General features: G+C 40.9%; 1 protein-coding gene across 1 annotated transcript; it reads right to left on the bottom strand.

The window, feature by feature from the left end:
* Positions 1-11,017: 11,017 nt before the first annotated feature.
* TRHR (thyrotropin releasing hormone receptor) lies at positions 11,018-23,606 on the bottom strand. The gene is made up of 2 exons (XM_009667679.2): positions 22,812-23,606; positions 11,018-11,425 (listed from the first exon to the last, which is right to left on the bottom strand). Exons 1-2 carry the CDS (start codon positions 23,604-23,606, stop codon positions 11,018-11,020), a joined length of 1,203 nt encoding a protein of 400 aa, XP_009665974.2.
* Positions 23,607-60,948: the final 37,342 nt, after the last annotated feature.

Here is a 60,948-nt window from a genome sequence, read left to right as displayed (position 1 = left end):
ATCAAACAGTTAGTTAGAGAGATAACAGGGTAGCTCGAAATAAGAACTGAGGCACACACAGGAGTTCCCACTGCCGGGCAGGGTGCGTTGAAGATGCGGGACACAGCTGCCCAAGGGGCTGTGGTGTGGCCAGCTGATCGGTCAGGGCCCCGTATGGCTGTGGCTCTGCACGTGCTACTGCATGTTTTCCCAGGGGGACTGTGCTCACTTGATCAGCTGCTCTCAACACCACCAACACAAAATGTAGCTTCTATCTGCGAGTTACTGCTTGGGAAATATACCCCCTAGGTACTGTTCCTATCCAAAGAATCAATGTCAGAAATCTCAGTTACTGGTTTTACTAGAAGAAGCAAATTTCTCTGGAGATATGTCTCTATATAGACCCTGTTCATCTATGACAGACTCACTATCTAGGAGCTTGGCAGTGCAACCACCTCTTGAATGATGACACCATCTCATCTGGTGCTAAATCTATTTTTGTACTATAATACTAAACCTTTACATGTTTTCTTGTCAAAAGAGACAATATGTTAGGCATTAGTAAGCAAAAGTAACTGTTTTAAAATGTTCCATATGCAATTCAGGGCAAAGGTAATACATTAAGGATTTGATTCATCTTTATGTTCAATACAGAAAAGTCGGTAATGCTGATTTGAAACTTATCTGGTCTAGTTTAGACATCTATCTTTGGTTAAAATGAGTCACTTCTTTTTAGAGTAGCTGCTCTTCTCCACACATAATGGAAGTCTAGGCCTGTGCTGTAAATCTCTAAATTTTCTCAGAAGAATGCCACCCAAGATTAGTATTTCAGACTACATGGTGAGTGTCCTCTACTGGCTCCTCATTTATGCCTTCACTGAAGCAATCTTGCTCCCTGTAATCTTATTCACCATCTGTTTTTGACTAGAGCAGATTTGCAATTTGCACATCCATGTGTCCTTTACGAGTACATCCATGTTCATTGACCTCTTTTTGAAACACATTTGTCTGCCTTTTCTTGACATTATTTGAGAAAATCATATCAATGATCTTGTGGTGTCTCAAGAACTTGCTTATAGTATATAGAGATGCATTAAAAATTATTTCTGTATCTCTTTGGGCAGGGGTTACTGTGGTGTGTGGGTTTTTCTTTCAAAAAAGTATTTGGTGAGATGTGGCTTGGTGACAGGGCTGTTCAAATTTTTTCTGTAGTGTTGGATCTTGTGACCTGAAGCTACGTTTTTACATTTGCACCACTTTCTTGAAATAAATGACTTTGCTGGATTTGTTTATTGAAATTTCTCCAGCTTCCTGCACTTTCATCCAGTGTGCAATCCAGAAGCTCCATAAGATGTTAGCAATATTTATTCTTTGGATCAGACTCATTAGATGAATCATACAGGCATATGAGCAGCAGGCCAGATTCTATAGGCACATCCCTTTACTTAAAACTGCCTTGTTTGCTTTGTTTTGGGTTTTTTTGTTCCTTTTGTAGTGGTCCAGTCCTCTACTTCATAGGCTTTTATTAAGTCACAGCAACCTTTCACTCCTCAGGAGATTTATGCAACTGTTATAAAACATTTCAAGCAGGGATTCAGTTTATTGTTCTTTCTTGAACACTAGCTTTAAATTGAGTGTTTTATACCCTGCTGAAAAATAAATCTCACTCATGCAAATAAGTGCAATAATTGCAGATTTAAAAAGAGAAAATTGCTTATGAATGCAAATAATTCTTAGTAGCAGCATTTTCCATTTCAGAACATTCAAAAACTACCCTACCAGCCTTAGTCTTTGGTGCTGTTATTTTTATTTTCTTCACATCTGTATAAACAGCCGTAGCTTCAGAATAATGAACTTCTACAGCCCAGTTTGACAAGGGTGAATAAGCTGTCATTCCCGTTTTCCGGACAGCACTTCATACTGGCACACTGGTACAAAATACACTACAGTCAGACAGTGCTTCACAAGTTCCTTATCTTTTCAAGCACTTGTTTTTAGTACGAGAGAAGATTCCCTCTCAGGAGCTACTCTTCCGTCCGAGGTCTGACTCAATGACTTCCTAGATTTCTCAGAAACATGTAGGCTTGTTCTTCTGACACAGTAGCATACAAACAACAAGCTATATGTATTGAATATTGTGATATTTCCCTCCTAATCAAAGTTATGACAACATCTAATACTGGAATAAAAATGAAGATCTGGGCAGCTCTCAGAAAAATATTCCATAAATTTATGCCCCAAAGTGACAATAAATTGGGACTTGAATCTTCTGAAATCGTACAGAGCATCCTGCCTTCCATACCAATCTGAAAGGGTATCAAATACCTTTTTCTTCCCTGCTTAGCTCTATACATACTTCACATCAGCAATAAAAGTGTAGGTACAGTAAATGCCACAAAAAATCCCCATATCATATAAATTAGAGCAACATTGCCATTTTATGAGGGCATTCATTTCTCAGTTCCATGATAATCCAGAAAATGTGTTTGTATGGAAAGGTTATCACACATAAGATGAGCCACACAAATCATTCAACTAAAACTCTCTAAACAGATTTTGCCACCTTGCCTGGTGCTAGGTGGTACCAGTATCCAGGCTGGTGCAATCCATTAGATGGAAACAAAGCACAGAAGAGCAGGAGTTTCCTTTTTTTGTTGTTCATTTCTAATCATTGCTCTGTTGTTATTGTTTCAGTGGAACGGTTGTGCTTCCAGAGGGTGCAATCTTCTGAAAGTTTACTTTTAGAAAGAGATTCTGTCTGATTGGGTAGAAGCAGCTGTTAAATTTGTATCTGGTGCCTATTTGTCAAAAGTGAACTGGCAAGGTTTGCTTCATTTGTTTTCAGGGCTTGAAATAAAGCTTTGTAATTAGAGCAGATATTCCCAATGCATGCATGGATTCATCTACATATTATATCTAGGAGATACTTAAATATAATGTTCATCTTTAAAGCTTCCTTTAAAGTTTCCTTTTCAGTGTTGCTTTACATTTTCTAGTAGCCACTCTGTGGAGTTATATATAGATTAATTATAGGAGAGTGGACTACTGAAGGACTAAAAATATGGAAAAAATAACTATCGCCTTTCTCCCTATTCCTTTCCCCTTCAGAATGTGAAAAGCCTAGTCAATATGGTTGTGCTAGTTATTAAGACCTCTTCTTTCTATACCTGGATGTTGCAGCTAGTTTTATTTTACCATTTTTTTTAACATAAACTTTTTGCCGAGCTATTGTTATAAGTATTGAACAATATTTGCAGAGGCAGAAATTTCTTGACATAATCAGTGCATCTGCACCCTCAAAAGCTCACTAGTGTCTCAGCACTGTGAAACTTGATGCTTAGCTGAATCCTCAACTGTGAGTTGGGCTTCTAAGCTCTATATACAACTCATGGGGAAAACTAAGTACACAATCCTAACCCTCACCCTAAATCCTAACATGACCCCCAACTGTGACCCAAACCTCACCACCGGCTAGAAGCAGACCCCTAGCCCTTCACTGCATGAATTTAAGTGTCTCTCTTGGCAGAACACAGAAGAGAAGGGGTCCCAGGGCTGTCACCTGCTATGTTCAGTCTGAAGGGCTTTTACATTTTATACTTACAGCACTGTGAAGGTTTTTTTTTTTGTTTTTTCCCTCACTGGGCTGTCTAGTCAGTGAATGAATGGCTTCTGGTCACATTACAGTAACTAATTTGAGACAGCAGTGCCAGTCTAGAGGGAAACATACTGTGTGTGGCAAATCTTTTGCTTTAAATGAATGAGATGCTATGACAGACATATGCATTACAATTTTAAAACAACTAGAAAATTTACCTCTTGCACTTGCAAGAAAGGAGGGAGAAATGTGAGATATTGCCTAGGTCTATATATATAGGACAATTATGCATCTTCACCAAATAATGAAGTTCATCGGAATGGAAGCACTTAAATAGCTTAGCTGATATGATCTAGACCGGTTATGGAAAGCTCAAAGAGAGGGGTTTGTAGGCAGGAACTTAAAAAGCACTTTTAAGCTCTATGCTTGTATTCTAGGCTCAGTCTTTCCTCCTCCATCCTAGTAACAATTCAAATTGTTCTTCATGATCCTCCAGGTGGTCCTTCTAGAAATCAGAAATACACTTTGCTCTAGGTTTATTCCTAATTAGAGAGGGTAGAGAAAGGAACTGGGATGCCATATGGCAGTAAATTAGGCTAAGGAAATTGTGGGCTTGTACTTGATTGCATGAAGGTGAGTTATATATATGTTACCTTGTTTTTTTTAACCTCAGATCTGGACATCCAACACAGCTTTCAGGGGTCTGGCTGAATAGCAGCTGGGAGTTAGAGCTGAGGACATGGCTCACAAAGGTGTGCACACAGCCTCCAGATGTGTCTCACCAGAGCTGTGCAGAGGGGAATGATCACCTCCCTTGACCTGCTGGCAACACTCCGCCCAGTGCCGCCCAGGATGCTGTTGGCTTCTGTGCCACAAGGGTGCATCGCGGCTCGTGGTCAGCTTGTCCATCAGGACCCCCAGGTCCTTCTCTGCAAAATGGCTCTCCAGCCGGTCGGTCCCCAGCCTGTACTAGTGCGTGGGGTTATTCCTCCCCATGTATATAAATAGAGTTGGGCACCAGGTTTCTTGTGCAATGTAAGAAAAGGTTAAGGTTCCCAACACCTTGGATTCACAAACGTCAGCAGACTCCGCTGGGAGCCGTCCACCCTTGGTACTAGTGACTGAGCGTTTATCCTAGAAGTGGAAGAACTGTGTTTGGCCTTAGTTGGGCTTGTGGGGAATTCAGCTCACGCGTATCTCATCCCGCCCAGGAGAGTGAGTTTCCTATGCACTAAGTGGAGGAAAATCAGAGCAGACTGAAAATTTCCACTCATCGTCCTGAGGCTGGGTCCAAGTGCGAGTGACTGTAAAAAGAAAAGCAAGCAAGGCAGTACCCAGGGAGCAGGGTAAACAGTCAAGTTGGTGGTGAGAAGCTCTGGCTTCTGGTCTCTGCCTCTGCTGATAAGTTTATTTCTTATCCTTTTTTTGTTTAATGCTGTCTAATGTAAAGTGCACGCACAATCCTTAGAGCAGGGACAAGGTTTCACATGAACCCCTTCCCATTTAAGTGTCCTAGCCACTAGACTATAGGCACACCACTTTTCCTTCAGGGAACAAAGCTCTTGTTTTTTAGAGTGCTCATTCTCCTACAGATGGAAAAGGATGTTGTTACATTCTCTTTCCATTACAAAGGACAGTAAAGCAAACAAAACATATGTATTCAAGTGCCCTATTAAAAAAATGAAAGTTGCAATATAATTTTCTTACTTGACATTTTATTAGAGTAGCAACAAAAATCCATTAACCTCTACAGCGGCATGCATCAAAGAATTACAAAAAAGTTTCTTCTGGACAAAAATTGTTTTTCCTTGTTAGAAGGAGTACATTAATCAGACACACATTTTTCTGAATCAGCACTGAATGATTTCACAATCATATTAACAAACAACTTTGTAAGCCATATGTAGTAACAGAATCAGATCAGAATTGCTCTCGATAGGAAAAAAATAGAATCTTTCTAAATTATCTGTTCTTGAACAGTTTATGTGAATTCAAATTTCCAGAATTCAGCCCTTTCTGAGGTCCCAGTCACTTAGGCTGAGCTAATTCACTTGCGTTTACTGTATCACTGTGTCCCACTAGTAATGAAAGAATCAGGAGAAAATAATCCCTTATGGAAAACACGAAAACATCAAATAAACAGTTCTGTCTCAAGAAGAGATAGGTAAATACTGAAAGATCAATCTGAAATTTCACTGCAATTTGAAACAGATAATACACAAAATACAATATATACACAATAGAAGAATCGTTGAGAAATAAATAGGCATATACAGCATTGTTAAAATAACAATTTCACTTCATGCACTCATGAAGTAGCATTTTTTTTCTACACTGATGAAGCTCAGATCTGTTTTTTGTGTAACAGCTTTTTAAAAGACTATCTAGAAATGTTTGTCGGCTCACAAAGGCCAAGTGGCTGATCCATAGTGCACTGTGCAGTATGGGAGCTTTACCAGCAGCTTCTGAAGTAGGATCAGCCTTTCAGTCTGATAATTAGATAAATTAGATAATGTTTTTTCAGAAGCGAAGCTAGTAGGAGCTATATTTGACTTGTGCCATTTGGTTCCGCAGGAGCTTCATACAATTTTTCACAATACGTTGGAGCTGTTTTGCTATATCCTTAACTCTGACCCTAGAGAGGTCCTGTACTAATTTCATCCGAAATGTGTTTTAAATATACCTAACTGATCTCAACTGCACAATTTACTAACACTGAAGTCTGCAACATCTAAGAATTTCACACTGGAAACAGTGTAGCTCCAAAAGTGAGATGCTATAGTACTATCCCCTATGTCATGTATTGTGTATAGCTCCAAATAAAAATGCAATAAGAACCCAGTCTGTTACATTAAAGTCATTCAATGGGAACGTAGATGTGGATTTCAATATTGTTACCATTTGGACAATACTTTTAAACTAAATATTGCAGATGAAATTGTTATCCACAAAATAAATACATAAAGATAAATAGTTGTATTACTGCAGTCAATGTTAACATCCAGTCACTTCCACTTCAAGCAAAAGGTTTTACTATAGAATTATTAATAAACTTACAATTACAAAAGTTTTTAAATGAAGGTATCTCCACGTATCTAATCTACAACCCTTAGATGCAAGAAAAAAGGTTGGTTACTGTTATAAACAGAGGGGTAAACAGAACTAGATCTACCATCACATTAGCGTAATTACTTAGCAAGGTTTCTTAGTGGCATCTGTAGGAATTAGCATAATATTAGAATGTATTTTATGAATAACGTCTCTAAGGACATACTCACAGCAAATTACGAGTCAAAATCAGCACCTGAACTTATGCTTGCAATTTTATATATGCAGGCTTTGTGTGCACAATTTTGTATGCGCAATCACTTCTGTTTGCAAAAATAAATATCAGCATGAAAATCATTCCTTTCTGTTTATTATTATCCCAAGTAATGGTGCATACAAAATTGTCTGTATAAACTTTAGTCTTTGTTGAAAGCTCACTAAGAATATGGACTTAAATATCTCACTTGCACATCTTAAAAAAGAACTACGGAAGGCAGAAGCTGAGAAAGCAGGATGCTCCTTTTCGAGTAAAAATGCAAATAGAGTTTATTTCTGCTGCTGTCTATCCGTAAGAATTCTCATTCACTCTGCGTTCTGCAACATCAAGACAGAAGTGTAAGTTTTTCTCATTGTTACTATATGAATACTTAGCTGAATTCTTAGCCCAGCCAGTACGGTGTCAGCGGAGCATATACCTAAACAGGGTAACCAGACTTCTGCAGCATACAGTTTCTTTGCCTACCGTTTGCTTTGCAGGCTTGCTTGTTTTTTTAAGTATGAAAAGGACCTAGTTCTGGGACCTCTTTAGAAAAAGTCTGGAAAGTAGCGGTGGGATCTGAAAGATCTTGATATATGTCTAGCTAATAACGGTATTTGAAGTGTGCATATTACCAAGAGGGAAATAAAATCTTATTTAAGTAGACAGAAGATAGTCATTTCTCTTCTTTCCCATCAAACACTAAAAATAATTCAAGGCACAGCTTCGGTTCCACTCTACCTCATCCCTCCTCTAACTCCTAACACGAGACGAGGCCAGCAGCCTGGGCTGGCATGAGAAACCCGGACGATTAGCATTTTACCAGGTATTTCAGTGACAAAAGAGCAGTGAAGAGATGGCGTTCAGAGGGAATGAAGGGATTCCCGCTTGCCTTCACACCTCTCCAGTCCCTCTTTGGCCTGCCTCCATGCCTCGTTCACTGCTCCATGTGTTTAATGTAGCGCTAACAGCCTGGAAGCCTGTCAAAGCTTTTGGATTGAAAGCGAACTTCTGATTCAACAAATCGCACAGCTTGTCCCTTGCACCCCATGTTTTATCCACGGCTCCTGCCCAAGAGCGAGGACGCGCCCAGGACGCGCTCCCCTTGCCTGCCTACCCGCGGCCTCCCCGAACGCGGGGCGCTCAGGAACGGTCCGCGCAGCAGCCGCAGCCAGCAGCACGCAGCTTTGATCTTACTGCACCCTAAGGCTTTATTTATTCAGACGCAAGAACTTGCCTGCATCTTGAACGTGTCTCCCAGCTAAGTCAATACAAGTGCCTATGTAAGATTTCCCAGATGATTGCATTTTACTCTGACAGTTGTTTTGGAGTAAAGTTTATTCTCTTTGACGTCTCCTTGTGATAGGATACTGTGGTAGGATAGTTTTTGGCAAGCGTGAGCAATAAAATGCCACAGAGCTGAAATTTCACGTTAAGCCTGCCAGGGGAAAAGGTTTGTTCAAAGTGTATGTCATTACTATTTTTACATTTATGAGACCTGATTGCTAGGTACTCGCTCTCAAATAACAGCGGTATTCTTCCCTTCTGACCACCGCACCTCAGTCGGCTTTGCCTGCTCGGCTGCTATGTGACTCACTCTGTCATTTATTTTTCCCTTGTTTCCACCTGCCAGCCGTGTGGGTGCTCAGGTAATGCAGCGAGGGGCAGCTGTGTAGAAAGAGCTCATTGCACGTGTCTAGGGCCCTGTAGGGTTCAGGTCAGAGCTGCCAAGCCTCAGCTCACCCTGTAAGCAGGGAATTGCCTCCGAGGGAGAGGATTTAGGGAAAAAACTGCAATACAGGCAGCGTGGGACCAGCTCCCAGTGCAGCACACCCAAGTCTGCTCTAGCTAATGCTCTGACAGCTCCCATGCTTCTCAGGCGAGTCTCCAACGTAAAGATGTAAAGAGATGGATGATAAAAAGGGTTTCTGGAACAAGTCTGTCATTTCTACACTGCTGGTTAAAAATCTCCTTCCGCTGTTGATCTCTTCCATGCTTCGTTAGTGGCCTTGCCAAGCTGCAAAGTGCCTGTGAAGCACTACAAGGTTAGTAGCAGTCAGAAGCAAGATTACAGATTTGACAGGAGTCAGATTTTTTCAACTCCTCTTTGCCATCCAGTGAACGTACAGCAAAGGTTTTTGGATGCAGCAGACATGAGTTCTCAGAAAAATTTAAATCTGAGGGCTATAGGGTATCGATCTTTTAAATAATTTTTTGTCTCTGGCTTCCGATTATCAAAAACAGTGCTAAAGATGGTCATATAAATGAAACATTGCAATTACAAAACTTGGAAAATTAAGAAAGGAAAGTAATGCTTTCTCAGTATTTCCTTTCTTTCCAGCCGAATATACAACCGACTGACTTTTTAAAATGATTTTTATGCCCTGAAGTAGCATATGGATACCCTTGGAGAAGAAAAATGAAGAAATATTGACATTTGGCACTGAATTTTCCCCTTTTCCCTAGACGCTATCTATATTGAAGCTATTACCCCCTTGCAGCAGCCTGAAAGACAATTGCTATTGAACCAAGGTAAAATTCAATAGTAAAATATAAAAGTCTGTTCCAATACAGTACACCAGTATGTCAAGTTCAGGAAGAATTCAGTATTAGTGAAGACTTACATTTCAAGTGGCACATCTATAAACTAGCTTACTGAGCAAATAATATGTTTAAAAGCTTCCTAGTGATTTTTTAATTTGTTTATTCCCTGCTGTGAATTGATGACCTTCCTACCTATCTCATGCTGTTACAGTTACACTGCAAAAAAAAAAAAATAGATTTCATGTTCTTTACCATCAGATATCTGCTTACAGAAGCATGTTATGATGCCTACAAATAGATTTGCATGACTGTGGAGCAGGGAGTCAATGACAGATAATTGCTGCAATAAGCAGCAGTGCTGGCTGCTCTCTGCTGTGCCCCACAGTGCTGCCCAGAGCTGTGCGTGCACCCCCGGGGCCGGGGCAAGGCAGGGCAACAGAGCAGCCCTTCTGCTCGTCTCCCCTTTCCCGGGAGCATCGCTCATTGCTCTGCATCTGGGGAGAAGGCCCCGGCTGCCTGGCTCTTTCAGAGAGCACAGACCGCAGTTTGGCTTGTACATGAGAGGAAGTAATCGCATATCCCACTGAAGTCAGCCCCTTGCTTAAAGTTAGGTGTGTGCTAAAGTGCTTCATTCAGTTAGACTCAGTAGTATATTATTTTCACTCCCCAAGTGTGAGAAGCAGACAGGTGTGTAGAGACACATGGTAACTCCTGCAATTTGATGAGCAGAAAAGCCTTTGCGTTTCACACAGGTTTTTGGGAACAGAGCATCCAAGAGATTTACATGACTGTACGCTCGCAGAACGATGTGGGCCTCAGGCCTGAAAATTGGGAGAGAAGAAGCACATTGAGAAAGAAATGTCTTCCTTCATTCTCATATCACCTGCAAAAGGCAAGGAAAACATAAGTGTCTCTGTGGATCATCCATATTGCAAGATCTAAGGTGTACAGGCTTATGAACACTATTTAAGTAGCTTTGCATAAGAAGCAGCATGAAAAAGTAGCATGCATTATTACCTAGAAGAAAGATGGGCTAGAGAGATGTGCTACAAACTTGCATGATCTCTGCAGAACTGAAATGGATCTGAAGTATGGTTGGCATGTGGGAGCTCGGTGTCTTCTGTTGGTGCCATCTGCTTGGTGGCAACAGGCTAGTGAATGCTGAGCCAGGGGTGCAGGGATGACACTCAAGAAAACGCCCCATTTCCTTCCTGCAGACAGTGAGAACAGGCCCAGGAGGAGTCACCGAGCTCAGACACCAGTGGCCACCCTCCTGCCAAACACGTGTGTGAGGCACACGCCTGAGCACCAGGCACAGGCACCCCACCATTGCTCTTCAGGGAATAAGGCTTAATCTAGGTCTTTCTCCTCAGCTTTCCCCATATCCCAGCTCCCGCAGGTCATGTCCTGCTCAGCACAAGACACTTTGAAAGCATCACTTTCTGTGGTGGGGTAGTTCTCCCGCTGCACTGTGCAGTGACCTGGCACCACTAGCCTTACTCGGTCATTCACTGTGCTGCCGCAGCTGGAAGGTATCCCACTACAACCGGGCACACATGAACATGCTCTAGATGTTGAGAAACACACAACAAATATTAAAATGTGTAAATTGTTACCTCAGAGGACAAACATGTATCACTGAGGGACATTTTTGCAGAGGGGACATAGGTATTGGTGACGGTAATATCTTCTAGTTCAGTGCTGAAGTGATCAGACTCTTTGATAACATTGTAATTTAAGGCCACACTGTAATTCGCAGGTTTCTTGTCCCGTTTCTGCTGGCAATTGCAGAGTTTTCTGAAGGCTGCTCTGAATTTCTGGGACATCAGATTGTAAATTACAGGGTTGATGGCACTATTTAAATAAATACATATTCTGCAAAATAACAGGAACCAATTTTCTTGGAAGGGACTGGAGAGAAAGGAATTTACAACAACCAGTGTTCGGTACGGCATCCACAGAAATGCAAATAGGATTACCACCACAGCCAACATCTTGGTAACCTAGGGGAACAAAAAGATAGGCAGAAGGGTAGCACTCAGAGCTGGGAAGAAACATATACACTTTCAAGCAGCTGCTTTATTTTACTTTACCTTCAGAGTTAAGCAAAACTACTGACAGACTTTTCTCTTTGTGAATTTCTGATCAATGACTGATTCAGAAAGGTTTTCTACAGTAAGAAGAATGAAAAACCCTGGTTCCAAATTCATCCTAACTTTTGTTAAGTGATTCTTTACAGATAACATCCACAGAATCACAGAATCACGGAATAGTTGAGGTTGGAAGCCATCCCTGGAGACTATGTGGTCCAAATGCCCTGCTCAAAGCGTGGTCACCTACAGCAGGTTGCCCAGGACCATGTTTAGTTGGGTTTTGAGTATTTCCAAGGATGAAGACTCCACAGCCTCTCTGGGAAATCTGTTCCAATGTTTGGCCACCCTCTAAGTAAAAGAGTTTTTTCTTATGTTTAAATGGAATTTCTTGTATTTCAATTTGTGCCCATCGCCCCTTGTCCTGTTGCTGGGCACCACCGAGAAGAATCTGGCTCTGGATTTTTTACACCTTCCCATCAGGTGTTTATACACATTGATCAGATCCCCCTTCAGTCTTCTCTTCTTCAGGCTGAACAGGCCCAGCTCTCTCAGCCTTTCCTCACAGGAGAGATGCTCCAGTCCCTTCATCATCTTAGTAGCCCTCCGCTGGACTTGCTCCATGTGTGTGAAAATCTGTTCAATTGAGAACAATCATTTGCCATGGGAAATAACCCACATTTAATGGAAGAAAGTATTTATGACTCTTCATAGAGCTTGGACTGACAGTGGGAGTCAGTCCAGCTAACAGATGTTGTTGCCTCACCTCAAGCATTCAAAGAGAGAATGAGTAACAGTCTGCACAGAAATCAAAGTCCTTTACTACCAGAAGCTGAGCAGGGGACTTTGCTGTCATACCTGCTAATTGCTGACAATTTAATTTTTTTCTGAAAATATCTTTAAAGAACAACTGCTCCGAGAACCAGTTACAATTATGCAGCTCTAAGTGCGAATCCTAGGCTCTGCCTGCAGTAAATTGATTATACTTATTGTCAGGAAGTGGAGAGAGATTCACTCATTAAATTTGAAGTCAAATAATTAATATGGTGTAGCAATGAAAAAAAAAGCTGTTACCTTTCACGTAACTGGGTTCTACAGCCCTCAAAACCAATGTAAGTAATGTGCAAATGATTAACTGAACTTATGCATACTTGTGGCTTGATACGTGTTTTCCTTCTATTTAGCACTGCTTGCTTATTTGTGCTGTTGCCGTGTTCCCCTTACTGAGGTTGTGATTTGATAATACATTAAAACCAGACATTATCTTGTCTGCAGCTCTCTTGTTGACCCTTGTGATTTCATGGTCTTGACATAAACCGCAGCCAAGACAACCTGTGACTGCAGCTGAAAGGAGCAATCCCATTCTCACTGCTGGTGGTGTATTCCCATCTCCTTCTGTAAGGTGGCCCCCGTGATAACGGTGCAGATCAGATCAGCTTGCTGGTCCAACTGAACACTAATCACTGCTTTGTAGAGCTGATTTTCGGCTTGCTCAGAGGAATGATCAACTCATACCTACTCATAGTCTGCTGCAGAGTCTAAAGTCACTGCAAGAGAAGAGGCAAGAGCACGTGGCTGTGGAGGGCACCTTCTTGGTGGCACTTTTTGCTGGTTCAGTCAGCATCAGGAGAAGCCAATGATGAGATTGCACCGTAATTTTAAACTGGATGCAGTATATGTTCTTTCAAAACCAGCAAAAATCGCAAAGCTGACCAGAGCTCTGTATCACCTGGCAGAAATTCATCTGCATGATCGATCTGACTTGCAGTGGCCATGGAGCGGGCTGCATGTGGATGTGGTGTGGTAAGCAAGGAGCTGCTGCTCTGCGGCTGAGTGAGGCTGAGCGGGGTCCAAGTCGAGAGTTACTACAACATCAGTGGAAAGCTGCCACAACACCAGCACACTCAAGAAGCATTCAGAAATAGCAGCTCTGGTTTACGCACATGCTGCGTGAAGGGAGGGTCCAGAGCTTAATTACAGTTACGTCTCTGAGACCAGCTGGAAGGCCCTGAGTTCAGATAGCTATTTGCTCATTCGTAAATCCTCCCTAGGCTGGCTGCAGGGGCAGTGAGCTTTCATAACCACCCAAGAGCAGCAAGAGCAGCTCCTGGTGGGTGCTCTGGCAGCTACCTCTGCACCCCAGTTTGCAGGGTGGCTTGTAACCGCTGAGACAGTCTTTAGACACTGAGCCAAAGGTGCCACGAATGTGCCATGTTTCTTTCTTTTCCCTCCTGAATTTATCGTTACAGACGAACACAGTTTCTAAATGCAGTTTAGGCAAAAGTCGTTTTCTTATCGACAACGAAAATCTTCACTGGGATTGATGGTGCTGCACAGAAAGAGCTAAGAGAAAAGTTTGGTCCAGGGTGCTTAAATAAACTGCCATATCTATTTTCAAATCACTTAATATTAAATGTAACTAAACATGTTGGGGGTGGAGCTAGTTATTTTATGTCAGTGAAGTGCTGGGGGGACAAATTTTTTGAAGAATCTGCTTTTTATTACCTATTCTTTCTAGCCATACACCAAACTCCCTGAAAGCAGAGGCAATGGCCTTTCCATCGACCCAGAGAGCTTATTAATTTCTCAAGTGAAAGTGAGCATACCCTGATTGCTCTTTTCTTGTGGATGTGCACTGCATATTCTCTACTCAGAGTACAAATTATTCTCAGTTAAGGAAATTGAAAACATGATTAAAAGGCTTTGTGCAAATCCATTTCAGTCCAAATTACAAGTGTGCTTTGAATGATATTGAAATGCTTCGGTTTGAATGCGCTGCATGTAACCATTCTTCAAGTCCAGTCTTTCGGGTTCTGAAAATATTCTGAAAACATTTAAAATGTTTTTACTAACTCCACCGTAGTGCTGTAAAGAAGCATTTCTAGATTTTTTTGGTTGGTGTCACGTGCTAGTGAACTTTTTGTTTTCTTGTGAAATCTGCTCTGATGTTCTTTGAATAATGCATTTTCTACTCATGAACTGTAGCTTTTCTTTCCCTCTTGTCTTTTTAATTAAAGACATGAGAATAATATGCCTGAAATGGTCAGTGTCAATGAATTTTAGATAAGAAGAAGAGATAACATTAGCACTGACCTTGAACTTGTACCACCACAGGTATACATCTGCTCCAAATTAATTGTCCTAAATACCAGCCATAAACAAATTACAAAACAAACAGCCATACCTTCCACAGTTCAAATAAGAATCCTCATCTTTTATTTGTGCAAGCAAAGACTGTGAGTAAGTGGAATTGTGGTGGTGGTGCTGTACAAGAAAAATAAAAGAAAAAGATGTGCTGAGATTTATTTTGTTACTTATGTACTTATTTTGTTACAATCACATGTATGACTGTTTTCAATCAATCAAATGAATTGAAAGAGGGGTTATGATGTTTTTGTCTTCTGCTCTTCGACACTTGTTAATAATGCAGCGCTGTATCGTTAAACATATTTGCAAGTATAAATAAATCTCAGTAGCTGATCTGTCTCTTCTAGCTTGCACCCAGCATTTACAGGGAAACTTTCACTCTTCGTGATATTTTGATGTATTTCCAGAATTCATACTCCAGCATACTCTCCAACACTTGCCATGAGAGAGGTACTTGGAGCCAGTGGGTTTGCTGCAAATATTCTGTTCATACAATGCCGAGACCTATTTATTTCACCTGGCTTTTCAAGTGAGTCAAGTAGAATAAAAGTATATGCTGATGTAAAGATTACAAAGGGAAACACTATGAATAGTAACTAAAGAATTATTAGCCTCTGTTTCAGGCATGTATAATGTTGAAGCTGTAATACATGTGAAAATAAATATAGGTTGAATATGAACTGCTGCTTGACAGAGGCAATGAGCTGATTGTATTGCATTTGGTTTGTCTGCAGTTTTCAGTAATGGACAATCTGGTCAAAGCTTAGGTACAGACACTTGTATTTTTCCCAGATTGAATTTATGCACGCACATTACTATTTATGCACTATAAATGCCTATAACTGCAGTCAACGAGTTTGCTCAACTGCTACTCATTTTGATTAGGATACAATCAAGGAATGAGTTTTCTGAAAGATTTAACAGTATGGATCGTTTGCAAGCACCAGTAACAAGCCCCTTTAGAGCTGCAAAGGTAGAAACCGGTAGGCTAAAGCAATCTTTTGCTGCCCTGAAAAATAAGAGGTCTAACTGTTGCAGCTGCCTTTGCAACCACAATCAGAAATAATGAATTAAAGTGGCAGAAGAACAGCTACATAATGACTAAAAAGCCAAATGTCTTCAGCCTATCGATGACTATATCAATATATTCCTGTTTGTCTGCCTGAGTAAAGGTTTCTGCATGACATATCTAACCATGAACTGAATCTGTATCCAAAGGTGACCAGGTGAACTGGGTCACGCTATGACTTGAAGAGAGGTTTGAGGGAGCTAGGCCACACCAAAATGCACACTCCAGGGTTTTAGCACAGCAGTACTGCAACCTGCACGTAAGAACTCCTACTATGGAGTAAGACATGTTGCAAGCACATATCTTGAAGCATGACCCACGTGCTCACGCTTCAAATGTGTTCATTGTTTCATCAATGGTATTCATTTTTAAGGGCTGATTTTGTAAGGTAATGCTTTATTCCAGCTCAGATACCATCTGTCTATGCCACTCTAATGTTATGTCACATCAGGTTTCACTTGCTCTTCCACAGCTGCCATGAAGCTGGCATGAAAAGACAGACTCTGTAACATACACTATCTAATTTAGCAAAATGCAGTCCCATGTCAATGTCTTATCCGGACTAAATTTATACTCTTTAGAATCCAGTAGTAGCAGAGCTGATGTCAATAACCGGGGCCTTAGCCACTAAGACAGGAACAGGGAGTATTTTATCCCAATGAGTCAAAGAGTTCTTTCTAGATCTGTAAAGATTTTTGTATAAAAGTCTATAGGTTACAAATAAAAGTCTGGGAAGTGGACAGTGGAGGAATCTGTATGTAGCATCCGGATGACTTCATGAAAAAGAAGAGTCATGAACACTCAAAAGCTGCTCAAGGAAGGATGCTCTCTGAGAAAAGTAATTTTAGATATAGACAGCAAAGGGAGAATTGCCTGAGATAGATAGAGAAAGTGTTTGCACCAGCTCAGCTGAGAAGATTTTAACCTGGTGTAAGTACATGACATGTAGCTTTCTTTCATTTCAAAATACATTAGCAATGCTCTACTTTGAACGTTTTGCCTTTACCTTAGCATATTTTCTGTTGAGGTACGCGAGGCTACCGGCTAAGGATCAAATAACGTGTTACAGCTTCAACTAATCTAACAGCTCACAATTCCTGGAAGAGCTCCACTCCTCTGCCTCCTTTGTTCCCAGACATCCACTTTCCTTTCCATTTTATGCTGGATTTAGCATTTGTCAGACCCTGTGAAGAGCCAATTTAATTCACTGAAACAGCACATAACTCATTTGGAGAAAAAAAGTGGAAATTTTCTACCAAGTTAGTGAGAGCTGAGATCCGACACATTCCAAAGCTAGCATACAACAGAGACAGATGTGCATGGCCAAGAATGGAGGAGTAGGAGGAAGGAAAGGAAGAACGGGGATGGCGGCAGAAGGAACAAGATCTCTCCCTTTTATCATCAGCAGGCTGTTAGGTTGGCTCAGCTATTACTGAAATTACAACAAAATAGTGGAGGGAGAGTCTTCAGATCCAAGGTCCCAAGGAATTTGAGACAAACACCCTTGATTGTTTGTGAGACAGTCTTTGGATCAGTGGAACGGCCAATAGTCACCCATAAAAACATACAAACATCCACACTGGGTCAGATCAAAGGTTAGTCAGGTCCAGTATCCTGCCTCAATGTCCATACCCAGGTGCCTAGGCAAGAGTGAAAACAGGGCAAGCGTATGCGATACTTTCCTTAATATTCTTGCAAACTTTTTGCATTTCCAGCTGCTCAAGAGGGACAAAGTAACCAAGAAAGAGATGCTGGACATAAGTTGACTATTCAAATCATTGTAAACTGTAACTCAGAAGTATCTAGGCCAGTTTTCTTCAAACTTGGAAAAAAATTCTTCAGGGCTTCAGGGAAGTGAAGGGATCTATTGCTAAAACATTCCTGTAAACATGCACGCTTCCAAAGCGACAAAGTAAAAACCAATGTCTCTTTGGAACCGATTCTTGTCTTCCCTTCTACCACTGTGCAATTCTGACTGACCCTTGCATCACACTCTATTCACTGTATTTCAAAGCCTTTTAAATGGAAAAATACACCAATCTTTGGTGTCTTTGATTATTAAGAAATGAGATTTCATGAAGGTTAAAGAAAACGTTTGTAGAAGCCCCGCTATAAAATACAGTCCGAACAGGAAGCCAAGGGAGAAAATTTTCTCTGGTGTTATGTGGGTCGTGATGCTGAAATATCAATCACTTTTTTTTTTTTTTTCTGGAATCTTGGTAAGTTTTGTCTAAATCTACAGGCTGCGACATCTCATTAGACTCTGACTTAGAAGAAGAGTGACACTAAAACACTGGCCTTCACTGAAAACACTGAAATCAGTGGCTAATCTCTTACTGATTTAAGGGATTGGGATGTTATACTTGCACTTGCCTGTAAATTGTCTTAAAATATCCGCCTTCAATCTTTTTTGCTACTATATGCAGCACTTACCTTAGTCCCATGGCAAATATTGCAATTTCCCAGATGCTTCAGGAGAACTAGGATTTCCTTGCAGTTTCAAAAGATGTGTTTAACGGGACTGTTTCAAATTCATAGTCTGTATTTTATGGCAAGTGAGAAGAAATCAATTTCAATTAACTTTCTTAGGAGTAGTGATAATCTGTACAAATGATCACAGCAGTGAAATAAATCTGAATATTGATTTTGCATTGAAGTCCCTTCTTTCACTCTGAATAAAGTAAATGGGACTTTGAACTGCCTGCCCTTAAGAGATACTCTTTGCCAAGATACCTTCTTCTAATCTGATTGATTTTTCCTCTGGTAAGATCTGAAGTGTCAGCTACCATGAACTGGGTTCGGCTGCTGTGCATCGGAGACTTTTGCTTTCTCACCCACCCTGCAGCTGAACTTGATTACAAGGAAATACGTACACCAGGGCTATTTCATTCTGTTTTCTCAGGTTCAAATTGTGCAAAGCATGTAACTCAGCAAAAAAATTCCATAGTTTCTCTGTGGCCCAAGAGGTTTCACCTTTCTCTTAGTGATCCTTTTATTTTCTCCTAATCTTCTCTTGCAGAAAACTACATAGACTGTAGTCTATTATGTAACTGTTTCTTTATCACTGAAACCCCTTATGGGCACTTAAATGCTTTCCCACATCATTGTTAAATTATATATGAAGTTCAGTCTACTAAGATTATTTATTTTGCAAAGCACAGTTGAAACCCCATTCAGTGCAGTCAGCAGCAGCCCCATCAGACATAATAGGTGTTCTTTAAGATTTGTCTTTAAGTGACAAATGAGGCACATGCTTGAAGGCTAACCAGCACATTTTGGTACTAAAAACAAGCTTAATACTAGTTTATGGGTCATGGCAATAGAGCCTAACACTTTCTTCTGGCAGAGATCTTCACCGAGGAGACAATCAAGTGTTACCTGCTAACTGTAGTGGCTGATCAAAAGCCCTGAAAAGGGCTTTTATTAATGGCTCTGCTTTTCATAATAAGTGGAACAGCTGAATTTTTCTTCTGACAATGCTAACACACCTCAGAGACAGAACGAACTGGTTTCTGTTCCTTCTGGGACAAAAGAAGCCTGACGGAAAATGAAGTGAATTGGAAATGGACTCTGATATATTCGCATGACTATCAAATAATGCTAGTTTTCTTTTCAAAAATTTAAAGCATACGTTTATCAAACCCTGCTATTTAGTACAGAATTAAAAACAGAATAAATTTAAAACAGAATAAATAATCCTCATGAGCGGGATATGGGGGTATTGAACCTTTAGTAAATAGATTTTGTTCCTGTTAGCTTTCCAGACATTAGAGTGAAATAAATATTTCCTTGAACTAACATAGTTTAGTGACTTTTTAATCATGTAGGTGGGACGATGAAGGCAGTGAATAGAATGAGTAAGCAGAGGACACTTTCTGCCTGGAATAATTCATTATCATTCATTGGTGTTGTAACATCATTTCATTCTGTGCTCATCCCTAGAGAACTGGCAGGAAAAATATATTAAAATAGGCTTGATTCACTATTCTAAAAGAATATTTCAGACCTTATTTCTGAATCACAAAATAATCTAAATCACTGTTCTGTTCTGAAAACAAAACAAAAATCCTCAACCTCTTTTTCCCCAGCTTTACAACTGGCATTAAATCTGTTTATATCAGAGACTGAAAATATCTGATCTAAGGAAAGTGAGCTTGGTCCATCTATGCTGCTTCTGCAGCAGTGCTCTCCCTCCCTCCTCTTCGTCTCACTGTCAGGCTGCCATACGCCTGCATTGCCTCAGTTCAAGCAACTGCCTTTCACAGTTGGGGGAAAATGGTTGTATTTGCTGTATTTGCCTCTTTCTTGAGAACAGAGACATTCTAGATGCCATGCTGGAGTTGCTCCTCCCTTGCTTGCTCTCTCCATTGGCACCAGGCTTTCCATCCAAGATGGTTTCCAAGCTGGTCTTCATATTTTCAGTCAATCACTTCTAATTCTGGGCTCACTCCTCGTACCAGGGATCTAAGTGTTGTACTGCCATTTTTTCAAGAAAATAATTGAAATTGCATTATTGTAATATATGACTCACACTAGAAAGTAGTGACTACACATAGCGGCCTGAGTCTAATTCTTGGAAGATGATGTAGAAAGACAGAGCTGACAATACACGCTATATGCTAGTACTATAATGCAAGTAAGAACTTTCTAAAACAGGAGGAGGATGGAATCTATCTCTGTTATGAGCTAGAAACAGCTTCAGAAGATGCTCCTGAACTAAAACACAGTGACTGTACGACAAGTTAGAGAACAAAACTGGTTCTAAAAAATCAGCAAGTTCAAATTAGCAAGTTTTAACTAGTTTTAATAAAGTGAGATTTTCAAAATGTTGATAAGGTAATGGGAAGTCCCAAGGAAATTAAAGGAAATGGCGTGATCTGCCAGTTTGGGTCAAGCTAACTACATATTAGTGAAGCAATCCAGATCAGATTAAGTGGGTAAACCAATTCACATACTCTGCCATGCTGGGTTCATCACAGTCAGAAATGATTATGAAATACCTTGGGTTAAACCTGCATGAATATTCAGGAACCTTATCTAACTTACAGCTTTATTCTGATACATTACATAAATGTGAGCTCATAACAAGTCTATTATAGTAATAATTAACTCATAATAACTCAATGGAACATGTATTAATTTCATTCTCTATTGTTCATTTGTATGTATCCAACATTCTTGGATAAATACAAGAACTGTCACAGAAGTAGGAACTTTATATGACTTTTTGTTACTTTTTCTGTAAATCGCATGCTGGAGATCATACGCAACTGGTACTTTAGTGCAAGCACAACGCTGAAAAGGTGTACATATATCTTTAAATGAGAGCAGAATTCACTATGAGGCCAAAATATGCTGTCCGTTATACATGTATTAAGTCTTTCCAAAAATAGTGGGAAATTTGTGTCTTTTGAGATTTTAGACTTTTTGAATATGGACTTATGTTTTCCCATTTTACACCACTGGGTATATTCTGAATGCTGTTATTTTATAAATAATATTACTAATAACGTCATGCTATCCTTGCTTTGCTTCCTACATTGTACTATATGCATATACCAGCTTTACTGGTAATGAAGCATTCTTAATCCATCAAGTTACTTAGGCTTTTAGGAAAACCTCTTGCCGTCTTTATAAGACATAAAAGACATCATATAATAATCCTCAAGTTTAGGTTTTCAAAATATAATAGCATTTGCTGTCTGCAATGCTCAATTTAAAAGATTTTTCTGTTTTTTAAATGAGCGCATATAATGCTTTAAGCACATATAATCAAGCATATATAGTAAAGCAACAATGACAACTTGAAAATAAGTTTATCTTATTTTTCTACTAATTGATGGAAAAAAAATTAAACACTTCTAGTCTAAATATTTAACTACAAGTGGAGATACATAATTAAATAAAAACTAGCTCAGATGTTTCTGTTTGTAGGTTTCCAGGCCAACTTACAAATCTCCTAGTGCTCTGAATGTTTAGTGTTATAGCAGACAGCTCAGTCGACTTTTGAGGTCAATGGCTCATGCCAAGGGAAAAAGTCCCTTTAATTAAATAGTAGCAACCTACATAAAGAAACAGCAAAATAAAGCTCAACTTATCACCTAGGGTACACTCAGCTTGTCTGAAGAGGTGGGACCCTCAGCATTGTGACCTAAAGCATGCCTTGTGCCAAGGCAGCCCTCCCGAGCTGGTCAGCCCGGCGGCCGAGTGGGTGTCAGCCCCATGGGGCAACGTGGAGCAGCGGGGCCCCAGCTCGCATCAACGTGGGTAACACAGCCCCAGCCTCTTCCCAAGGGGCAATCGCAAAGTGATGCACCCTGCATTTCTCAGAAATGGACCCAGCTGTGCTAACTGCTCCATGCTGTCTGAGTACAAGGCAGTGTGCTTTACTGTGAATAGCTACAAATCATTCATTCTGTTAACTATATTCTAGTGATATAATTACAGATTAAAACACATATATGGAAAAATATAAAGAAGCCTCTCAAATCCATGCCTCAGTTTTGAGCCATCAGTACATAAAAATATTTCCTGAACAACAGAGTAACAAAGATACTTAACGTTTATGAAGTATTTTTATATACAGACTTGCTTAAATAGACTTTTCACTGTTTCATAGCAAGGAAATCAGAGACAGGAAAAGTAGAAACTTCACTTTGCTCACCCGGTGACACAGTGCCTTAGCACTCAGAACATGTTAAACCTCAAGTCTGCTCAACTCCTGGGCAAGTTCCTTCTCCTCAGATCTCACAACTTAACTCAAGAGTCACTTTGTGTATATTTGTCAGCATTACTGACAGGCTGTAATATGAGGAAAGTGCAGTTGAAAATATGTTTCATTCCTCATTGACACCTCTTAATTCCTTTTAAACATAGGAACTTAAATATCTTTTGACTTCCGGTTCTAGCAGGAGGCAATAAATACATACTTATAAATATGCATGTGTATCTATCATATTATTTCAGCTTGATGACGTAATAAAAAAGGATAACATGTTTTACCCCTTTCCAAATGTCTAAGCTAGTGATCTCAAAAACAAGGGGGGTTAGGTTTCAAAAGCCATTTCGAATTCAGTTTCCTACCTGCCTTCTAGAAGCAATAGTGCTATTGAAACTTCGGCTAGTCATCTTGGAATTCACAGGCTTGTTTTGGTGAGCCAAGTCGTTCCTCCAGGTCTTCGAGTTTTCTTTTGGATCCGAAAGGATGGGGTTCAGGAACAGTATTCTAGCAATCAGTGCATAGAGGACAGTTGCCAGTATCATTGGCACTACATAAAATATACCAAAATCCATCATATAGATAGGAGAATAGTAGCTCCTGGACACCTTGTAGCCACAGGACACAACAGTTGTGTCTTTGTAGACTACTGTATTGAGGTCTAGCAGGAAAAACCAGAGCATACAGTATATGGAGGTGAAAGTCCAGACAAAAATGATGATCTTTTTGGCTCTTGAAAAAGTGCACAGGAATTGAGCTTTGATTGGGTGACAGATGGCTATGTATCTCTCGATGGTGAAGGCAGTGATGGAAAAAGAAGAAGCATTGATCCCTAGGTACTGGAGATAAGTAATACAGAGACATCCCACGTAGCCATACACCCAGGATCCATACAGGCTTTCTGTGATATTGGGCAGTCCTGCAGCCACCAGCACCATGAGATCTGCCACAGCCAGACTCACCAGGTAGCAATTAGTGGGAGTGCGCATGTGTTTGGTTCTGAGGACCACCAAAACCACCATGATGTTGCCCACGATGCCCAGTCCGCAGATGATGAGGATCAAGAGAATGGTAACCACTTGGTATTCAGCTGTGACAATCTCTTGGCTCGTTACCAGCAGCCCAGTTTGGTTCTGCTTGTCCGCCGTGCCATTCTCCATCTTTGCCAGCTGGGTGATGCTTCTGCCAGGCACTTGGTCTCAGTGCATCTTCCCCATGGCCCCCCGCCAACCGCTGAACTAAGCAGAGTGTGGAGGGCACATTCTCCAAAAACTCACAGTCCCATTGCTGTCATGTCTTCATTCATCCTACAGCACCCGGACTTTACGTCTCTGTTAAGTCAATTACCAGACAGGTAGATCCCCCTCAGACTCCATCTCATTTGCACAGGTTAAAATGCTGGTTTCCCATAGCTGGCTTGTGGCATTCATGAAAACACATGCAGAGATGGGTGCTTTCCCCCTGCAGAGGAGGAGGAGGGAGGGAGGGAAGGTAGAGCCCCTCCTGCGCTGCCAGCTAGCTGCTCAAGCTCTGCACGGGACTGTGCTGCTCCGGTCCTCGCAGACTTCAGCATTGCTGCTTTCCAGGAGGAGTCACAACGCGCCGAGGGTGGAGACAGCAGGGGGAGGTGAAAGGAGAGTGGATTGCAAAGCCCCTCAGGTTTTCCACTTCGCACTGCTTTCCTTCTCTGCTCTCAGATGGCCATCTCACTTATCGAGCTTATTGATCCATGCTGACAAAGGGGAGATCAACTGGCAATAAAAATACAAGGATTTCTACACTTCTGATTTCCCCTGTGTCCCGGTTCTTGTGGAAGTGATGATGATTTACACTGGCCTCATGCTCTGCAGGGAGCTGGATGTGACCATTCAGAGCTTACAGAAAGGAAAGCACTATAACTTTTGAAATAAGAAAAAACATTAGTTTACACGTTACTTTACGGATAAAATTCACTTTATAACTCCTGTATTACTAATGCTGTCATCACTCCTCAGCCCTTCCAGCTCTTTTCTGGATCGTAACACAGCAACAATAAAACTACCGGAGCACAAAGATGAGATCTGTTATACACACACACGCGCTCGCACGCACGCACACACCCGCCCCCGCACACACACAGTTTGCTGCAGCTCTCTCAATGAAAACTCTCCTCTGGCTGAACAAACTCCTCCTTGCTCAGTCAGGTTGTGTAAAGCCACAGAAGAATAAATAATGGGTAAAAATAATTGCTTTCAGATGCACTGACGAAAACATTACACATGCAGGAGCTACCCAAAAGCTGCTAACACATTTGCTAATGAAATACCACCTGGAAGTGTGCACAGAGCTTTTCTTTTGAACCTGCTGTGAGTCTTAATGCCTCACAGAGAGAAACAATAGGAAAATCCTCTCCAGCACTCTGCTCAACTCCTCATTACAGTGTTTCAACTCATTGTTTCTGCTTATAGTGTTGTATTAAAAGGCAGAAGATTAAATTGGTCTTAAAATCTCCCTTTTCTTTTCCATTGCGGGTAATTGTTTTTGCTGTTTCCTTGGGACTGCAAGGGTCATTCCGAAAACAACACATTGCACAATTGACTGGGGAAAGGCAACTTGAATTTCAAACAGATTTTAGTGTTAAGAGGCGAGGATTAGGACAGGCACATGTTGTAATGTTTGTAAAAACAGGATGTTGACTACAGCAATAGGTGGTGACAAAAAGAAGAAAGTGACTGAATTAGAGTTGGAAATTAGACTCAAGCCATTTCAGAAGTTTGAAGCCATTTACTTAAGCTTTCCAGTCATTTTTTGCCAGTTTGTGCTTCCTTTTTGACTTGAAGCTAGTACTTAAGTTTTTCATCTGTTGACTCCAAAGCACTTTGCCAAGTAGAGCAAGTATCATTTTTCCTATTTAACAGATAAAGAAACAGGGATGCAGAGAATCAGATTCATCACCAGGGGCCTAACAGATGATCAGTCACAGGCTGTGGAAAAATTCAGGTTACTGGTTACCAGTAATCACAGCCTTACCAACAGGATCGTACCATGGATCTCATCAGAGACTCTGCTCCATGCAATCTGCAGATCCTGTTATTCTGATTCAGGTGAAAGAGGAAGAAGTCCAAAGCTATTCGAATGCCTTCTGTCAGAAAATAGGATTCCTTCTTTCCCTTTTCACACTCTACAACATTTTGTCCTTCCAAATAAATAGATTCCCCATTAGCAATCTAAGCTTTTATAACTATGTGACTGTAGCCCAGGAAGTTCAGCCACATAGCATTAAAACATGCCAGAAGGGAGCTCAGGTGTGAACTAGCACATCTTGAGTAGTAACCAGAGATCTGGCACCAGGGATCAAACTGGAAATAAAGTTACTTGATGGCCTGATGCCTTTCTGCCACACCTTGACTTTCCTGCAGTTAAGCTTTTTTACTTCATATTGCCGTGTATTCTGGTAGCTTATGTAGGTGACGTGCATGACCTGAGCAGGGTCTGAAGACCCAGCATGTCTGAGAGTACAAAAATGATCATAGCGCTAGCAATAATGGTCAGGGACATAGGACTCAGAATAGCTGGAGTATGTTTAAAAGCCCACATGAGTTTGAAGTGACTATGGGAAGTCTGGAAGATGTGCAAGCAAAGTATTATTTCATGCTTGTCTGTTTTTGTGCCCTTTCCCTCTGCATCCGCTGCTGGACTATATCAGAGACAGGATAGCACATCTTTTCTTACCTAGTAGTTCACTTTTTATGGCTTTTTGCCAAATGTTGCATTCTAGGAAAGACAAAAATAAGGAGTTGTCACTGGATGGCCACAGGTTATGGAAAATAGATTGCTTGGCTCATGGTGAGATGGGAAATACATATACAGCAAGTGTTCACAGGGTTTTCATAACACCGATCAACATCTTCTATTCACCACTTTCCTTTCCTTTCATGATTCCATACAATACTTCCCCTTCCTGTAATGTTCCTGTAAAATCTGCAGTAATTTCTGTTGTAGAAGGAATTTCAAGAAAGTGTAAGGACATGTTTTACGTAACTAAAGCTTCTGGTACTGTCGACCTGGCTCTTTCTCCCACTTTATGTTGTGTGAAGTTCATCCGTAAGTGTGGTTCAGGGGTGCAAGATTACAGCCTTTTTGACACTGGCTAGTGTCAAAAACAATTCATCATTAATACATGTAATCCCAGCAGCTGTGTTAGAGAAATTTTGAAAGCAGACGGACCACAGATCACTCTCAAACTTTTAATGCGTGTCTGTTACTCCCTTTTAAACACATACTTGTTGGCTCCGGCATCAACTGACATTGTACATACATATGAGTACTGACACAATTAGCAAGTTCACAGTGACAGGCAGATAGAAAAACAGACCTCACGAAATGTACTGTCTCTCGCCAATACATGTGATTTCTGTTGGTGCAGACTTCTGGGTAGGAGAAGAGAGAGGGTGGCATTATCTCCCCTAACTGTCGATATACCCTCTGCTGTATACTACTTAGCTAACCACCTTCTTGTGCAATTTTTTTCCATTCGTCTCAACTAAAATGCATCTACATTCACCTGAGGCACAGGAACTCCATCAACAAATGTTAAACACACACTGAGATGAAACAGCAAATTACTATAAACACTTTCCCCTCCTAGCTATAAATTATTTTTAATTCTGTTTCTCTAACTCGGATCGCTTCCCCAGGTGGCTTTTTCTATTTGGAAAAATAGCTAGGTGAAAATGGCAGCTTGATACTCTATTTAATCTCTCTGTATTCAGAATTCATAAGAAAAGTAAGTGACCTGGATTGTCAACTCTATGTGCACCTCTGAGGGAGTGTCAAGTACTTACTGCCATATAATGGTCTCCAAGTGTGCAGTTTTATCCAGCACAACAGTTGTGGAGAGCAAAAGTCACCATCAATTATATAACTTCAGTATTGACTAATGGCTATTTTTTAAAGTTAGTAACTAGTCACTGGCATGATCAACCCTAAATATGTTTTGGATTTACACTTGACAGGGACTGGAGAAGAAATAGCGATCTGAAGCTGCAACAAGGGAGATTCAGGTTGGAAAAATCTTTTAACAGTGAAGATTTTGAGGATGTGTAACGGACGGTCTGGGGAAACTAGATTTCCAGCATTAGAGGTAAGTAAAAAAACATCTGTCCTAGAGGTGGCTGATTCTGCCGGGGAGCAGAAGGAAGGGCTGGATGTCCTCTTGAGGTCTGTTCTGCCCTTCACTGCCCTCTGATTCCAGACTATAATCCTTTAACATGTCTGTTTTCATTTCCTATCTTGTACATCTCTGAAGAAGAAAAGTGTGACTCCAAGGCTCAGGTTTTTGGTGGGTTGTGGAAGAACATCAGGTGAGCATTAGGAAACACAGAACTACCTTCAATACTCCAATAGCTAGAAAAAACGTCCCGGTCCCTGGTGCAAAGTCGAGTCATTACATTTGTGCTTCACCGTTCAAAGCAAGAAGTCCCTAAACTCTGCCAGTCTTGGCAAATTACCCCAGCATGTACTCTAAAAACTGAGGTTCTCTGTGCTGGGCATTTCAGTCTTGTGGAATTCAGCCTCCTCATAGCAAGCTGGAAAGCATCCAAAAGGTTGCGAAGTTTGGCTAGCTCTCTGACAAAGAGCAAGAGGCCTCTATTGAACTCTACTTCGCTGTATCCCAGTGGGATGTGTCTCCAGCTGTCAATGACCCGGATAGAAACCAGAGCAGCTGAAGAGCAGCAGAAGAAACAGCCATGATATGATTACAAATTCACCGTCATTGTGACAGATCAGTGTTTTTCAGACTTTCATTCAAAGCTCTATGGCCAAAGAAGCTGAATGAAAGCTACAAATAAAGATTATAATCAAGGATAATTGACTTTGTGTAGATGACATTTGTTATCCTGCCTTCTCCATCCCAAACCTCTTGTTTGAATAAGGTCCTTAAGAATAATTCCTGCTGCCTAAGAAAGCAGTCACCAAAACCAAAATCTACAAGCTGCCCCAGTAACAAGTGCTGGGCTGAGTATTAGCAAGAGCATAGACAACAGGTGGAGATAAAATTATTTCCCTCTCCTCTGCACCCATGTGCCCATATGAGAGACACGGCATCCTGCTTGGGGCATCCACTACAAGAGAGGCTTTGATTAGCAGAAGAAAGCCTACCAGAAAGTAATAAGGATGGCTGGTAGACTGGTGCACATGACCCATGAGGACAGGCTGAAGGAACTGTGTTTGCTTAGCCTAGAGGAGAGACGGCTAACAGCAGTTGGGGGGGAAGTCTAGCTGAAATTTTTAATTTTCAGTTACCCAGTTGGGCTACGGAGAAAACAGAGGCAGGCAGTTCTCGGAGGTGCACAGGGCAAGGACAAGGTCACAACTTGCAGCAAGGGAAATTCCACCTGAACATACAGAAACTGTTCTTCACAGTGAGGAATGTTGAGTGTGGGAACAGGGGACCAGAGAAACAGCAGCATCTCCATCCTCGGAGAGCTGCAAAACTCAGCTGGGCCCGTGAGTAATTTGATCTAATTTTGAAGTTAGACTGGGTTTCAGCGGGAGGTTGTACTACACTATCTCCAAAGTTGCCTTCCAAACCACATTTTTGCACGCTAATGTAAGTTTCTGCTTTCCACACAAAAGCTATGGTTGAAAAAGCACAAATTAAGGTGTTCCGTCCCAGGTATGTCCTTAGGAAGAGGCTGGATTAAAAGAAAGCTCCCAACGCACTTCAGCGAGCTTTTGGGTAAGGATCTCACAACACTGAGCTTCTGGCAAATAAAACTTCATCACGTAAGAATCATAGAAGTGATATGAACTGAAAAGGCTGTAGGTGATAGACAGCTGCGTCAAGCCATGTGCACTCTCTGTGTTCCTTGTATCACCAGCTACCTGAATGGAGTCAGGTATCACTGTTTCTGTTCCCTGACTGAATGACAGGAAGTACTTTGTAAAGTACTCACAGCACAACTCATTCTGTCATAATAAAAGTCACAGACACTCTTCCATGAAAAAGTAGAAAATTCCCTATTCTGAACCTCAAAATGTAGCAGAAAAATAACCAAATCCCTAGTCAGTAGGATTTACTACAGCAAATAATAGGTATGGATAAAGCTTCAGTGTAAATGAGTGTTTGTATTTTCAGTTATGAAACCATCTGGGAATGTTCTGTTAGTCAGATTGCTGCAGTTGTTAAACCTTCAATTCTTCCTTTGTAAAACATGCTTGCTGTGCAAGACAATAACAGTCATTATTCCAGTCTTTCTGTTTTTTTCTTATATATAAGATTTTAACTTAAAGTTCTATGCTATGAAATGACAAAATTAAGAATTTGCTAATGTCTAAAAAAAACGATTATCTTGAATATGCAAAATGTCACCAGAGTCTGTAGAGTATATCAACATGCTTGCAAATCTGTTTGCGTCCTTTAAATATTGATTGACTTAGAGGTTAATTTGTATTTTTTCGTAGTGTATAAATATATTCCGTGTTTGTGTAAGGCGGCATTAGGAGAACTTTTATTGAGTCAAGAAGAAGAAGACTAATAACACAGCATTTCCATCTTCAAGGTTATTTGTAAAGATTAATTCTTCTTCACAATAAACCTCAGAGTAGGTCCTTAAAACTTCTGTGTAACCCCACTGATATCAATGGGGAACATGTTCTATAGATGTTCCTGTCATGGAAGGTTTGGTTTAGGGGAAGAGTTAGGAAAATGGGTTTTATTGAGCAATGGGTAGGAGGTGTCCACCACCGTGTGCTCTCTGTGACGGCGGTCAGCCCGCAGAAGTCTCCCACTCCACAATCCGAAGTCAGTGGCGGAGGGCTGACGCGCGCCCCAGCAGCCGGTACCGCTCAGTCAGGCAGAACGTTCCAGAAGGAGGCGAGCGCACACGGCCCTCTGCAAACGGGTCCGCAGTGCAGTCGGCGATCGGAACCGGACCGCTGAGCGCGGGGGTCTAGACAAATTCAACCCATCGCTTGCCTGCGGTCCCAAAGCGGGATGGGGACAAAAGGGGCACGCGCGAGCCCAGCAGCGGCTTTTGCGGCAGCGGCGGCGGCGAGGAGAAGAGAGCTGAATTCCCTGAAGCGGAGCGGCTGGGGAAGAAGCAGCCTCGGCGGCCTTCTCCAGGGCTCCAAGACGCCAGCAGCCTTGTCCAAGGCTCCCCCCCACCACCCCCACCGAGGGAAGCTCTCCCCCCGGCAGGCTGCGGGCAGCCAGCGCCGCCGTGCCCCCTGATCCGGGACGCCGGGTCAGGCAGCTGGGGATCCCCCCTCGCTACTAACACCGGTGGACACCTGAGTACTGCCCTCCCCGCGCCGGGGAGCGGTAGCCCAAGCGGCACACCGGCTCGGCTGTGGCCTGCTGGCCTTCGAGCGCGCATGGCGGCGGCACGCTGCGCCCGCTGCGGCCTGCTGAGGAGCCCTAGGGCTTGAAGCGGCACCAACTCCCCCCACCCCGGGAGTGGCCTGCTTGTCCCTTCCTCCTCCACCCCCCAGCGTAACCACCAGGTACCTTCACCTGACCGGTTTGAGCTCATGTCTGTATTCATAATTACTGTAATTGTTCCTGTTCTGTGTTGTGTGGGGAGTTCAACGTGTGGTTACTGACTGATTAATGGTGTATTGCTATTATTGTTGTTCCTATCACTAGATTTTAATTGCTCTTGTTACCAGTGATACATATTAAACTTTGTTATCTGTTTCTGGCCGTGAACCCGTTCGTAAGTGACAGGGACACCTCTACCGCCACCCGAACCTTTGCTGTAGCGCAGAGCGCTGCAGGGAACAGAGCTCTGTGGTCGGCTCTGCCGCCCCTCCCGGGCCTCCCACCACACTCCTAGGCGCAGGATTACGTGTGCATACACACAGTATTTTTGGATCGGTATACTGCACTATAGTAGTTAAGAGTGGGAAAAGGTGCACATGGGCACCTGATGCTGTTTCATTCCACGTTCTTTACTGCTTTTGCCTTTTGACAGTAGCTACGTACCCTTCTTTCGTGTGTTATTTTGTTTCTGTTCCTTTCTTTGTGCCCTAACATATAAATATATGTAAATAGTTGATATATGTGAATAGTTTGATAAATATGTTTACTAGTTAATCACTTCATTTGTTAGCAAATCCATTTGTTAATACTAAGAATGCCTATACTGACATTTGAATCTGTTACCTATTATGGTTCAATGAAGTGTTTAATGATGCCTTTAAACTGGTTTGGTACTCAGCCCTTCTGTGACACTGCTTTAACTTTGAGGTTAGCCACGTTTGAATTATTTATAATTCTGTGAGGTTTCCTAGGCTATGCTAGGGCTGGAAGAGGTGACACAGTATCCTAGCAAAGAACAAGGTCCTTCTGGATCAGCAAGTGAGGTTACCCCACATCGCCATCCACTGATCTAGAAGGCTCTGCCCTCTATTTCCTCTACCTTCTTTCTCAGATAATTACTGTGAAATATGCCAGAAACGTAACTGTCAAATACAGCCTTGTATCCTTGAAAATCTGTCACTCCTTTGGCAACTTAGCGTTACTATCATTAAATCCAGCAAGTAGCGTCGTTCCCCCCCCCCCCCCCCGAATATAGGCCATCGTAGTTTTAAAAGCAAAAAGACTTAAACTTCTTTTTAAAACTTTGCCCCATATCTGAAATGGATGCTACTTTTTGGAAATGCCAGGGTGGTGGGGGAGTTCATAAGGAGAGGGTAGGGATCATCTAGGAACGGAGGCAGCTGTTGGAGATTCTCCTCTGCTGAGTGAGTTGTCAGCATAGCAGAAAATAACAGAAGCTCCTACTTTTCCCTCACAGGCTGTCATGATCCTTGATCCCAAAATAACACTACATTAGCTTGGCAGTCCTCTGGATTATATTATGTCTTTTCATCTTTTAGAAAGCACTTAATGGTAATGCCTGATAATACATACTTTCAAAGAAGTGAATGTACACAGCCAAAGTCTTCTTAACTTCATTTATATAAGTTGGATTAATATTGTTTCTCATCTTAGGAAATATGTAATGGAAAGCCTTTTCTGATTACAAGCAGTAAGTGGGCTATACTGCTGAATACTTTTAAGAATAGAAAATATTTTAAAATTATGCTGGAATCACATTTTATAATGTTTAGAGTCTGTGAGCACACATGTATCCTATAGGCATTAAAAATAACTTCTATAAAAGAAATCCAATATTTGAAGGAAAAAAAAAAGACTTCCTGGAAGCCCAAAGGAGGAATCTTGATGTTTAATGAAAATGAGTTTTAAATCTCACAGATCCCATAGTTTTCTTCACGGTTTTTCTAAAGTTTTTCTACATAAACCTGATCTTCCGTCTGCTTTGCATCTCTAGAGGACCTCAAGTCAGCAGGATAAACAATATTTCTACCATGACCCTGTTTGCATGGAGTTTTATTATAAAGAATTTACAGTTCCTTCTCTGTTATTCCAGGAGATAAAGTAGCAAATGTTCAGACGGAATTTCATGGCATTCATTTAACTTTGTAGTTTAAAGACTTGTCATAATTCAGTATGCTAACAGTCTCTGGTGCTCAAAAGAAACGCGACACAAAGGATGTTAAATCACGCATTAGGATAATATATTTTGATAATGCTTTATGCAAATTCTCTCTTGCTGTGGAAATCACTCATATCACCTGAGTACCTTGATTGCCAACAAGCAGTTTGGCACATCGATGATTAGGTGCTCAGGAGGTTCAAAATGCTAGTCTGGTGGGTAGGAAGAAAGTTGTCTCATTCAGTCTTGCAAACCAAATGATGGCTAACTACTTTATTCATTACTGAATAAATAGCTCAACAAAATCCTGCAAAACGTACTAGAAAAGGAGTGCCTGAACAAGCAGCTTGGCTGATGTGGCAGCAGCCTCTGTTCACATAAGCAGAGTTTGACCATCAGGTGCCTAGGTGTGAAGAAACATCTTCACATTGGCTTGAGGTTGATGGGGCCAGATCCCTAACTGATGTAAAGGCTGGTAACTTCTGTGCAACTAGTAGTGGTAAACAGAGTTATGCCAGTGAAAGTATGTGCATTGGTGTTTCACTGACCAGATGTGCTCCGTTATTTGTTGTTGACCTTCATGAACACTAAGCACAGAAAAATGACTCAGTCCTCTGAGTTGATCAGCTGTGGATGGCTGACTGTCCAGCTACAATGTAGAAAATACTGAAAACTGTTGGTATAAACATATAGAAATAATATGCTCACCTAGGTCGTTGGCTTCATGCTGTATGCTTAGTTACACAAGGCAGTGGAAAACTGGTTTATAATATTACTTCCTGGACCCAACATGTGGCACTGATGGGGACGTTGCTGGAAGAACACAAAGGTACCATCATAGCTGAAGAAAATGATTGCAAAAAAAGGTTTTGGCAGAAAGAAAAAAATACTAGTAAAATAAATAGTACTAAATAGGATGATTTGAAGAAATTTCCAAATTTGTTTCAATCCTCGTAATTTGCTTTTATTGGGAAGAAAAAAACCTAGAAAAAACTTTATTTGAAAATATAACAGTTGTATTTTGTCATTTCAAAATGTTAAAGTATTTCTAATACTTCAAAAAGGAATCGTGTTCCATCCTTGAAACTGTAAAACTTATTTTCATAACTTGAGTTCTGTAAAAATTTTAAAACCTGTTTTGATTCTCCCTCAGTTAATCTCTCTGAGTGAGAGCTAGTCTCTTCAAGACAGCTAGTAAATCACAAAATTACTTAATGATGTCTATGTAATAGGCAGAACACACAGCACATTTGTAAAGGTAGTTGAGCAGAGCTAGAGAGGGGTTGTTAGAATTAGGACAGTACTGGGCCAGTCCATGGCTAAGGAAGCAAAAACCGACATTATGATGCTTTCTTTTGACTTGCCTTGGACCTGCGCCATATCAGACCAATTCAGGATCTGGCCAGCAGATTTTCACTCTGATATCAGAAGGAAGTGAAACTTGTGGCTCTTCATTTATTTGCTTGTTCAACCTAAATGATTCTTAGATGCACTGATATAATCCAAATACATTTGACAGAAAGGTTAGCAGTCTCAAAGACATTAAGGCTGACAAATATTATCTGTGTGAGGCAGTTAATTAAAAAACAAAAACAATGATAGACAATCAGAGGAAGAAATTGTTTGTTAATAATTAAGAATAAGTAAATAGTTTTGGATAAAATAAAACTGCTCAAGCTGCAATCCTCTGAGATAAAGCTGAACCAAATGCTATTGTTTTCGTCGATTTGATTTTTTTTTTTGCTTTACTCCTTCATTACTTCGAGGGCAGAGGTTCAAAAAATGGTAAGTTTGCCCCTTTTGAGGTTCATTCATCTCTGTCACAACTGGACTGTGAATGAGCAGTTAGATATGTACCTAACAGCTGAAAACAGCCTTAATGCACTGTAAAACATGACAGCTGTATTAGTATCTCTTTAACCAAAGGAGTTATATGCATTAGGAGATTTGCAAGAGCTTATTTTTCAGATATATTAGGAGATGTGTTTATACGCATTATTACAGAAAAGGACTTTAATTAAGAGATGAAGCATTATTTTACAAGGCTGTGAAAACATTTTACTAATAGATAGAACGGTTCGAAAGGCTACATTCTGCTATGTACAGCTCCTTCCCTTTGCTCCCTCCTTCATAAACACAGCTATAAATGTGTATGGTCCCAACACAATCACTTTCTGGTAGTTTTCCCCTTGTCCTTAGCTCTCAAGGTCAATTATTTTTTTGTGGACACTTTCCATAACCATATTGAATGGTAAGGATCATGGGCTACGCTGCAAAGACAAGCTCACCACTGCATGACCCAAGCCAGAGACAATGTTTTTGCTGCTCCCGCTGGTCATAGCATGGCAAGACTGGAAGTAAGAGATATGTCTTGTCCCCTCAACGTGACACAGTCAAAGCTGCAGCAGGCACACGGGGTTAAGTTACCTGTACCATTTCAAAGCTCAGGACTCTGAAAATGGTAGGCAAAAAATACCTGCTGAGTTGACTTCAACAAAGTACCACCCGCGGCAGAGGTTTAGCTGATTATAGCTCTCCAGCTTTTTTTATAAAAGTGACCAGAAGCACAGTAGGTTGTTGGCAGCTCCGATGTAGCTTCCTCTTAGCCTGTCAACAGAGAAGATAAGTAAAATGCAATAAAACATATTTTAAATTGGACAAAAAATGAGGTAAGGCTGTGTGATCCAGAGCTCAGTCATTGACGTGAAGAAGCAGCACTAAAGTCTGTAGCAGTGGTTCCAGAAATTTTGTAGTATTTGCGCAGATTGAAGAGCACACTGGGGCGGCTCTTCATTTGTCTTTTGTAATCTTTCGGTTTAATCTTCAAGGTGAACAGTCAGACTCAGTTATGGTGTGTTAGTAACTGATTGTTTCCGGACAAATTAGCACCACGGACTAAAATCAACTCTCAGTAAACACCAGCGGAGCCGTAACCAAGAGAAGCACAGAATCTGTCTCTTTGACCGTGCGTTGTACTTGCATAATACATATGTGTTATGAGCCAGGTTATGAGAGCTTATAGACAGCAGTTTCTCCTATTTGCCAAAAACATGGGAGAATTAATACCTTTACTGAGAAAAAGCAGTCAGTTTCAGAATTTATGACTGTTTTAGTCTGAAAGAAGCACTAGTCCCAGGGTGCTGTGGCACCCCAAAATGGCTGGCGGGCCTCCTGCATGCTACGGCTGGCCCTGGCTGCCCCGCAGCGTGCATAGGCAGCCCAGCAGTATCTGCCACTGCGTTTCGCGGCTTGCTATGTTCTCCAGGAATACAGCAAAGCGGCCTGAAGAGGCAGCGTGGCTGCTCGGGGAAGTCTTCCTTGCTGTGCGTCAAAGCCTTTGCATCAGCATCAGAATGGGGTGATAAGTGACTGCCAAAGAAATCAGAGAGGAAAAGGTTTGGAGGACAAGCTGCGAGAAAGGAAATGTTATGGCTGATGGTGATTTTTTTTTTTTTAAGAGCCAGGAGGGTTAAGAAAGCCACACAAGCCAGAGAAGAAAGAAAGAGGAAAAAGAAAAAAGGGGTAACATAGATGTGGGAGTGGGTCTTGGCAATAGCGGTGGAAGAAGGAGATTGTGTGGTGGGGGAACTGAGGAAGAGAGTGAGGGCATCTCATCCCAGGTTTGCTGTGCAGAAGGAAGTCAGCAAACCCTTCCAGGTTAGGTGCTGGGAGTAGTTTCTGTCCTGCTGCCTGCTTGCCCTAAGCACCTGCATAGGCAGCACCTAGATCAGCCTGGCTATGGGTGATCATGGGGAAAGCCACAGATGATTACAGCCTGGGACACAGGGAAGTAGGGCCTGGATCCTACTCCACGCTAACCAGTAACTAGTTTGCAGTGCGGGATCTGGCTGCACTTTTTAGCTATGATGCCGCTGTGCTGTCGGCGTCAGGTTCTGCAGTGAGCAGAGAGCAAGCCAGATACAACTTTTTTTTTTTCTATCAACAGCTAATGAAACAGAAAACAAGTGGAGCAGACACCCACACAAGCTTCTCCGAAACAAAACACAGGATGTATTGGAGGGAGTAATAGCTGTACAAAGAGCTTCACCCTCCTCATTCTAGGGAGAGCTACTTTACAAAAATGCTCATCACAAAGAGAGTGCTGTCCTGTGTTTTTCTTAAAAGTATTACTTCTGATGTTGCCTTTCTTCAGTGCTGGTCATGGGGCAGTAATAGCCAAGTTGTATTGGTTCTCACTGCTTACTAGCTCAACCCCAGCTTTGTTTTTCTTGATGTTAGGGAAAGAGGATGATTATTTGCCCTGCCGCCTTACTTGTTGTTCAGGTGGATATTTTTCATGTTATTTTAGCAGTTGATTCCTGCATTGGTCACAGCTGACATTTCCTCTGCTGCATGAACTTTTTTAGTTTCTAGACTTCTGCAACACTTCTGAAATACATAGGCTGTGTATCATAATACGTCATAAAATCAAGGCTGGGATTCCAGGACGAAATTCTCCGTCAGTCTCCCTCTATTGAGTCTGTTCTGTTAATAGTAAATGTGGCACTTGTAAACGGGAGGTACCCAGGATAGCACTTCCACAAGTCTGCCCTTATTGCTTTTGAGAAACCTCCCAAAAAGCTGCCTCCTTAAAACTTTGAAATGGACAAAAGAAACGAAAACTGTGAAATGAAACTCAGATCTTAATAGACTCATTCTAGGAATCTTAATAAAAAATCTGATGCTATTCCTCCCATTTACACAGTTTTAGCATCATCTCTCTTGTGGCCACAGCTACCACTGAAACTAGGTAGCATTGAGAGCAATGAGCTGGATATTAGAGCCTGTTATAACTGTAATAGTGCTTTAGATCTTTTCAGTCTTGTCTGTGTTTCTCCCTCTGTGTGTGTAAGAGTGTGTGTCTTCACTTCATCTTTGCTCTGCTTGTAGCCTCCCCAGCTGCAATTTACTGCTCCTGACACCAGTGCTCTGTACAGCCATGAGCAACAGGGCTTGGATCCAGACCATCCTGCACCGGAATTCTGCAGTTCCCTGCCCATAAATCTGTAAATTTATATTTGTGTGCCAGTTTTCTCTCCTCTTCTTGGCTTCACATGTTCCTAGAAGAGTTACAAAGGAGGGAATAAAAAACCCCCTGCAAGCTCACGGGGAAGTATTTGTTGCTGTGTTGATTGTGACTGCACTTACATAGTCACGCATCCCTGAGAATTTGTTATATATAATCTTTTATTCCTGATGCATTGTTACTTTGGAAACCTGCACTGGATTTCAGTTTAGCAAAACCTATATGAAAATGAAGCTAGGACTTTTGCCTGCAAATAACACAGTAGTTTCAGTAGAAAATATTTGCAAATGTTAGATGACACTTTATTTTAATTCTTTCCTTTAAGTATGGTTTCCGTAGGAGCTGTACGTATGGCGGCTAGGTTGTCATCTTTCTAACTTTTTAAATACTTTCATAGTGTCTGTGAAGGTGAGATAGTGAATCCTTAATAGCAACACATGTACCATTCAATGATGTCTTCCTTATACTTTGATAGCGTTTGTCATATGAAAACTATAGTGTGTGATTATCCATGAAACAGAACTTATTTTCAGTATATCAGCCTGAATACCTGATGGTCGTCTGAGAGGATGCTTTTGGTCTTGTCACGCGGAAAGATTTCTAACCAGTCGTTGTGCTAAGCATGTAGACCACACTCCTCTGGGGTCCAGCTCCCTTGTAGACTAAATCCTCTCTTGGTTCTAGTAGTTGCACCTTACCATCTTCTTAAAGATATGTTTCAAAGATAGGTAGAATTGTGGGCCACAATGCCACTTCACACTTTCGTTTAGAGACATCCAGCATGTCTGTATCTTTGACACATTATCTAGACGGAAAAGGATCAACTAATGCTAAAAGAGCTGCTTTTATGACTCACACATACAGTCTGCAGGGTAGACAGGCAATAGGAGTCCACTTTCAGTTAATGTGTTTTTAAAAAATCAAGAAAAAAAAATCAGATGCTGGCCATGATGACAGCAGTTATTCGAAAGCAAACTTTTCACTTGCTCTGGCCAAGTAGCCAGCATATCAAAACTGATCAAAGTTGCAAATTGTGCTGGTTAGACATGAAAGTCGTGTGGGTCTGGGCTGTCATGGACTGTCTTTCTTTCTAGGTCTTTTGAGATCTGAAGAGCCAGGTCTTCTCCACATTCTGGAACTTGCAGGCATCGTGGGAGGTCAGGACGTGGGAGCCACTGCAAGAAAAGAAAGAAAGAAACAAGTCCATATGTTATTCCCAAGTACCGAATGGAAGAGTGCAGAGGAGATAGAGCCAGACTGCACTCGGAGCTGCACAGAGGCAGTGGGCACGAATCAAAACGTGGGAAACTCTAATTACATATAAGAAAATAACTGTACCACGAGAGTGGTCAAACAATGGAACAGGTGTCCCAGAGAGGCTGTGGAGTCTCCATCCTTGAGGTTATTCAGAACTCACCTGGACAAGACCTTGAACAGCTTAATCCAGCTGGGCATGCTTTGAACAGCAGGTTGGGTTAGATGATCTCCAAGGTCCCTTCCAACCTACGTGGTTCCATGGCACTAAAAGGGAGATGCCGGAAAATACTGCCTGGTGCATTCCTGCTCAGAATACAAATCAGGGGACCTCTACAGCTGTGCTGGGACCTATGTGCAGGTGCTGAGCAGAGCAGAGCAGCGAAGGGCCAGACCTCAGTGAATGATGTGAAGTCAGGACACAGTAGAGTAGCACAGGCAAGGGTACAAAGGTTACTTATTCGTGTATAACTTTGCAATGTTGATGAAGTTCTGTGTTTTTGTCAGGCCCGTGTTATTTTTCAGGTAATTGTAAAGAAGTAGGAAGTCATAGCTAAGTGACAAGGCTATGCTGTTTTCTAAAAACCACAGGCTACCACAGCAATTTAGTTTAGTGGCACCTGTGCTCCCACACATGCAGAAGATGAAAAGTTCACAGCAAATGACATTCAACTCAGCAAAGAAGAGGAGCCTTTAAGTAACACGGGCCATAAAATGTGCAGTGCACTCCATACAAAGAAGCAGCTCAGAACTCTAGGTCTTAAACTAAACAAAGATGAGGTATCTTGTTATAGTAAGCATTGTTATAAGAATGTGAGAACCTGTGGCTCCAACCCCCTACAGCCATAGCTTGCTCAGTCAGTACATGGGCTGAAGCAGTGGCAAAACGGCAGAGGTGGAGAGCATGTTGTGCATATTTGCCTTCACTTGACACTCCAAGAAACAGAGCTATGTTAGCCAGTTTCAGATAGTTTTTACTGTCACTAAAAATTCACAAAGCTGGACAGCATAGACACATGCAGATAATGGACCAAAACAGCATTGTTTTATCAGTTGCGACCTGATCCATTTTTCAGTCAGCTTGTTAGGTGTCTTGGTCATTTGCAACCCCAGAAGCTATTTATCCAAGAAGATCTTCCTTTATATTTCAGATTACTGCTAGGACCACTAGGGAAAGACACATAGTTCTTCAGTTCACTACAAAGTTTTTGATGGAATCAACTCACTAAGGCGGTAGGGAGCCTGCAATAAGCTTTACAAAACCTTGCACTGCACATCAGTTTCAGAAGAGATGGCATACACACTTTTTTGATAAAATGATGGATAGTGGAAGGGTCATTCATGGAGGGAACAGCACCAGAGCACATGGATTCCAACAATACAAGATATTTAGGGAGTGTAAAAGCAATTTCAAAAGAATAACTAATGTTCTGAAGCCCCCATATATTTAAAATTAAGGTTGCATTGGAGGTTCGGTTACAGTTGATTTAACTGGATGCATGTTGCAATCAAAATAAAACAGGTGAGATTTAATGACATACTAAGGCTCATGACTCTTTAATTTAATGCCATGCAGATGCCTTTGTGTGTTGAGGGTGGGGATGCGAGTCCTCACTTTTAAGCTGCCTGTGAAGAACCGGAGCCTCAGTCCTTGTAAATATGTTAGAAAAAGTGTACAGTTACCCTAGCAACAGGCATTTCAGAACTGTTTCAATACAAACAAGCTATTCAGTTGTGATATCGATATCAGAAAAACTGCGGAAACATGAGGAATTCAGAAAGATAGGATGGGCATTCACAGCATGCAGTGAATGGAGTACTGCTTTGTGTCTACACGTGTGTGACGGCACGTGTGCTGGGCCTCATTTGGGAGTCATTATTATTTGATACATCATTGCTAGGAATAGGTGTGCGAACTGTGTGTAAAATTAAAACATAACTTAAAATATATTCAACCATATCAAATGGTAAGATTTTATGTGTATTCACTTCTCACGTTTTTCTATGGTAATTACAGCAAATTCAAATCCTGTACAAAGGAATTTTGCTTCAAAAAAATAGCACTTGAGATTTTTTAACAGCTGTGAAAGATCCTAGGAAAACAGCACTTAAAAATAAAGCCCCAATTTTTTTAAACAAACTTTCCACCTTTCCTGACTGGCCAGATGACTGATAGTGAACTAAATCTGTCATTCATGCTCCAGCTTGAACTCTGAATGTGTTCTGTGGATGGAAACTGCAGACTGAAAATGACAGCTGAACTCGGGAGCGTTCCCAGTGCTGCAAGGTGTGTTTCTTGTTGAGGTCCCTCCATCAGCTCTGAAACCATACTTTCCAGTCATGATCTTTTCTAGGATGGCAAATTTTACCATCCATTTTACCAAATGGAAAAATGAGTTTTAAATTGCATATTATTTCTGAGAATCATTATGTGATGGTAAGGGGGGGACATTCAGCCACAGCCCTGTGTGCTTATGTGAGCCTCCATCAAGTCCAATTCTGTGACGTTTATCCCATGTAGAGCAACAAAAATTGACTGTTCTGAAAACTGAGACTGCTTGATGACATCCATTGCCTGGAGAGCTCTAATACGGTAGATAATAATCATAATTATTTTACTTAGTTTTATATGGTGCTAGGGGCACCCATTTCTTTCTAGTGTTTTCAAAATGAATGCCTTTCTCTTATTTAGAGACCATTGCCTGGGTTTTCTTGTGTTTTTTCTTAGCCTAGTTTGCTTGTTTTGTCCAAACACAATGACTACTTACATCCTGGATGTGGCAGTGCATAATTTCTGTGGGAAGAGAAATGTGCATCTCCATGTCATTTTTACATTTCCTTATTCATCAGCCGAAGCAAGCAGTGGATAACCAGGCCAGAACAGAGGCTGCCACAGAGCAGGGCTGAGTTTCTTCCAGCCTGGCTTTAGCTGAGGTAGCTTGCACCTCGTAGCCCTCTCACTGTGGCGGTTCAAACTTGGACCGGGCTTATGACCTCTGCTGTCACAGCAAAGCAGACATGGATACTCCTGCATAACTGGACTCTAGTCTCAGCTGGTAGGTGGCAAATTCCCAGCAAGACCACAGGAGGAGAGCCTGGGCTTCAAAGTGGCTTGCACTGAAAATGGTATTGCACTCAGAAGCAAAAGATTTGCTCCTCTTCTCCCTGTTCTCACCCCTCAGGGTCATGTAATGCATCAGTCTCTTGAAGCAACACTCAGATAAACAGGTTGCCACTTCTACCTCTGACACATTTTCACATTTTTATTGCTACTTTTATAGTAAATGTGAAGTGGACTTTTAAGAGGTTTTACTTTGAATGACAGCTAACCACCATGAAAGGCTGAGAAATGCCAGTGTAATGACTGAATACGAGACTAGATTTAAAAAGAGACACCACCCTCACAAAAAGCAACCACGGCAGCAATAGGTGGGACAATTTTTTGGTGTGGCCATGATTCTGCATCTTGTTTCATACCAACAAATCTCTACAGAGGTGAAGTACATAGTTGTAGTTAATTAGACTCTGGGTGCATAGAGGTCCAGGTACATGGACAAGCACACAAAGAAATTAGAAAAACTCACCAGTGCCATGAATACCAAACCTTCCTTTTACTCCTCTCCAAAATGATACCAATCAGTGCTCCAAAGATTTTCCTACAGTTCTTTCAAAAATTTAGTATAAAACATCAAAATGAACAAACTCTTCTATAGTCATTTCTTAAAAATAGATCTCTCCAGTGCCATCACCATTAGGTAGCTAATCATTTCTTTTAAAATTTCCTCCAGGTTTTCAACATACTCCTGATAACACAGGAGGAATGGATGTACGGTTGTTGAGCATTCACCTCATGAAAATGTAAGGTTTAGGAAAGCAATTTACAGAGGTACGAGGTAACAGGAACTCTGCATACTCATTCTGGTAGTTAACTGGTAAACAAAGAAACAAAAAGCAAATATTGCAAATAATGCAGAAGAACTGTTTTCAGAAATTTCCCACTGAAAAGGCATGACTATCTGCTGGGAACAGTGTAAAACTGAGGGTGAGGAAAGTGGAGTTTTGCTCTACATGGGAAAGATGTGTTTAAATGGATGCCCCCAATCAGAAGCCCCCAGTTAGATATAAGCAAGATAATAGGGCTCAATGAGTCACTAAGATTTATCCAGAATTTACGTATTATGTATAAGATGTTTTAAGCATGAAAGATTTGCAATGGACACCAGGCTCTAGTGGTTCTCTTCACAGACCTATTACTGATCTTCTTCGGGATCTCAATGAATTTTCTTCTTGCCTTTATTTTTACTGTTTATTTAGAGTATAGTTCTGGGGAAAGGATTCTATTAATTGTGCATTGCTGTCACCAGACACGAGGGATCCTTGATCTTGACATAGCCTCTCTGTGTTACCGTATTAGTAATGGAAAAAGTCACCTGTTGCGACTTGGTAGCACAGCCTTCTTATTGAGTGCCGTACATAACTCCTTGCATTAGTTACCGCTTTACTCTTTGTTTCTTCTTCAAAGACATTGATATTCATTGAGATAATGTTGGAATCCAGAACGTGTACTTTACTTCGTTGCCTGAAAATATGACCTGACATCGACATAAAAAGTCAGTGAAACATTAATAGGAACTGTTTGATCATCAGAAGGTAGGGCACATCAACATGAGCAGAATGTTCTAAGGTAGCTACCCCGGCATCTATTTTGAAATGTATTTTTCTCTGAAGGTCATCAGTTTGAGTATTACTTCCTGTCAGCAGGCTGACTTTTGTTGTCATATTGCATGCAAATTTCAGGTTCTAGAAAAATTTCACTCACTACTGTAAAAAGAAAACAAAACTGTATATCCAAGCTTGAAATTTGCATTAAAGTACAGTTCACAAATTCATGCATAGGTTCTCAAGCTCTGTGCAGAAATTTGGACGTGTACAGTAACGATATGAATCAAGATCAAAGATCCACCTGAACATGATTTGATCTCAGTTTAGGCACCCTATTTCATTAGCCAACAGCACATGAATGAAAGAGGTAGCTAAAATAAGGACCAGATAGATAGCCACTTTCAGCTGTGTCATTTGCATTAATGATATGAGTTAAATGCTGTCTGGAATTGCTTGTGAAAAGTGCTTGTGTATTATTAGATATGGGTCCTAGGAAGATCTGTTCACCGATGTCTGAAAGAAGCCTTTGACTTAGAACAGGAAAATTATTTAATGGGCATACTTAGAAGAAGCAACAGTTCAGATGAAAACTAAATGTTGTTTCATGCAGCTGAGTGTTAACAAACAATTAAGTAACTGAAATGTAATTTAGTAAAGTTAGTCTGGGACAGCATGACTACTACTTCAACTGACATAGAAAATGAAAACACTTTTTGGGAAAGAGGAACCTGAACATTGTTTTTACTTCTGGGAATTTGAACACTTCATTCCCACTGAGACTGATAATGGAGGTTTTTGCATATTTGAAACCAGAGCTAGGATTATCTCCATGTTAGTATTTCTAGTATAGCTGAAGTCCCAAGGACACAGATTCATAGAGTCATTGAATCCAAAGTCAGAATGGAGATGCAGAGGTTCAATATAGATGATTATCTCCTTCCATAGAGATGCCAGGTTTGGGGTCAGGCCTCATACCTTTTGCAAAATCCAAGTGGCAAAGAGATCATTAAGAGAACAAAACTGGTACAGTCTCTGCAAAGAAAGAAATACCTGAGCAACTTTTGTGAAAAAATATCCTTTTCCAGTGACACCTGCTAATGGAGAGGAAGACAATTTTGTTGTGTGATATGAGTAGGTATCCTCCCACGGGTGTTTAAGGATTGTGCAGTTTGCACGCAGTCTCCCTTCAATCTGGGCAATGCTTCGCAACGCGTTGCCTTCTAAGGGCTCAGTAAAGGAATGACAGTCCGTGCGGTGGGACCATTACCCTGTACAAACTCTTGACCCAAGCACTTTCCCAGAATACAGTATATACGAGACTGGGAGCCCAAAAGTGCTGAAGCAACTTAACAGCTTGCTTGCCGTTTCTAAAAAGAGAAAGTCTTCTTTCTCCCTCCTCATCTGCTCCTGTCCATTTGGTCCTTGCCTCAAACCTGGACCAACTCTGGCAGACCAGACCTCTGGAAAAGTGACTGGATCCTTCAGTGATCCATTTCGACTCACTCACCAAGCAAAAAACTGTCCACTTCTATTTAATGAGATTTATAATCAGAGAAGGTTCAAATGAGTGGGAGAACAGGCTCAAGATAAACAGCCATGTCTGTAATCACAAAGGCAGAGGCAAGAGGGATGGGGAAGCGAGCGAAAAAGAGAGAGACCATCCCCTGTCTGCACCCACAGGCTGGCAGGCTAGTTTCCTGCTCCTAGAAAATTGCATTCTGCAATTTCCTGCACTTTTCCTGGGAAGCAAGCATAGCAGCCTTCCGCTCTGCATGCCAAGCAGTCCTGGGAAATATTCAGGAGCAGCCCTGAGTCTCTAGTGTGGAGTCAATCATCTTAAATGGCAGAACCAAGCACCAAGTCTTGTTTGAGCCATCCACAAGGAGTCATCCAATGACTATCAGCACCAGCTGTGTCAAGTTTGCAAATAACTCAGCAGGAAGTTGTGCTGAAAACATAGCCTGTTCTTTTTATAGATTTCATAGACATTCCCTCACAGCTGGCTCTTTCCAGTTTATCTTTTTGGTCCTGATCTAGTCCTAACAGGATCCAGAAGGCAAACTTAAAGGGAGTTTTCTCCATTGATTCCAGTAGACACTGGATCATACCCTAACTGCCTGTACAAAAAGACACAAGAAATACCTCATAGCCTGTTATTCATAGTCATCAGAAATGTTTTCTTTCTAGCTGAAATGCACTTACAACATTATTCTCATAAATCAGTCTCTTTGCTATTACCATTGCACTAAAATACAGCTATAATTTGCTTCCCCATCTTTGCTCTCTGACAGCCATAAATAACCTAGAACATTCTGTCAGAGATCTTCTCTAGGATTTCAAACCCTATCCAGTTTGAGAAGTGGAAAATACACTGAGTTAGATTAGTGATTTTCATGAAGGTAGAAGCAAGGAATTAATGTATGCTGCTTTTTGTACAGTATCAATGATTATGCGTGGGCGCCCTTCTAAAACGAATAGTCAGCCCAAGCTTTTTGCTTTTGACAGAGTGAACTGCCTCTGAGAAAGGTCAAATAATCTCCTTGACAACAAAGCGTTAATGGTCAGATCATTTTATCACAGCTGAAATTACGTTAAATGGAGAAATACATATAGCAAAGGCTCATGGAGTCTGGCTGGATTTTCTACCTACTTTTAACCTATCATAAGATGTGCAAATGCCTTCTTTCACATACATTCTCTGTTATTTGTATAGGCATCAATACAGCAGGATCTTGAAGCTTTAAGCATGCTTCACAAGGCAGCTTCATAAAGGCAGACCCACCAAATCCATAGGGATTTGAGTGAGCTGGTGAGGCAGCATGCTCAAGACTGAGAAAGAAATGAAAGCTGAATACAGGTAAAATTGTTATAGGCATCATATCTGTCACCTTTCAATAGTGAAAAGGCAGGAGCTATTTGTAAGATTCATCCTCTCTCTGCTAATAATAATCCAGATAAGAATATCTCCATTCAGATCTGCAAAGTTCTGAAGTTCTTAAAATGAATAAATAGACTTGCAAGATGGTCTCTCATGGTAAGCTTTTTTTCTGAATCCCCAGTCTTAAAAAAACATTTTTTCTTCACATCAAGATATTACTATGTTTGAAAATATAGAAAAAACTGGAACCCTCCCTATTTATTTGTTGCCTGAACACCAGTCAAATGGCACACAGAATCTATGGGAGCTAGTAAAATGCTTCAAAAGCCCAGGACTGTAAAAAAACCCAGTTTTTGAAATAAAGACGCAATAATATATGAATTTGCCATTGGACACTATACTGCCATGCCCTGAATTTCTGTGAATCTTTAGCTTTTCTTGGAGTCTGCACTGTTGGGGTAGCAAAGGGCTCATGGTTTTTCCATCACGCCATCTCCCTTCATTATTTAGTTAGAACAGACCCAAGGTTGTTCCAACACATGATAAGCTTATGGTGCATAACCAGGCCAGCAACAACAAGTGTGTGCATGGGTCCGCTTCAGCAATTGTAGTTGTAGTCTTCCAAGAATCCTTGCCCTGAAACCATGGTAAATTGCCACTTTGTCTAGCAGTAGAGACAAGGGGCCTGAATAGACCATTGGTCCTGGTACCGGAAAGCTTTCGTGAATCCTAATCTAGAACTGCAAATATTAACCCCTGCATGGTAAAAGAGACAAGCCATGAAGAAACTTTCTCAGTTTGTCATGGCTGCAGCAAAGGAGCTTCCAGGATGTTCTAGAAATTGCTGCTTGGCTTTTCTGAAACCCTCGCACAGACTGCAGTTTCATTTTTGCTGATGAGAACAAGCATATTAATCAAAGGGAGCTCAAAGCCTATTTTAGCAAGCCAGTTATAGTACACATATCATTAACTTTACTGCTGTATTACAGAATAAATGATCTGAAAAGGGTAATTTCAGATAGAAGTGATCCAGTTGTTTTTGAGGAATTTCAACTATTACAAAAAAATCCTCAGCAAAATATATTTCATGCTGCTTATCATACAGCAATGGATAGCTTAGCATAATGTTTTGTTTAGATACAAAAAAGGAATTAGAATAAAATTAAAGCAGTACTCCAGAACATTATTATTTTCTCTTGCACCTTTGCATCACCGTCTGTTACATAGGAAAATCAGTTAGCTGTGATTCACTTCAAACAGATCTGGAAAAGATGAAAATCAAGGTCAAGATAAAGTAAAGGATCTACAGCATACATCCTCTATGGCTTTACGCTCAAGATTTTGGTCCAAAAGTACAAGAAAGGAAAGAGGCAAACTCATTGAGCAGACAACAGTTACCATGTCAAAGCAAAAAAACCTCAGACAGCAAAACAGAGTTTCAGGATATTATATGAAAAAGGTTCTGAAAAGGAAGAAGGCCTTGAGTCAGAGTTGAGAGCTATGAAACTGTAAGAAAGAAAAACTCAGAAACTTTTTATTGTCCTTCAGTCAATGAAAATACTATTGTACAGAATGATTCATAGCTGAAGAAATGCCCTTCTAAAATGCCTCTTCTTTTATGAGAAAAATACAGCCTCCCCAGAAAACAAAGAAACCTGTGCAAATATAATCTGTGGCTGTTATAACTCTTTTACTATATATGAAAGCTGTTTGGAAACATTTCAGTCAAAAAAAAAAAAAGATTTTCTCTTCTAATCAAAAATATTCTGTGAAAATATACTGGAAGAGCGTGGTCAGGGCATCATATTAGAGAGCTGAGTTCAGGCTTCCCACAGAGACTTGATTTTCCCCATGTGCCTTCTCTCCAGTTGGACTGCTGCAGTTCACACTAAAAAAAAGCAATCATTTTCCCCCAGGGAGACTGACCCTATGGTTTTCTGCTTATTGCTGTTACCTCCTCTTCTTAGCTCTCGAGTTTTAATACCAGGCCCTGATGCTTCCCTAAAATCCCAAGTTTTTGGTCTGTTCTGCCTGACTTTGACCCCTGACAGGGGCTGGTCTGTTCACACCATCAGGGGTCTAGTCATGTGCTGCACTGGAATGAAAGCAGCCAGAGGGTGCTTTTTTTAACTGGGCAGAAATAATGTTTTTCATTCATTTCCTCACATATCAGGCTTTAAAAAAAGGGAAATACTTTTTCCTTGCACTGCTGGAAGATCTCATTTCTGTATCTGAACATAATGGTATTCAGCTGTCATGAACTATTGATGAAACACATTGATCCTGATCTCATAAGGATTGGGAAACCTTTAAGTAGAGTAAATGTTGACAGTTCTTAGTTTGTTATTTTTCTAAAACAGAATAATAGGTCCTTCTGGTTAAAAGAACAACAATATTAGACTTTTTCTATGTGCATCGGTAAGGCTCAAATAGACAAAATATCCTTTAAAGAAAAATGCGAATGACACAAAATCTTCAAATAAGACCAAGAAGCAATATGTGATCTCAAGCCTACAGTATATATTTTTCCACATGACTTGTCAGCTTGATGTGGGAATCGATGCAATAACTTTTTCAACCCGCTGTGGAAAACAAAACACTTTTACACATAGGTTCTGCACTCTAGTTTCTTCTAGGGAGGAAACATCCTGTGGAAAATCTGAAATTTACTCAAATGCTGTGGGCTGCATTTTTTCGGTGATCTTTTTAAGTAAATGGAACCAAACAATTTCTTTTAAATTGAGTTGTGTTAAAACTTTTAAATATAAGAGCATTCAAAGAAATTGAAAGAACTTTTGCAACCCTTTGCAACTTTTCCTGTAACCATAGAAGTTACTCATGCTTATTGTTTATGTGAACAGAGGATAAAGAAAGGCTCCCTGGCTGTAAAGATGTTGTTACCCTCATAAGTTTGTATTTTCATGGAAACAACTGTATAGATAAATATATTTTGGGAAGAAGCAAGAACTGATTTTTTAAAGCAAACATTTTTTTGATTTCTTCTCTCTTCCTACACACATTCCTCTCCCAAAGAATTAAAAAACAAACAAGCATTAATCCATGTAGACATTTTTAACTGTCTGTCTTGCCTTTCTTCCCTCGTTGCCTCTAAAAATTTCCCCCCAACCAATTTTTATGCTGCAAAGCTACCTTGCTTTACAGCAGTTGTTTCTTATTGCAAAGTATTTTCTCCAAACACACTTTAAAATTAGCAATAGGGGTTTGGATGATAGGCTATAAAACAAAACATAAGATCAGTCATACTGGATTAGACAATAGTGAGAAGAAATGTCTCCTCTTGTTTTTTTTTGGTGAAGCTTTCCCCTGATAACGTCATTTTGATCCTCTTCAGTTCTCTTTTTAGCAAAGACAGTGAACAACTATTTCTTTTTCACTGGCCTTGTAATCATAATTTCATAGACTTCTAGAGTATCCCACTTCAACTGTCTTTTTTCTCTTTGACATATATTAGTCTATCTAATCGTTCCTCGTATCTTAGATCCCTACTACAGCTTTTCTCTAAACTTTTTCTGGTTCTAGCTTCTCTTTCTCGAGATCAGAGGACCAGGAACTGTGCATAGTCTTCAAAGTGTGGGTACACCATCAATATATATACTGGCATTACGATCTTTGTAGTTTTCTCTGATCCTTTCATAACAGTTTCTAGTGTTTGTCTTGCTTTAAGCACTGTTGAGCACTGAACCAAACGTAAAGGTATCAATTACAAATCCAAAATCTCCCTCGTGTGAACAAGTAGCCGGTTCAGAGCCTTTCACTACGTCTTTAAAGTTAGTACGGCTTTCACACATGCGTTCCTTCGTGCATGCATCAACAAAAGGGAGAGGGAGAGAATTACCAATGAGCAAGTGAGGGAGTGTGGGACAGGGCTGGCAACCAAAGGATCTGGACCATATATTAACCCCTTTGCAGAAGCCATTATTTAGGATTCTGGCTCTCTTCTGGCTTCAGATCTTTGATGACAGACTTTGAAAATGTGTGCACCAGCATAGACTCCCTTATGTTTTCCCAGATCCATTTATAAGAGAGGAGTTCCTGTTTGCTAATCATTATAATATAAGGGATGTTAACTCCAGTATACATGTATAGAAAAATAGCACTAATGCCTATAAAGGCAGTGACATCAATCCATCCTGTTAGAATAGGACTGGTGAACTGGTTGTCGACAAGCTAGGACTTCCTCCCCACTGATTTGATAATGTGCATATTTTAGAAGAGCCAGCAAGAACATTTCTATTTTTTACTTTAATATGGCAGAACTTTGATGCTCAGCTATTTAATGACCCGTACACAGGGACAAGAAGTACCTGTTTGCACTCACAGCTGCATCATTTATTTGAGTCTTTCAGGATAAATGTAAGGTGTCTCAGGATAAATATAAGGACAGACCTGAATTTTTTTGACTTCTTCATGCCTCCACAGAAGACATACTTCTTCTGTACTTGAATCCCTCCCCACCACCCTTGAACACACAAGAGTGTCAGAAAAACAGCAGAAGACATTTAACTGATTCCCAGTCCTCATCTCTTCCGAATTGATTACACGAAGCACAGTGAAATGCACAAAACAAACCTGTGGAAGTCAGGTTGCGTACCTTTCATCCTGTTAGTCATTCACTCTGTATCATGCAGCAAATGCAACTTGGCTGTGACACAGGAGTGAATTCTCCCCTAGGAATGAATGATCACTAAAGAAATGGCACCTAAGGCTAGTTCCAGTTAACAAGATAGTTACACAAACCCACGTTTTCCCTATTTCCCTACTTCCTCTTCTTCCCATCACTTCTGGTTGGGCTCATTTCCTCCCTCTTATAGATCCAGCAACAGTGCAAATGCAGGGTTGATCTGGTAGAAAACTATTCTCTCTTAAATTTGATTTTCAGGGCTAATTTCTGCTAAACCAGCAAGATGAATTGGTGCTCTCTGCACCTGTAAAATAGCTAGACCTGATGTAAGCTAAGCAGCAGGAGCGTGTGGCTGTGGATGGGACTATGGCCTCTTGGAACAAAATGCCGTTAGATCAACTTAACTGTGATATGAATGAACCCTAAATTCAAATCGTAGCCTCAAGAATCAAACTCAGTAGCCACCTAGCTCAGGGACCACCTGGCCTCCCACTGTGCACTGTGGGGCATGAGTGTAAACCAGAGGATATTTCTGTCCCTTTGCCTCCTAGCTCAAGATACGGAATCAGGGTATACTTATATGGCACCCTCTGGAGAGTCAGGTCCTTATTTGTTTACCTTTTTATTAATTAAAAAATTTCCATTTATACTACATAGATCTGGACCACATGGCTTGGTCAATTATACTTTTATTGAAGTATCCTTTTTATATTAATTTCAGGTGTAGCATACCATTCAGATGTTTTGTATGTCATCAAATATAAAGCACAGCTTTATTAGCATATGGAAAGTTATAGCACAGAGAATCTTTGCTCTTAGGTCTGCATTTTCCATAGTGAAATTGTAAGGCATGAGACCCTTCCTTAAAAACTAGGTTTCCTCAGGGAGCTCTTGCTCAGCCAGTAAACTATTCATTTTTTTCTGTAGGTAATAAATACAAGGAAAACTGTTAGGGCAGAATGGTTGCTAAGCCTGATCTTCTTTGTAAAATACGTAAAGGAATGGTCTGATGACACACAATTAAATTTTTACCCCCGTCACTCTAGAGCTGTTCTTATACTTGGCTGATGGTCATTGCAGCAGTTTTAAGAGAACAGCAGCATACTTAGAAGGCTCAATGAACTTTTCAGTTTGTCAGAGGTAACATACTTGGGAATACCGCTCTGTGTTTATGAGATTTCTTTGAGAAGGAGAGCTCACAGTTTCCTTTTTCTCATACAGTTATTCCTCTTTCTAAGAATCCTAGGCAATACACATTAAACAGGATTGTTTAAAAACTCCCATCTCTTTAAGAGGGAGTCCAATCAGATACCATTTGAATGACTCACTTTTGTAGAAGAAAATTTGCTCTCTTCTGCTTTGAGCCAGTAGTTATCAATACCGTGAGAGGCTGTCAATATTTGGATTGGTTAAACATGCATTTACTCAGAAATTAATGGCCCAAAGAACCCCAACATTATTAACTGCATGGTAGTTAAGTCTTAATGTTCTCTACTTCTTCTTCTCAAATTCCACTTTCACTATTTTTCTTTTCTCAACTTAATATTCTTTAAGACAACGTTAAATCAGTCTATATTATCTTAATGACTCTTTGTATACACAATTAAATGTCTTTAGCACAATATGCTCTGGGAATAAAAGCAGACAGCAAGGCAGTAACAATGGTTATTTTTCCTTTCTCTGGCTTGGCTTTGCAATGCAATCAGTTATTATTTTAGGCATCTAATCTCAGTGATAGTAATTGCAGTATAAACAAATTTGAAATGGAATAACGAATAGCTTGTATGTTGTGATAGGTGTATAGTTCTATTAGGAGATTTTTCAGTTTATGCTTTGCTACTTTAAACTGCAGATATGAGCACGCAACAAAGAGTTAGATCAGATGGATTCATAGCAGCTCCCTGTCTGTAACGTGGCAACTACTTTATATTTTACCATTTTATACCTACTTCCACACTACTATCTTTTCTCACAAACAAATTCAAAAGGTCTCATTGAAAATCAGTGGTAAATATATCTAATTTGGATTGCATAGTACAAATATAGTCCAGCAGAGCTCTGCTCTGGCAGATACAAGAAAAATTGAAATATGGAATTCACACATACATATACATACACATAGAAATGCACGTATCTATATAGCCATGTATGAATAGAAAATAACAGGCCAGTTTTTTGACTTTAGCTTTCATCTTGTTGATTTGTTATTTCTAGAAAACCTGTGGCATTTGGCAAATTGAGATCTTCTGCTGTACTGTTGATAAGCCGTGAGATGTCTGTATCCTATCTAATGTTTTTTCTCCTAATGAAGTCAATGGCAATGTTTCGTTGTCTGAAACGGATATCTCTGTTAAACTGTTCCCAGTGCTTAGCATTTAATTTAACTTTGTTGACTCTATCTTGACATAAGCAGTAGTGATAATAGTTGTTTTTACTGATACATCTCAGGCTCTTCCAGAATTAATCACAGCGCAGCCTGTGGAGTGCTTTCTTGAGATGCCTGAGTTTAGCAATGGACTTTTTTACCATCTGATGCTCTCCTTGATGCTATTACTAAAGTAAAAATATGGTTAACGTTGATCTTCCAAATTAGAATGACTTTGCTTTGGCCTCTTTTGTTATTTTTTGAAGTACTACTAGAGAAGGCTTTGCGTCAGTAAAAGAAGTACAACATTTTTTGTATTGCAGCTACTCAGGAGATACTGATGGCAAACAGAGCTGCACTTTCGTGTTCCGTCAGAAGACATAACGCTGCCAGCTATATGGCTCACTGCTGTGAAAAGGGCAATCCTTCTCCCCTGCTGCTGCTTCCCATCCCCAGCCCACTCTGTTTGCACTGCTCTGTCCGGTGCCGTGCATGGCACTGACACTTGTCTGATCTGGGAATAAGCTGTCCATTGCCTGGTTGTTTCTCTCTCTCTCCACTCTCTCTCCTTTTTTTCTTTTTTCTTTTTGTCTCAGTTAGTTTTCTGGCAAGTGAGTGAGCTGAACAGGTTTACCATCCAGTCAAAGCACGCCAGATTGAGCACGAGCAAGTCGGCTGGAGGGCATGGCTGGGAGCAGAGGGAAGTGCCTCCGGGACTTTGGGTTCAGCTGTACTAGCTAACTGCCCCTGTAGGAAGGGCACACTGCTCTTTTTCAACAAGTGGTGACTGAAAAGAGGCTGAGGCAGAAAAGGAAAAGGAAAAGGCAAATGAAAATGAAAGGAAAAGGAAACAAAGGGAAAGGGAAAGGGAACGGGAAAGGGAAAGGGAAAGGAAAAGGGGAAACTGCTTGCTTTGGTCTGATTCTTTATGCTTAGGCAAATGAGACTTTGTTTACTTTCTTTGTGCGTAGGCAACACTATATCAAAGAAAAGTTAGGCTCCAGAATCACTTACTGCTCCTGCTAGAATAAATCTGCAAGACCCCAAATATTGGCTGGCCTCTTGGGCTAAAAAAAGCTAAAAAAATATTCTTTGTTCTTTGTCTTTTCCTTAAATAAAGTTGCAAGTTTACTTTGCAGTTTGACTGTAAAAACTCTTGGAAAGGAGCTAACTTTTACTTCTGTTTTGCTGAGCATTTAGCACCAGCAGGCTTGAATTTGATAAGGTTTCCAGGTTTTATATCAACATGAATAAAAAATAGAAGAGAATGATTCAGAAAATGAATTAACAATATCTCAAGAACCATAATTCAGTACTCTGGACTCCTTGCTTCAGCAAATATGAAGCATGCCAGGAAAAAAAAAAAACCAGAAAAAATCTTGCTTTCTTTTTTTTTGCAGTGGTATGTTTTATTTGTTTAGCTTCAACACAGATGCCTTGAGGCAGATTCTAGTTTTGGTAATAACCGTGGTGACTTACCCTAGCAGTTCTAGCTCATCAGGTTTGCTTGAGTTAGAGAATATGTGTATCTTTTAGTGAGAAAATATTACTAGGTGGTTTCCAGCTCTCTGGGAAGGTTTGCTTTCACCTACCTCAGAGACCCTGGACCAAGTGACAGGTCTGTAATGAATGACAGCAAACTTCATGCAGTTCAGTGACAAAGGTTCATGTAAGTTGTTACTCCAGGTCCTCTGAGAAGGGTCTGAATTTTATGTCTTTTATGCATTAGTCTTCAGTGGATCACACTCCAGTGGCCAGCAATGGCTTTTTCCCTCATCCTTTTCATGACCAGACATGGTAGAGAAAAGACCCACTGTAACTCCCTAAGACAGATAACAAAGCAATATCTCTCTTGCCTTTTATGCATCTGAAGGATATCTTTGGGATCGATGTTTAGAGTCTGTTTAGATAAACAAAAAGATTTGAGGTTTTTCAGGATTATTTATTTTTTCTTACGTTAAGGCTAAAAATCCTTTCACTTTTTTCTTTTTTTAACTGGTGGCAGATTTGCTGTGACTTGGTACAAGTGGTACCTTCTACACTGCTGACCGCTACGAGCATTACGAAATCAATAGGAGTCGAAAAAAGATTTAGAGAGAGAAAAACTGCAAGTGGAAATGGGGTGAAAATGAGTTCTGCAGACAAGTCCAGGGAAAGCCAGACAGGACATGCCCAGGCTGTGGTGCAGACGGTAGGTCCCACGGAGGATCCCCCAGGGCTGCAACTGTCCTCACCTCGGTTCAGTTCGTGGGGCAGGGCATGGACCCCTTGGTGTGGCGGGGGCTGTCAGCCCTGACTTGCCCCATCTGAATGGAAACCCAGGGGACTGAGCTGGGACTCCATGGCACCGGGCTTGGAGGAGGAGATACCAGTTACTCGCGTGCTCCTCCTTAAACAGGGCACAGGAAGGCAAAGCCTCTATCCTCACTGTTTGACAGCCATAGCTGTCAACAGTGCTGAATTTATGAAGTCTCCACTGCCTTTACTCAATGGCATGCTCACATTTGTTATTTCCTTTCCTTATTCAGAGCTCAACAGAAATGTTTTCATCTGGTGAAATTTCACCAGATGAGGAAAATAACTCCGGCACTGGTGCTTCAGTTTTATAATTTATCAATAAATGAGAGGTCTTGCTAAATTTTTCAGCTTTCCAGGCAGAAAAGAGATCTTCTGTGGTGACAAATTTTTAGTCCCTCAACATGCTCTCCTATATTTGTTTCAGGTATTGGTTCGTCAGCATTCAACTCAGTATCACAGGAAGCTTTGAAAAAGACATGGGAGAGGAGGAAAAAGTGTGAGGAAAAAATGGCAAATAGAAAAAATAGTTTCTCAAATAAATAATGCTTGCTTTCTGATCTCACTGTGCTCTCCCATATGAAACGAACAAGACTCAAACTGCAAATTTTGAGCTCTTAATGAGTTTTAACTATTTTAATTTTCTTTTTCCTCGATACGGTGCTTCTGAAAATCAAGCAATATAACAGTTTTCTTTCTCTAGGAAACATCACTTATTTGCGTATATTACAAATTCCTGTTTTATATGCCGATTTTTTTCAGAGATAATTTCATTATAATTTTCTGTTCACAGAAAAGTGCAGCTGTGGGTGAAATACTGATTGTTTCTTGCTTTAAGGGAAGAAGGATGCTAACCACAGTAATGATACTTATGTTAATGTTTGGAAATGTGTGACCACCCAGTACTTACATCACATTATGCCATCCCAAACAGAAAATATTGATCCAGTAATAGATACTTCTGGTCCAAAACCTTGTAATTTAATCACACTTATTCATTTTAACTATAACGGTTAGTAATCTAAACAGAACATTTATGGTAACTTATATGTAACGCTAATGAGTAAGGCACTGAACTGAGTTGAACTGGACCAAGAAAATTTTATTCCTTCATTCAGGACCCTGAGCAAATTATTTATTCTGCATCTTGGTCCCCAGTGACAACAAGGCTATTTTATCCTTTGTAGTACTTTTGGGCTGTGCCTCTACTTGTGGGCTGTGCCTCTTTAGACTACAACCACTGTCGGCCAGATACTGACTCTTATTGTATGTTTGAACAGCACCAAGCACAAATTGGTGCTGCTCTAAGAGTTAATCGAATGAATGAATTATAAAAGTGTGAAAAATTAAAGCCTGTTACTGATTTTTGCGCTTGCTAATTTAACTAACTATATTATTTTGAGAAAGGAAAGGACCATGTCTCTTTCTGTAGCTTAAAAAAGTAAAAGTGAAGAATAAATGCTCTACTCCTTTCTCTTGAAGAAGCAAACGCTTCATTCAGTCCCCAAGCCGTGACATTTATTAATGTGAGTAATTTGCATAGCAGCTATTGTTTTATAGCCAGTCCTTTCTAATTCAACTCAGTAAAACAGTTGCCAGCTCTCTGCTTCACTTGCAATGAAAGGATTTTTCAAGAGGTCAAGCTAGAGATCCACACTGGTATGTGCACCTTCTGCAGATGAATACCTCCTCTGCAGCTCTGCTACTGCCAGTTAAGACTGCTTCAGCAGGCTTTCTCTTTTAAGCTGCTACAGCTGTGTGTGACTGATAATAAAACCTTCTTCCAAAATAATCTTATGCTGCTTGCTTGTTTAGCTAGCAAATGCCAAATAAACCACTTGTGCATTGCAGATGGCGCAAACGCTTGTTTGTTTGTTTTGTCTGAAAAACTGCTCTTCTCCTAGTGTCTTTGAGCCCCATCTTCATTCCAATGGCCTCTTATGGTATGTCAGATCACATATATATGGCACGTGCTGGACATATTGGGCATGATGAGCTGCAGGTTAAAAGATCTGCAATTCCCACTGCATGCAGAAGAAGTAGGTTTTGGAAGCCACTTGCCATACCTTCTTCTTGGGAAAGGCACCTCTGATTCCCACTCAGTGCCTCCTGTCATATCGTTCCCTCCTGAGCTGACGTGAGCGTGGTGAGCAACATGATGGGCGAGGTGGCCTCCACCCTGCCAGTTCTCCTCTCTCCAGATTGCCAGGGCACAAAAAGTCCACCTGCTCCCCCCTCTATGACAGATTTCTGAGCACTAGGGGCCTTGCAGATGTCTCCTAGGTGAAGGCTGCATTCAGATTTATTCCAGAACTGCAGAAATATTTGACAGGCAGCCCCTGAACAATTGTCCTAAATCTTCAGGAAGACAACTTCTAGCCTATTGAACAGCTTCCATTCTTGGACATAGTTCCAGCTCCTGTCACGGCCAGCAGCAGTAAGCAATTTAGCCCTCTCTTCCTACTCATATTGGTCATTCTCTGGGAAGCAAATTCTTGTCTCCCAGCCCACCACAGCTTGATGAGAACAGCGGTCTCTTCCAGTTGCCAAGTGGCCCCTCAGGATCCCTGCCACTGAGACTGGGAAAGAGAATAGGACTTCTTCGTTTTCTTCAGGGTGAGGAGCAAAAAGAAATGCTGAAAACCTCCAACAACCAAAAGAGACAAGGAATAACAAGTTGTAGAAATGGGAGATAATGAAGTGCAAAGAGAGGCAAATACCAAAAATTTACATGGTTGCACCGTAGCGCACAAGTTCTGAGCTCTCCACAGTTTGAGCTCAGTGGTTCTTGTGAGACATGAAACATCCTGGGACCTCTTTGAACTCCGAAGGGTTCTTCCATGTGTGTCCTGGCAGGAGAGAGAAAAACTAATTTTTCTACCGTGCTTCCATAAACTACTTAAGAAAGCTGTTCAGAGAAAGTAGTTATCCACTGATCTACGCAGTACTTACATCTGGAATGGGTGCACTTCTCCCACTTTATGGAGGAGAGAAAAGTAGGAAGAGAAATAGAATGTGCAAAATATGGGTAATAGGAATCAGGAACCTACACAAAGCAGGTACTTCTATGGATCACTAGTATAGCTGACTGTAAAGGTAAGGCGGGGGCACTGCCTGGACTCCCGGCAGGGACAGATACACAAACACAAGGCACATTAGGCTCGATACTGAGCACTTATTACCTCTGCATCTGAGTGGGGGTTCCCCAGCGATTTCCCGATTGAGGCAACAATAGAGCGGGAGAGTCCCTGCCACTGCTGAGCATCGGTCCATGGCAAGGACTGGTGGGGGAGGCACTATGTGAGGTTTTTATGGACTACACACATGCACAGTAAGCCTATTGAGCTCATCACTACTTCCGATTCATAGCCCGTGTGCAGCGCCACACTGGCACGGGCTCAGCCATGTGACTGTGGGTCAGCATGCCCTGTTGATGCTCCTTTTCCCATGGAACAGTCTAGCTAGCTTCCATCACCTATCTCCTCGACGTTCTTCTGCATTTACCCATGCAGGCACACACCATTCTCCTTGTCCCTGTTCCCCAATGGTGTATGAGAAAAAATCGAAAACCAGAATTTATTGAATTATAGTAAGTTTTGTTAATGTATTTGTCTTTAAAAAGTAAAATAAAGAGCAGAGAAGGATTTTGGCTTTCTTGGATTACACTGACCAGCTTCAATATTGTGTAAGGTCATCACAGGTTCTCAGTTTGCTTGGCACTGTTGTCACTGCCTGCTTGACTCCTCTCTTATCTTTTGGAGACTTTAATATTGTTGCAGCAGTATTAAGTGCTATGACAAGAAAATGTTTGCTTATATAAATCTACCTGAGCTTGGAGGCAAAGAAGGTCATTCACCCTAATGTAAGTGGACAAAACCAAAGGCTTCAAGTGTACTTGGAAAAAAAGGAAAGATATTACAAAACGATAACTGTTTTCTACAGGAAATCAAAACGCTGTGTGTTATGAATTCATAATTATTACATTAATGGACTATACTTAAATATATCTGGCCAGAGATAGCTGAAAGCATCATTTGACCTAGCACCCAGATTTCCACAGGAGTGCCAAGCACTGCAAAACGCTCTTGTGCCCTTTACACAGAGGGTGATGTATGGAACTCTTGAAGGTAGGCAAAGGGCATTCAGGTTCAAGAGGACGATGAGCAATTCAGCCTGCCTGAATCTTGAGCTGCCAGGCTCTAGCTCCTGTTACAGCTACAGGACAGAAGTAACCACTTAACCAAATGGTCACCTTCACTAAGCAATATAATGAGGCTCTCACTCATCAGTCTCTCAAACTTAGAGCCTGGAAAAGGTGTATATAGGTGCATCATAGGTCACAATAGGTGCATCTCATTATGTTTTCAGGTTCCCGTGAAAAAACAGCACTGTTTGCCCTTCCAGTTCAGATTACTCGCTCAACAGATTATGCATCCAACCATCAACATTGGCCATTATATTTGGGAGAAAATGGAAAAATTACTAATATGTTGGGCAGTGTTATATCTGGAGAAAAATAGAGTGCTTCTTGGCCCCTTATACAACCATGCACTACCTTAAGGTATGATGATAATATTAATGATTAAAGTAGGATTTATGGCACTACTGGAGAGAGTTCAGTGGAGGGCTACGAAGATGATTAGGGGACTGGAGCATCTCTCCTATGAAGAAAGGCTGAGAGAGCTGTGCCTGTTCAGCCTGGAGAAGAGAAGACTGAGAGGCAATCAGTGTACAAGTATCTGAAGGGGGGGTGTCAAGAGGATGGGGCAGCCTCTTCTCAGTGGTGCCCAGTGACAGGACAAGAGGCAAGAGGTGCAAACTTAAACACAGGCAGTTCCATCTGAACATGAGGAAAAACTTCTTTCCTGTGAGGGTGACAGAGCACTGGCACAGGTT

This window comes from Struthio camelus, chromosome 2 (genome assembly GCF_040807025.1).
Source record: "Struthio camelus isolate bStrCam1 chromosome 2, bStrCam1.hap1, whole genome shotgun sequence".
NCBI classification, from domain to species: domain Eukaryota; kingdom Metazoa; phylum Chordata; class Aves; order Struthioniformes; family Struthionidae; genus Struthio; species Struthio camelus.
Note: the sequence above shows the minus strand (reverse complement) of the source record. Positions and strands in the feature narration are given on the sequence as shown.

What these genes read in the sequence shown, in the direction of transcription:
- TRHR (XM_009667679.2), bottom strand. Translation starts at nt 23,606, where the DNA reads ATGGAGAATGGCACGGCGGACAAGCAGAACCAAACTGGGCTGCTGGTA. An exon ending in CTATTGCTTCTAGAAGGCAG is followed by an intron (nt 11,426 to 22,811) that starts GTAGGAAACTGA and finishes TTGTTCCCCTAG; the next exon opens with GTTACCAAGATGTTGGCTGT.